Below are 72,089 nucleotides of genomic sequence, written 5' to 3'. Positions count from 1 at the left end.
AAAAACACTGTCCTCAATTTGAACCAACGTTCTCTTCCTCTTCCTAGAACTGTTATACATATTTTTTTGTGTGTGTGTGTTGGGGGGGGGGGGGGGGAGTCTTATCCAAGGCTAACTCCAATATCCCTGCATTATGCATTGCCAAACCTATTAAAGAGAAAATGCCACGTTAACAGAGTACCCTAGGGTGAAAATTATCGGACAGCCTGAGGCCTTGAGGGTTTTAATATCCTCTCCATATAAACTTTTAAATCCTCTTAAATGGATGTTTGTTCTTACATTCTCCTCTGGGTGGGGATGGACTCCATCACCTTAAGATGCCCTTGCATTGGTAATCCTTCAAATAAGGATTTAACTGAGTATTTTCCTAGATCTTCCTATTTCCAACTCCTTGAATCATCTTCTGCAAGAACCAAAGCCCTCTACTTAATCATTTCAAAACAATCTTTTGATTCATTTAATCATTGAAATTCTTTTTAAAGATCTACACCAGGACCTCCATACGCTTTCCTCTTGCATTTGGTGAATTGAATGTCAAGATGTGAATGAAAGAAATGGATGGAAAATGCCAATTCGTAGTTTAGACTTAAAAAATGCCATGGAAGTGAGATTAGGAGAAATACTTCTTAGAACAGGGAAGATCTTCTGCAAACATGTATCACGCCCACTTGTGGCAATGCATGATTATAAAATCAGGGGTAGGAATCACCATGTCGAAGTGGAGGTGGCTGGTGAGGATAGGAAGGAGATCTTATATGAATGTTTTTTTTTTTTTTTTAAAAATTCAGTAAAGAAGTAGGCATGGAAGCTGATTGGATGGCAATGATCCATGTAGCCGACCCCATTTAGTTGGGATAAGGCTAAGTTTTTTTTGTTATTCTCTTCCTAGATGAATTGACAACTAATCCAGGACTCAAATACCAACCTTACGTAAGAAAACTCAAAGGGCATGGTCTTAGAGGGTTCAGGAATATCTTAAATAATGTTTTTGACGACAGAAATCAGGGGAAACAGATGTGATATAAGAATTAAGGAAAGTGAGGATTTAATGGAATTTGGAAGGGGTGGAGAGGTTTTACTTATGGAATTCATGGGTATGGTTACAAGAGTGAAGAAAATTATGAGCAAACAAAATGGCAAAAGAAAAAGGTAGAGAAGACAAGAATAGGTCTGCTGATCAGTTGGGTGACTTGTTTATCAAGGTCTTGTTCCAAAATGTGTTAAAACTCATGTTAATAGAAACTAGTAGGAAAAGGATTATTTCACCAGCCTTTGCAAATGAAAGTGTTTAACCATATAGAAAAGGGGGTCTAAGGCCGTAGTGTCCATGATGCTTTAATAAACCCAGAGATACTGATGAAGCACCAGATGAATGTAAATTACTGAACCACTCATGATTCCTAACAAGTATATTATTCCATGTTTCTCCAAGGGCAGGGTAACTGCCAGTCAGCTCAATAGAAAGAACCACACAGAAGCTATCAAGTTAGAGAGTTTTGGAAATAAATTAGAAATGCTAGGAAATATGATTCATTTATTAATTACCTGGATCTTTGGAAGTTCTCCAATTCATGTTTGGTTTCAGTCCTTGATGAATCTCAACAACCAGATACATTCTCCTTCACGGTTCCAGCTGATGAATCCTGAATTATAGCCCAAGTTTGTAAGGATTATGAGTAGCAGAGATAAGGTATAGCCCATAGATTAAAAATACTGCACTGCTTCTGTCGCTGAAACTAAAAGCAAGAAAGGGAAAGTGAAAACACAGCCACAGCATCCTAAGATAGTAATAATAATCTAACAAATGGACAAGAGATCCAACCGGTCGACTGGTCTGGTTCAGGTCTAATCAGTTCCCATCAATTTAAGGCTTTGTTTCCACCTTTTTAGGTAATCGGGCCTCGTAGGCCAGGGCATTAACATGCTTATATTTGATTGGTCAGTTACTGGTCCATAATGGTGCTATCATCAAACTTTAAAGGAGCTAATTGACAGGCTGTACTATATGCTGGACAGTATTCGGTCGGTCCCATCGGGGCACTACCTTGCATTGGGTCGATGGGATCACTAACTTACATTGGGAACGCTCGATTATTAATCGATTGGTGCTTAAACAGCTATATTTAGTAATTGATCGGACCAGTCTTGGGCTTCAACTGATAGATTTAGGTTGGGCCTATCCTTGTGTGTCAACTCAACTCAACCTTATCCCAATTAAATGGAATGCCCACATGGATCCTATTTCTATAATCAGTTCTATTCAAAACCATACAAGATTTCAATTCCTTGCTATACATGTCGTTCCTCACCGTTTCTTCTATGGTTATTTTAAGCCTACCTCTAGCTCTTTTAGCTCATTCAATTTGTAATAGATCACTTCTCCATACTAGAGCATTTAAAAGCCTTTGTTGCATATGTTCATACCACCTCAGACAAGTTTATCGCAACTTATCATGAATAGGGGTAATGTCCAGCCCTAAGTGAATGTGTTTAATGAGTTAATCTGAGTTTAACCATCAATCTTCAGCATATCTTTTAAAAACAACCCCACAAGTCCCAACTTGGAGCGTGACCCAGATGGGCTGGGTTGGGGTGATAAATTTCGAGTAAGGCCAAAAGTGAAGCCCAAGCTAGAGAAGATTATTACTTAGGCCCAAAGTTCCCATGGGCTGGCCCTGGTTTGCATCCTAGACCCTAAATCAATTGAGGCTCCGTCTGTTTGCAAGGGAAATCAGAGAGGGAGGGAAATAAAAAAAAAAATTTAAAAAAAACAATTATAATCATTGTCTAACATGATTGAATAAATTACTTAAATTTATTACTATATTTAGAAATGATATTTTTTAGATGTAATTTTTATTTTATTTCTAAAATCCAAAGGATTTAGATGCAAAATAAAATTTAATAACCAAATATGAAATGATTTAGAGTTAGCAATATAATCATAGGGTAATGATTATAATTTTATTTTTAAGGTTAAAATTTTCACTTCTTCTTTCTTTAGATTTTTTATTTTTTTTTTGTAAATTTCCTTTTCTTTAGATTCCCGTGCAACAAACAGACCCTCGAGGGAAAAAGGATCCAGTTTTTGATTTATGGATCAATGAAGCAAGTGGCCTTGGAGGGAGCACTCCTTTTTCCTATAGCATAATAGCATATAAATTAGGGAGGGGGGGGATTTGCATTAAAGAGGCGGGGGTACCGAATCATCCAATAGGGGTTGCCATTTAATGAGAGAGAGAGAGAGAGAGAGAGTAGGGACCGTAGGTGGATGTGAGAAGGCGTGCTCAGGAATTTGAACACTAATAAATATTGTGCACTAGTCGAATGCGGTATGCGATCCTTGCGCCAGACACAGGGCCATGCAAAATGATCGTCGTGACTCTAAGGATTTTTGCCTTTGCATGGGGCAAAACGGTCATTTTGAATGACCCTGTGTCTGTGCGAATGGGCCACACACGACTAAGTAGCATTCTTTCTCCTATATTAGAAGGAGAAAAGAACGTCACCCTTACACCTAGACACAGTGGGCACGCAAAATGACAGTCACACCCCTATTCATTTCTATCTTTCTAGTGGGGTGTGACGATCATTACGTGTGCCCCTGTGCCTAGGTTTAGGGACAGCGTGCGTTGCACGATCAGGTGGCATTCCTTCTCACATATTAAAATTCTTCGTTTATTAACTCTCAAACCAATCCCTCCTCGACCCCATCAGAAATGTCATAATTGTGTGTGTATAAATAATGCATGGGGAAGGGTTTTTTGTGGGGGACGTGACCCCTACGTGTGCGCGGGCCAATGAGAGCGCATGGAAGAATCATGGGGCGGTCATTTCACCTCTCTATATTTGGCGCACGTGAACACTCCTCAAAGTAGAACTATTTTGGGGAAATGTAGAATTTTTGACAGGGGAGTTTGAGTAAATACAATGGAGTGATAGAAATTTTCCCTTGAAACATTCCCAAAAACATATTTATTGAGTAGTCAGCAAGAAACTTTATAATTGCATAATAATGTCTAGATTAAGCGTTATATGGTTTTCTATTTTACTGCTGCTATGCTTGTAGCTCATTTGTATTTATCTTAATCATTTCACTACTAAGCCAATCAACTGTAGAAAATTAGGAAAGCCAATTAACTTAAGCATCTACTATAGTGAGCTAATTAAGTAGACAAGTAGTATACATTATATGAGTAATCAAGATTATCCACCTATTTAAGCACCTTTATTTTATTTAAGGATTTGTTTATTGTTGAAGGTTGGAGATAGAGGTTGGGGTTTGGTGGGGACCTTCATTACAAAACCAGATTACTACTAATAGAAACAGGCATCAATGGTCATAGACTCATAGTCTTTACTTGAAAATATATTAGTTTCAACAATGTTGAGGATAATGATACTCCTCCTCTTCCTCCTCATACCCTTTTAAGTAAAGGATTAAGGAACTTATTAATCACCAATTAGCACACTTTAAGTGCATCCATTTGACTTTCTATTTTTTTTGGTAAAGAAAAATTATTAACGTTGGAACAAAGTTCTAGAAAAGTCGGCATACAAAGCTAGATGAATAAAGGGGGGAGGGGAATGAAGCCAAATAAGATCAGCCTGAATAGAAGCACCAACTGTCGCCAATCTATCTACCATGGAATTAGCTTCTCTAAGAGTGTGAACGAAGAAAATATTTTGGAAAGCCTGAGACAATATTCTGCAGTCGTTGATAATGGTAGCAATTTTCCAAGGAACAGCCTGAGATCGATCTTAAAGAATGTTCACAACTCGAATATTATCACTTTCCACAATGATCTACGAAATACCCAAACTTGAAGCCACCCGGAGAGCATACCGAATTGCAATTGCCTCAGCAACTAATGTAAAATTACTACCAATGCCCTGAGCAAATCAGCAAACGAAACTTGAATTGGGCAACCTACAGACACCTCCAATACCCGCTCTTCCTGGATTGCCATGACTCGCACCATCAACATTAAATTTGAAGAAAGACTCCGGAGGGGGAATCCATCTGACCAATCTTGTAGCAGCTTGAGTGAATTGTGGAACCGACTGCATGAACTCTTTAGTACTAGAGATAACGCCTAAAATGATCTGTCTTGCATTGAATGGAGATTGCCTGAATATCAAATCCCAATACCCAATCTAGATTTGCCAAAAAATATTGCACAAAAGAGAGACCTTAAATTTATCATCCCTTTTGTTGCTGATAGCCAAAGATATAGCTGATAAGATCCCAACTCTTATATCCATGTTGGAAAAAAGATCTGAAAGACCTACTTGCATTTTACTTTCTATGAACATTGTTTTTTATGGGCTTATTGTGTAATGAATAGTGATTAGTGAATCATCCTTCATATCTTTACACATTAATAATAAAAACCAAATAAAGGGTTGAGGTAATAGTTGGAATTTAGTAACAATAAACTAAATACGGTATCTTAATTTGTGGGCTATTAATACCTTGGGTTTTGTTGAATTTCCTATGCAAAGATTTTATTGACAAAGACCGAAGTCACGGTATTTAATTTACTCAAGAATGGGACTCTCTCCCAAGCGTTCTGCCCTGTGGCCCGAACGCAAGAACTAAACTCAATGACTGAAACCATATTATTTAAATAGTTCGATTTTGATTTCTGGTTCTGACACCTTGAATTGTACCGTTTAACGAAATCGCACCATTTAACACCTTTACTGTAAAGATTAAAAAATGGGGAAATCTCATCCCTTCCTCTCTAAGTATTCATAATATCAACCCAATATCCAAATTTTGAATAATGATAATGCCTTCCCCTATTTTCCCAAGATTCTATCAACTTCACCCTAAGTGAGTAATGGTGTTAAAATAGCATTTTAAAAGACGATAATACATTTTTTCTTCTTCTTTTTCTGATTTTGTAATTGGAAAATTTATACATACCACCCCTGAGGTTTGACGAAAGGATATCTTCACCCCCCAATTTTGAAAAATTTTACGTACCCCCCTGAGGTTTGCAAATGGTAACAAATAAGCCCATTCCATCAGTTCATGACTAACATTGTTAAAAATTAGACTTGAACTGACGGAATTGCCCTCCTAAGAAGAAACCCAAAAAAAAAAAAACAAAACCTGCAACTCATCTTCCCCAAAATCGATTGGGGAAGATAAGTTGCAACCATCCAGCGCCCCATTGATGGATTGCCCGATGGATTGCTTTCTTTCTAGTTTCAAATTTTGTTTCATTTCTCTGTATTTGTAGCAGATGCTGGTCAATAATCAATCAAACCGTTGAACATCCTTGATCCATCTCCCATGATTCTTCAAAGCTTGTCTCACACTGATGTCCCTGTTGCTGTCTCCGTGAGTGAACGCCATCTTTATGAGGTTTCTTCGAGCATTTTAATGGCAGAAAGCTGGGTCAGGACCCATGTTCTGACCTACTTCCCTTCGACCAAAATCAGCACCATTGTGGTGGGAAATGCTGTCCTTTGCAACAGAGATCATGAGGAGAATTGGGGTTTGGTTCTGCCATCTCTGAAGAACATTTACTACTCCCTCGTCAGATGGGGCTTGGAGAAAGAAATCAAGATGTCGGCTTCCTTTTCTGGTGACTGTTTAAATCTAAATTCCAACACATTTAGAGATGAACTAACCGTGAATCTTATCAATCCTCTGTTAGGTTTTCTTCTTAAATCCAACTCAACCTACTGTGTCAGCCCAACTGCAGATTTTTCACCATTGTCATCTGAAGCTACAGACTTGGTTTCTGCTCACTTTGAATCCATCAAAAATCTTGGGCCATTCCAGATGAATGGGTTTAATGTCGTCCTTTGCACCCAAGAAAAACAGAGACCCAAGAGCAAGAAGGGTTTGGATTTCTCACGGAGGATTATTCACAAACATGGACCTGCAGTTGGTGCAAAAGGGTTTGGATTTCTCACGGAGGAGGAAGAAATGGATTTTGCTACTCGCAGTGCTCGGCTTCACAGGTTATGATGCCTATAAGGTCTATTATTTGCCTTCTGTGGTCAAAAAGAGGAAGAGGTTTTTAAAGCTTCTTGAAGCCTTGATTTCTGTGGCCGAAGCTGTATCCGATTCCGCGGAGACGATCTCAGCCATTTCCAAGAACTTGAAGGAGTTCCTTCAATAAGATTCGGATCAAATTCCCACCAGTTTGAAGCAGATATCCAAAATCACGAGGTCGGAAGAGTTTTAAACAAGGGAGCTGGGATGGTTGCAACTCATTTTCCCCAAAATCGATTGGGGAAGCGATCTTGGGGACGATGAGTTGTAGGTTTTGCTTTTTTTTTTTTTTTTTTTATTGGGTTCTTCTTAAAAAGGCAATTTCATCAGTTTAAATCTAATTTTTAACAGTGTTAGTCATTAACTGACGGAATGGATTTATTTGTTACCGTCTGCAAACCTCGGGGGTACACAGAATTTTCCAAACCTCAGGGGTGATATATGTAAATTTTCCTTTCTAATTTTTTATTTTTTTTCTTTTCTTCTACATTCAAAACCCACCGATTGAAACCACTATAGCCGCACATCGACTATGTTGGTTTTTCCGGTAAAAACCTGCGTCCCTCTCCATCTCTCACCTCTCTCCATTGACCCCACTGAAACCCCGGATCTTTATCACCTCCAGTTGGCTGCCCGGCCCAGTTCCCCAGTTCCTCTAACAAAGAGGGGCTAAAATGATCTCTCTACCCATGCCCAAACACTCTGCCTGGGTGGGGTCCACCATCCCCCTATTAGAGGAACTGGGGAACTGGGTCGGTCAGCAAACTGGAGGTGATAATTTTCCCTGAAACCCCAAACCCACCTTTCCTCTCCCTTCTATTTCACTGTAACAGAGAAAATCCCTCTGTGAGAAGTTCTTCTTCTTCTCTTCAACTCATAACCAGGCGACGATTTACAAGAGAAGCTTCCGCTAACACTTCTGGCCAGACTCTCTGCAAGATCGTCTATTTCCGGCGACATCGTCGGACCTCGAAGATCGAATTTCAAGCTTCAAGAAAGGAGACAGAACATGAGGAAACTCGAAATCAAATTAGGTCTCACCTCGCTTCGTAGTCCACCTTACTCACCTAGACAAACCCAAAATCACCTGATTGTGTCGCCGATTCAAACCCACTCAGTTCTGAAACTTTATTCTCTGTTCCCACCGTCTGAAACTTTAGAAAATTTCAGACGCAAAGGGGCATTGGTAGTTAAAAGGTGAAAAAACCTAGAAGAAAGTCTATGATTGAACTGCTTTTTGATCTTGGAGAATTAGCACAAAGGCTAATACAAGGGTTTGCCACATTAATGGCTGAGTGTAATGTAATATATATATCTGAACTGCCTTCGCTTGGAAGAAAGAAACAAAAAAAACAAATCGGATTGGTAGCCCTATAAAGTTTGAATTTTGTCGTTTCAGAAAATACCCAGATCGATTCAGTCTTTAACAGCTGTGTGAGTGTATGAGATAACCTTTTGCCACTTCTAAGAGTGTTCATGGCTAGAACACGGTGCGGGAACTGCGAATGAGAAGGATCGGTGAGAGAGGGTGTAACGATATCTTGATTCGGTCCTGGCTTTACCCCAACCAATATTTGGAAAATGCTGTTGATTTGGTTAGAATCGAAAGAAATGAGTAATGGTTAAAGTAAAAATCCTGTTGAGGTCAACTCGAATGGTTGAAGGAGAAGAAGAAACGCAGAGGGTGTTTTTTGGGGAAGAAGATGAAAAAGAGTTTTGGGGTTGAAGAGGGCAGAATTAGAAAATTTTATATTAAGGGTAACATGGGATTTTAAAAAATTTGTAAATGCCCACGTCTTCACTTAAAGGTGTTTTTTAACGATCAAGGTACGGCTGATAGAATCTTGGGAAAGTAGGGGAAGACATTATCATAATTCAAAATTTGGGTACTGGGTTGATATTAGGACCTTTATCGCCCCAGTACTACTGGGGGTGCTATGTGCATCGTGCGGCGCAGCACCGCCCATCGTGCACACATGGGCGGTGCTGCACCGCACGATGCGCACAGCACCCCCAGTAATACTGGGGGCAATAATTTTCCGTTGATATTATGGATACTTAGATGGGAGGGGGATGATATTTACCGTTAAAAAAATCATTGGTTCCCATATCTTATCTTCTATCTACCTAATTTCAATAGGATTAGAAATTTGAATGGTAACCCAATGATTTAATTAATTGAGGAATTATTTTTTACATAGGCCCATGTGGAAGAAGAACCTTGCCTTAATGGTTATGGTAATTTTCAGTCACATATATAAGAGGGCTGATGATCTTATCAAACCAAACATCAAATACCATCCCTTGAATTACTTACATGTCAAGAGTTTCATTAAATCCTTTTTCAACTATGTGACCTACCTTCTATAAATTGAGTTTTTTAATTGTTAAATTAACCAAAGCTAATGTGTTTACTCTTACCAACTAAGCTATCACTTAACAATATTTAGGCCTGTATATGATCTTCGTACAGTAAAGGAAATATTGACCAAGTGACAGAATAAAACAAAAATTGATAATGATTAATCTAAACTAAGGGTGTCAAAACCTAATCCGAATTGGTCAAATGACCCAATCCCTGATTGAGCTTGAACCAAACGAATTGAGCCCTAATCGTTCGGCTTCATTTTGTTTATGTCACTATTTTTTTTCGGCTCAATTCGGGCTAAAACGACAGGCCCCTGATTAGCCCAACTATTAGGATTGAACCCAAAACCGATCCAACTAAAACCTGAAACCGAACCTGAACCCTAAGAACCTTGCCTAATCCCTACCATCTGAACAGTGTTGAACCCGATAACAAAAACCAAAATTGATTCAAACCGAAGCCAAAACTGAAAAGTCCTTATAGGTTCGGTTTTGGTTTCCCTAAAATTCACACCGAAACCAAAAAAACCGAACCGCCCGATTGACACCCCTAATCTAGACCATCCCCTATTCATCCAAAAAATATAATGAGTTCTTGGTATTGATAATTTTTTAGGTGGATCCCTGTCAATGTTCTGATCTTAATCCTTTGTGCAAAGACAAAGGGGGTTTGTTTGTCCTAATTAATCCACCGACCAAGCACAGGATCATACTAAATCTTTAATTTGACAAAAAATAATGTGTTTAATTAATGTTTCTTTGACTGAAAGACTTGTAAAGGTAGGACACCCTAAATTAATACTAAAGCTAAATACAAACTTATCACTGAAGCTTACGTTCTATGAATCAGATCATTACATATTCCATTTTTTAAGGACTTAAGATCTTTGGATTATTAATTTACTGGATCCTCTGTCCTCTATTTATTCTCTTATCTGTAATCCACTGTGTATTCTTCTTCTTTTTGTACATGTATCAACATTAATATTGTTAAGTTCTATCTTATATATAATATCTCTCTTGCTAGTCACCTATACTATGATCTTCGGTGATAATCTTTTGTGATTAATTTTTTGCTAATTAATAATTCAATCAGATTATCAGATATCTGATGCAATTATTTTATCACTCATAGCCTTATAAAATAACCCATTTAATATGTGGGTATTCAATTATTTTTCTCATATTCTATTTTTATATATATCTTATATAGTATATGACCGTATAAGGACTACACCAAACCCTAATTATAAGGCAAATCTCATGCCACTATATTAATTTATTCCTTGTACCCACAAAAAGCAAAAAGAAAAAAAAAAAAAAAAAATCCCTTCTAAAAATTAATGGTTTCAATTATTTTCCTCATCCTAGCTCAGGCGTAAATCATACATATGAAACATATACTTACAGAAGCTTGTTCTTATATACATACTGATGAGGTCAGGGAATACGTCTCATAATATTGTCTGATCTGGGCTGCCTGCCAAAGTTAGCTTAATGTCAACCTCATGGTTTTAAAAGAGCTCGTGAGGGAGTAAGGACTTCAAATCTTATATGAACCACAATATTTCCTTCAGTACTAATCGATGTGGAACTATCTTAATCGCCTCTGAGGCTAGTTTTTATCCACAACAAATACAAACCTGATATGAACATCCATTTCTACTTCTGCCATGGGTGTCATGGCATAAATCCTATGAATTATCAATACTGCATTAAAACTCTAGGAGAGGTTTGTGAACCCTAAGATGGTGGGTGAACCGACCTCTATGGGTGGAGGCCAGAAAACTTAGTCCTTAAAAATAAAACACCACCCTTTTTCTTCTATTGATGGTCCCATCACCACCACCACCCCGGCCTCCACCAATCTAAATAAAACCTAGTGTGGGACTAGGACAATACTTCATATAATTCCTGGAAGAATGACCAGAAAAGATGTGAACATGATGGAGAGAGATTTGGTTCAATGCATTTATCTTCAATGATAATTAGATCAAGAAATAAAGGCAAAGGAAAGCCCACCAATTTCGTATTAAAATTGGAGTATGTCTACGTACGTACCAAAGCAAAGACACAGATGGAAAGCTACTACTTACTTTTGTCGTCGTCCTTTGATTTGGCTTATAAATTATAATAGACCGTAACAGCTCCTCGTCTAACTCGAGGTGTTTTAAAAAATTTGGTATTCCAGGTCCCCCGGAGATCTCCTTGATATTGTTGGCAAGTGCTTTTCTTAAATATATTTATATATATATATTGCCATTTAACAACTTCTCCCACTCTCTAAATAGCCAATGACCACCCAACAATATATGCCTTCTCTTATCCAAATATATGTACTCTTTTACAAGACAAGAGCCCCATATGTCGGCTAATGACGACTACAATGGTTTATAATTATGATCTTATGATGGTCCACAATAAGAGAAATATGTTTGTGGAGGGTGTCAAAATTCAGCGTGAATCGATTAGATTGATAAAATTCTGGGTCGATAGTAAAACACTAAGAAACCTAAAATCCCCCCAAACCCAAGATTTTCTCATTAATTTCCTTATGTATACATTAATATTGAAACCAAATCAAACCAAACCGAATAGTAAACCCATTACAAATGATAATTTAAAAAAAGAAAAAGAAATCGGACCAAAATCGATCGAAACTGAAAACTATGTTAACGGCTTGGTTCAAGTTGGACCGAAACAGATTCAACCCAATTGAAACTATACCGAACCGACCTATTGACACTCTTACGTGTTGAACTGGTTCAACTAATCAGAGATTGAACATGATGTGTTTCTTGGGCTGGTCAGTCTGGCTGAGAAATGCGAAGGGAACTACCTTGAGTAGGGTTTCCATAAGACCAACCATGGTTCTAAATATCGATACCGTTGATATCGATATCATCGGAGTTTGATAATGATGCGATATTGATATGGATTGGCTATATCAACGAAAAAGTTGATTATTTTTCAAAATATACCCAATACTGGTCCGATATAATTCGATTCCAATCAATATATATTTTATCATACGAGTACCAACCAAGAGACACCGGTTGGCTTGAATTCGAACTTTCAACTAACTTGCAAAGGAGGGGGAAAGGAGTGCCTTATAACATAAGGTGAAGATAAGAGAGTTGAATCCATGATCTCTTGGGAGCCTACACACTACCGACAAGGCAACCATAATCTCTACAAACAGTTGACTTCAATTCCTAGTTGATTTGTCTTAGAATTGATAGAAATTTGTATGACTCGGTTGACATCGAATGGAGTCGTCTTGATTCGTCCTAACTCGGTCAGATTCAATATGCATAGAATCAAGTTTAATTGGAATCAACCCCAATTGGTTCCAGACTCAACTAATTCTATCATTCTGATCCGAGATTTAAAACCACTTACGCCCACACCATTGGTCCTCACACCCCCTCCTCTCGATTGTCCCCATCGGTGATTCTCGTGATCATTCTTGATTTGTCTGGTCATACTCAGTCTTCATTAAGATTGACTCACTAACATTGATTCTAAAAATCGATATTGGATCAACCGTGTCAACCAATGCATATCGGTATCAACAAAGGCCGATATTGATTCTTGATTGAAACTGAGCTGGGAATCGGTATCAGGCCTTGGATTGGATACCAATCCAGACCGCTGATTTGACGGATCTAGATCAAATCTTCAAAAACTTTGCAGGCTGATTCAGACCGATACAGACCAATACAAGGTTGATACCGATCAATACTAGGCTGATGTTGGACCAATCTCGACCGATACGAACCACAACCAATTCTTAAAACCATGATATTGGTCGATATTGGGCTAATTTGGAGTCTGATTCCAAAGAGTTATATTTGCAAACCTTGCAGGCCGATCCAGACCGATATAGATTGATCCACATCGATATCAGATTAGTATCCGAGAGACCAATACCGTCCCAATATCAATTAGTAAGACCATGCTCACTAAGGGTGTCAATATGGAACCAGGACCGAAACATAATCCGGCTCTGGACCGAATAACCTGAACGGATTTGGACCGAATATAATCTGGTGAAGTCTTGGAACCAAAATATGTATTTATAATTTGGTTCAATTTGGATCCGGACCGAATAACCTGAACCGATCAGGATTGAATATAATCTTGTTAAGTCCTGGATCTAAAATATGTGTTTCTAATTCGGTTCGGTCTGGATCCGGATCTAGCCACTAAATCGATGGATCGAACCGAATTACTTGCCTTGTTAAAACCCTAATAGCTTTTAACAATTAGTTTTTTACTGCTTTAAGGCTTAAGCCTTAAGTTAACCCTATGATTATGATTCAACGAACTTCTTGTCTGCTACTCTAAAATTACTGTTCAATTTCAATGGAAACCGAGAGTTGCAAACAAGGTGGTTGGTGATTTGGCAAAACCGGGGTTATTCAACCAAGACTTTGTTTTGGAGATGATATTCCATCATGAATATTCATTTTTCTACTTACGTGTAGGGTGGTTTCTAGTCTATAGGAGCTATAACAGCTATTGTGCATTTGTGCCTAGTCCTTGTATGATGTATTATTGTTGTTGTAGTATCACTGTATTGTAGAAAATATTGATTAATGAGACTTGACTTTGTTTAGATAAGAATCAGATAAAATAATCATAAAAGAATCGAATTGTAACTAGAACCGAACTGAATTGACAAGGTTCGGCTATAGTATCTAATTCTAGAATCGATCCGGGGCTTGGTCCGGATCTAGATGTCCCTACCATATTACTTGAAATCGAATCAGAACCAAACCGAATACCTGGTTCGGACCGTTTTACACCCTTAGGGCTCCATAAGAGGGGATGAGCCACGCCCAACCCTAGTAAATGGATTTTTTTGAAACCCATATCCCCAACCCAAAGAAACCCTCCGGATTCAAGAATTGGATGGGTGAGGGGAATAACCCTTTCTTTGATTAGGTGGGTCCCATAACATGTAGGATGTGGTTCCATTAATCCGATGCATGGATTTGGAATTCTACCAGCACGTGCCCCAGTCCCCCATCAAACGCACAACAAAATTAATGGTGGTTTTACCAAAAAGAAGAAGAAAAACACACAAAATTAATGGCGGATATAAGAAACGACAACATATGTGTATAAAATGTACAGTTCCCCCCCTCCCTTTGGCACTTTACAGGCGTAGCAGGCAAGAGATAGAGAGCTATATATTATATAAAAGCTTAAAAAAGAGGTTGGAATGGGGGAAGGTGAGCTTGTCTGTGAAGTCTAAAGCATATCGCAGCAGCTCTTCTTGACTAATTAACACAATCCTTCCTTGAGAGAGAAGATATTATACCCTAAAAACGTATCCGGCCCCTTCTTTCTTCTTCTTCTACTCCTCCATCCTTCCATGTCTGATGTCTCTGGATCCCATAATTAAAGATGGAAGAGAAACCCAAACGTATGGATTTTATTCCCCCAAATCAACCAATCTTATTCCCTTTCCAACAAGGCGATGATGAGCTGTTCTTCCAAGCTTCATCTACTCATCATCATAACCTGCAACACAAAGACCCACCCCAAGATGATATGCTTCTCATGCCTCCTTCTTTACACTTCACTACTAATGATCCCTCTCTTAATCTCGATATAACTGGAGTAGGAGGAGGAGGAAGGCTGAATCCGATTCCCAACTCTTTCGATGAAACCTGCAGTAACGAGAAAATTAAGAAAAGAATTATGCACAGAGATTTGGAGCGACAAAGAAGGCAAGAAATGACTACCCTTTATGCTTCTCTTCGATCACTTCTCCCTCTACAATATCTCAAGGTGAGATTAATGAGACCAATTAAGAATATTGAGATACGTACATATAAAACCCTAGCTACAACCTAGCTCCTTTTCTTTGATCTGGGTTCCTTATTATTTAGCCGTTTTATTAGGGGTGTCGAACTGCTGGTAAATCCAATCTTGCAGGGAAAGCGAGCTATCTCCGATCACATGAACGAGGCTGCAAATTATATAAATGACATGCGCAACAGAATTCAACTACTTAGTGGTAAGAGAGATGAGCTCCTCAGAAACATACCCAATTCAGGCGCTACCGCCACCGCCGACATCAATTGTCCACTGCCGCAGCCGCCGCCGCCGGCAGAGTACTTTGTCACTGTCCAGCCTTGTTTGGATGGTGTGGAAGTTATTATTAGCAGCAGTGGTGGGTTGAGGGGAAATGGAGAGGAGTTTCATCCATTGTCGAGGGTGCTGAGAGTGCTGGTCGACCATGGGTTTAGTGTAATTAGCTGTGTTTCTACTACAAAGGATGAGAGATCATTTCACACTATTCGTTCCGAGGTGGTACTAATTAAATCCTTTCTGCTCTTTCATTTATCAACTTTGATTGAATATTTCCCAAGTTTTAGGGTTTCTTCCTCTAACTCGTGTATGTACAGGTTAGCGATCTCACAACTGTGGATCTGTACCGGCTACAGCAGATACTGACTGATTTGATGGCTTCCTCTTCCTCGAGGACTCTGGACTCTCTATCCATGTGGGATGACGAGGGCCAATGAAGTGGAATCTCCATCCCATCCGACAATATTAGGGTTTCAAGAACCTTGATCTAGCTGATAAGAGAAGGTGTAATTTCTCTTTTAATTTTTTCTTCCTCCTTTGCTGAATTGGAAGGGTGTTTTTCCTTGGTGGATTTCAGAAGTGTTAATTTGGTAGCTAGTTTGTAGTTTCTCTTTGGAGGTTGTCAATGGTTTTACTATGTACAAATATAGTTTTCTTCTGATTGAATCTTTAGATAAGAATGGAAACCCACACAGTTGGCTTGGATTCTCCCAGCTCGATCTTATTGAAGAAGAAGGTGGCCATGTTGAGAATGTTAATTGCATGCATGCATCTTTCATTTTATACAAAACTGGTTTCTCCCTCCATTAACCTGATCGAGCTTGTGATTTTTTGTACCATTTTCTCTTCCTTTCTTACTCTCAAGCGAATTGGGAAGACTGGACATCAAATATACTAATTGGTAAGTTAATTTCGATATTGTTATATACTATTAATAGGGTAGACCAACTTAATATTGTTTTTATTTATTGATTTATGTTTCTCATAAGTAGTTCTTATATGATTGGTTGTTGGCTCCCTATTGTTCCAGCTTTCCAATCTGATCAAGAACATGCATGGAGTTCTTGTTCCATCCCGGCCATCTTTATTAATGTAGATTTCAGTTCCTCATGGTCACAGAAGAAACTGATTGTCTATTCCATCTGTGCATTATTAATATGTTTCCAGCTCATATATATCTTCCAATATCTTCTCTACCTAACATTGCCTATGAGATCAATCTTATTTTAATGGTAAGACAAAACCAATAATAAGGATAGCTATTACATTGTCAGAAAGTTGAAACCAAGTCTCCATCTGAAGATTTGGCTCTCCCTCTCTCTCTCTCTCTCTCTCTCTGAAACTAGGAAAGATTCAAACATTGGTGACTATTGAAGAAGTTTTACAGAACCAGACCACTAGAATAGAGGTTGAATATAAAATTTTGGTTTTAGAACTAAAGGTGGAGAAAGTTAAAAGATCTGTTAGTCTTAGCTAGTTTCAGGGAATATTACACTAGAAAATGAGATGGTGGGTTTTAAAGATGAATTTTGAGGAAGATATGTCATCAATAATGGTGGTAAGAGATTAATTAGAAGATGGAACCTATCTCTATCCATGAGCAAAGTTCTGTTAAGGTAGGACATGGACTCTTAGTATAGATTTCATTTTATTTCTTGTTTTAGTATAGGAAACAAAACTTAATTTTAGGGTTGGAGTTATATAGTAATGTATCCATTCCTTACTTTTCAATTAATAGAATAGAATGCATGTCTCTTTTATTTGAATTATGGTTGGTAACAAGGACTCTTCACTTTATCAAGTTAGTCAAGAAAATGTGACTCTTAAGGTTGTGTTTGGTATGCATTGTAGGTCAATTTCACATTTTTGGACAATAAAAACAACTATTTTTATCATTTGAGAATGCGAAATCGACATAGAATGCATACCAAACACTGCCTGAATGAATTACTAGCTGTCACCCAATTTTCTTTTGGGTATTATCAAGGTAACAAGTACTCTTCACTCTTTTGTTGTCTTTTAATTTGGCATAATCTATTTATATATTTAAATTCTTATTTGGTCCATTACAGATCACTGTGTTGGTGGTAGCATATCTCTCAATGGAGTGAATGTTTGGTAGGTTATTAGATCCCCCCTTCATGGATGTTAAAGTTTAGGCATTTACCAAATTAATTAATGAACCTTCTATTTTTGGATGATCTCCCATTTCTTTACATTCATATTCTTTATTATCCATGAAGGGAGAACAAAAAGATTTCTAGTACTGTCTGGTTCCCATCTTGTTAGATCCCTTCTATTACAGATCACTGTGTTGGTGGTAGCATAGCACTCTGGTTCCCATCTTGTTTCTATGTTCACTCTATTCTCTAGTGTCTACATTGATATGTTGCATGCAGTGAAACTTTCTTCACTTGTCTCTTTGTTACCTTATCTGAGGGGAGAACAAAAAGATTTCAGTACAATTAGATATGAACTTTCAAAATATAAATTTGATACTTTAAAAAACAGAAAAAACACCAATTCTGAAATTGAGATTAAGAGAATACAGACTTCATCAATCCTCTAGATTAGAAACCCTGCCATTAGAAGTGTGAGATTCCATTGACATGATAATTGAGTCTTCTTGTGAGAAATTTGGTACATATGAGCTATAAATATATCTGCATGCATGCAAGAAGACCTACAGCAATTTATGATGAGCAAGTAAGTCTTTATTTTTGGAAACTTATTTAAAAAAGAAAAAAGAAGATCACTTCAAACATCAAGAAACACTAAGCAAATAAAGGATATCAAGGAAGAGCAAGTGGAAGGAAATATGCATGTAGCAAGCTACACACCATATCATTCATGCACTAGTTCATGTTACCTCTCTCTAGGGGGGGGGGGTGTTGTAATGAACAAAAAAGGAGATTCAATCTAATATATTTTTGGGGAAGAGTTTTCAGTCCAGGAGCATGGCCCTTATACCAGCACGGGGTCATACAAAAGCATCAACATGGACAAAATTTCTGCCTTTAATGCGGGGGGGGGGGGGGACGCGGTCATTTTGCCCCATCCTAAATTTTTAAGTCAACATCATTTCACCTTGAAGCATCAGCTAGCCTGGCTTTTAAGGAAGATGGTTTGTTGTCACCAAGTCTATGTTTGGTAAGCATTCTTGGAATAGATTCTAGGTCTAGAACGCATTATGAAGTGCGAAAATATAGAAAAAAACCTTCACCTCTGTGAGTCTAGGTGAGGAGTTGAATTGTAAATATCCCAAAAACTAAACCAAAAGCTTTCACTTTGCTTGTCAGTAAACCTGCATTCAATTGCTGCCTCAAATGAAACTACTTCATCTCTCTCTCTCTCTCTCTCTCTCTCTCTCTCTCTCTCTCCTTGAACTCTCTCCTTGAACTCTAGAATACCAAGTAGCCCTACGAATTAATTTTATTAAAGAATAAAAAATAAAAAATAGTCACCAAAAAATGGATGAGTTTATAAGGATTAACATCTTTGTAAGACCATAAGATGCCCACCACTCTTTATTTTGTTTCCTCAAACCAAGAAACAAAAATGAATCAAAAGGATATGTATTATTTATACGAGGGTAAAGCATATTTGGAGAAAATGTCTTCTAATCGAAAGAATTCTTTGTTCTCTACACAAAGATTGTGATATTTCACTATTTGGTGTTAAATAAAGTGGGATAGCCTACGAAATACCATTTGGGATTCTAATGCAAAAAAACATAAGTTGTTATTTGATATAGGATCATATAGTTCAATGATATATGAAGACGCATCCAAGGTCCCAGATGTGAATTATACATCTATAAGTCCCAACATCTCAACACTCTTCATCATGTATAAATTGATGAAGATATACGTGGATCTATTTAAAGAGGACAACACGCGGAGACCTGGTTTTTTTTAATCAGTTTCGTATGTATAATCGGTTCGATAACGTATCGATTTCCATGTGCAATTCACACCCTTAATTACTGGTAAAGATGAAAGGCTTATTGTCTAACCGTAGCTTACAGTCGCATCTGCATGGCCAATTTATTTGCTGCCAATCTTTTGTTGGATTGCTAATAAATTAAGAATGAGCATTATTGCCATATTATAGGCAAAATGGATTAGCGTAATAAATATACATGCAAAATCAGTTTCACTCACAGTTAGTTAATTTATCTATTTCTCATAGTAATGCTTGCTTCAGTTTGTTTTTTGTCATTCGTGATTTCTAAGGTATTTGCACCAATCGAGATCTTCTATGGCGCGCCTGCCCGTAGCGGCTAAAGCAGCGCACTGATGAGGCGTGGTGCAATGACCGCCTTACCCCTGCCCGACTATCTTGCCCGAGTGGGGGTAAGGTGGTCATTGTGCCTCGCCTCATTAATGCGCTGCTCTGGCAGCTACGGGCAGCGCGCTGTAGAGGATCACGATCCGTATTTGCACCACATACGAAGCCAACCCTCATATATCATACACAAGGAAGCCCATTAAGAAGGACAAGCGCCAAATATCAGATCATTATTTAAGAAAGGCGCGATCTTCATCTAGGGGAGCAAGTTTGGCCCTGACGGCCCGAGCCCGCCCTAAGCCCGAACAAGACCTGGGTTGGGGAATTTTCGGTCCTAAGTCAGAGCCGAGCAGGTTCAGGGTTGAGGCCTCGTGATAAGCCTGGCCCGGCCCAACCCGACCCTGTCTTCTTCTTTTTCTTTTTTTGGTTCTTCTTCTTCTTCTTCTTCCCAGTCTGGCCAGCCCATGCATCTCCCTTTCCCCCCCATGGTCAGGGCCAATAAAGGTCAGCCCGCCCCAACCCTAAGGGCGGGTCAGGGTTGGATTTTTCTTGCCCTAATTCAGGGTCGGGTCGGGTCGGGCCTAGGCCTAGCTAAGGGGACTCAGGGTTGGGCTGGGGTTTTAAGAGACCCACCCCAACCCGACCTGACCCGACCATGTTGTAGCCCTATCTTGATCGATTGATGTTGATGATAATCTAAAAAGTCAAAGTTTCATAATTCCCCAGAGGACTAATCCAACAGTCAAGTAGACGAGTCCTCGATTCCTCTAATGAGTAATCCAACAGTCTAAGTAGACGTGCCAGAAAAAGGTTGTAAGGTCAAAATTTGTGGGGAGTAATGATGTTAGGGTGATAACCACTTGTACCTCAATTTATTGAGCAACGAAAGCAATAAGATTTTTTTTTTTTTTTTGTAGAAAGAAATTCTATTTAGATAGAAGACATATGTTACACAATGATTCAAAAACATCTAGGTTTAGAAACCATGGAGTGGAATATGGCCCTGTTTTACAAGTTATAGATGCAAGGTTCGTAATCCAGGTATCAGACTCGAGATCGGTCAAGGCCGATACCGATCCGATACCGATACAAATCTGTCATAATCGTTCTAAATCGGTCAAAAATGATCAAAACCAAGGTTTTATGGGATCGGTTACTGTATTGGTAAAATAAATATTAAAAAATTTTAAAAAATTTAAATTTTTTTTTTATTTTTTAGAAAAGGCGGAAAAAACGGTAATCACTTCTCTAATCCTATTTTTTAGGTTGAGCTTATCTTTTCACCCTCCTCAATCTCACCCACTACGCCATTATCTAAAAAACTCCAGGTTTTGTGGGATGGAATCAATGTTAGAGAATTGGAGGCTATATCCTTAACAACCTTAAGCAAATTTAAACACCATTTTAGGGAATGAAATCTTCCCATAATAGATTCCTAGTCCAAACGGTAAGATCCCCCCTTTTCACTCCCGGATTTGAGGCTAAATCCTTAAACACCTTAAGCAAATCAATGTTTAAATACAATAAAATATTTCCTTAATCAATTCCCTAGTAAAAAATGGTAAGATCCCCTTTTTTTCATGGATTTGAAAGCCTTAATCTGTGAATCACAGCTTAAAAGACACGGGATCAAGAATAAATATGGGTTTTAAAACCCAAAAAACTGGCATGTATCAGATCAGATCGGTCGATCCAATCGCATTGGACGATCCAAAAAATGATTCAGTTAAACTTTGTTGGATCGGTCTAATCTTGGGATTGAATTCAACTGATACCGATTTGATCCGGCTGATATCGGTTGATCCGATCCGAGATTACAAACCATGCATAGATGAGACCGGCAAGGGAATGGACACGTACAACCATTAATATCCCCATAAACGAAGCTAGAAGTTTAGCTAACAAATAATAAAATATATTAAATATATCCTTCACACTTGGTAGAGCCACTGTGGGGCATTGGAGCGGCGGGCTTGACAATCTGGATCGTCACATTTTCTCCACTAGGATTTTTGCTACCTTTCTTTTCTTGTCATGATAGATAAGAACGTAAATCACCGCAAACTAACCAATCAATATCATAGGCTATACTTATAGAGATCAAACGATCCCATAAAGAAAGAATGCTTGGAGTAGTAGTAAAATAGAGATCCTTGTTTGATGGTAACCGCTGCCCACTTAATGCTCTTTAAGTGACAACCAATTTGGCTTTACTCACATGCAACAATTTTTTTTTTAGTAAGAAGAAGATTTACTGATGAGAGTCATGTGTATAACCGGTGGATTCAAATGCACAAAGATCATCAAGCCAGGGAGTGGTGATCAGCCAATCTGTCATACACATGATAGACATGGCCTTCCTTGCCAAGGCATCTGCAATTGCATTCATAGCCCGTGGAACAAAAATAAAAGAAATAGATACAAAAGCTTAACATAGTTCGCGGATATTTTCAACAACAACGACAACTTCAAGAAGTGGAGCACGGTTTGGATCATCAATAAAGCTAACAATCTCCTTATTGTCTGTTTCAACAAGGAGAATTACATAGTGTGAAAAATTTTAAGCGTTGGTCATTTTTAGAGATAGATGAATATGGGAAGATTGTAGAGCTTCACTGCCATAGAGAGTTATAATATGAGAAGGATTGTAACCACTGACCACAATTGGTGATTGATAAGTACTAAATATAAACGTTTGTGGAGCACTAAGTGTAGACATTGGAGGTGTTAGCTAAGAACTTATGTCTCATCCTCAAAAACTAGCCGTTAAGGAGACGGTGCCCAAGTACCCACCTACATCCACATTCATATCCGATGTGGGACTATTTTTTCTGCATTATGCATAAATAACCCAACAATCTCCCTCTCCACTCGGAAGGCAAACGTGGAGCTTGAGATCTTGATCTCCCCCTCCACGCGAGAGCTGATGTGGAGGCTGAGATCAAACCCGAGAATCTTCGACCAAAAGAAAATTTTCACACCCCGGCTCTGATACCAATTGTTGGGATATCCACGCATAAGGCAGAACAAATAGTTCCACATCGGATATGAATGCGGATGTGGGTGGGTAAATAGGTACTTAGGCACCCCCTCCTTAACGGCTAGCTTTTGAGGATGAGACCCAAGTCCCTAACAAGTGGTATCAGAGCCGGGGCATAAAAATTCCCGTTTGGTCGGGGATTCTCGGGGTTTGATCTTAGGCTCCATGTCAGCTATCATATAGAGGGGGAGATCGGGATCTCAGGCTCCACGTGTTTGCCATCCGCGTGGATGGAGAGATTGTTGGGATATCTACGCATAAGGTAAAAAAATAGTCCCACATCGGATATGAAAGGGGATGTGGATGGGTTAATAGGTACTTGGGCACCCTCTCCTTAACAGCTAGCTTTTGAGGATGAGTTCTACCCAAGTTTCCTAACAGGAGGAACACTAAGTATAGACAATGTAACGAACGAAAGATAAGCAGGTCTAGCAACATGAAATTGAATGCATTCATTCTTGTATTGAATTACTTGATTTGAGGTGATGTTATTAGTTGTCACATGTAAGCATTAATGGACATTAAAGTGAGTAAACGTCTGGCAAGAGGAATTCATTGACATTGTAAATGGACTGTTACTCAAAGAAGTCGAACACTGAAACGAAATGCTCACATGTAAGCATTGATGGATATTAAAGTGAGTAAACGTCTGGCAAGAGGAATTCATTGACATTGTAAATGGACTGTTACTCAAATAAGGCGAACACTGAAACGAAATGCTCACTACCCCCAATACAAAACCACCACATGTCTCATCGAAAAAAGATCATCTTCTCTGACCACGGAAGTTTCCATTGGTCTTCCTTGCTGCCTTACCTATTGATGTCACTGGAATGAAAGTGATCTCCTTGCACTAGTTGTCCCACAATTGAATCATGAATGTACATCGGCAGAATCGTCTTTTTCAACATTGGATATCACAGCTGAATTATTCAACATAGGTGTGGTTACCGAAGAAGGATCACCATGGTTTCTACAATATCCAGATTCACCAATATAACAGGCGGGAGCTTTCTCTATCAACCTCATAGTGAGGTCTTGTCCATGTAACTCAAACCTACATTGTCAAACAATATTTCTAACCGTTGGTCCTCCGTGTTCAGGCATATGATAAAGAGCAGCATATCTCAATTCTATATGGCCTAACATAGCACAATAATAGCAGTACATAGACAACCTCTCATATTTCATAACGAGTTCAACATGAACTCCGGAACTGTGGCGAATTGAAAATAAAGCTCGAAGGAGCTAGCTTCTTCATATTGACAGAGATCTGGCATCGCATGTATGACATAAGTTGACTGAACTGTATACCTTGTATTAGGATTGTAGTTTTGAGATGACCCAGCGTAGATGAAACGTTAAGTGGAATTTAGGACCGTGGATTTATTTTTTTTTTATTTGTTGAACCTATTTGTGTGATCTTGAATTTGAAGTCATGTGGTTTTAGGCGTATTCCAAAGTTCTATTAAATTCTTAAACTTTTTATTTTCTGTGCAAATCTACACTTCACTATGCCAAACGAAACATTATGTTTCACTATTTGCTACATGGCAGTACATGAGTGAAGCAACATGATAGATAGTGAAGTTTTCTTGTTTACTATAAATAGTGAAGCCTACGCATTCCTCAACAGTGTCTATGTATGTGATGTAGATTAAATAGAAAAATGTAAAGTAAAATAGAAAATGAAAGAGAGTTTTGTTACAAACTAAGAAACCAAGTACATAATTACAAGGGTCCAAAATGACCACTTAACTTTGAGATCTCTTTGAGATTTACTCAACGCTATTAAGATCTCAAACTCACATTGGCACACCTAAGAGTATAAAAATACATAAAATATCAAACCTAGTTTTCAAACCGAAAGATAGATATTGGGAAACACACCTAAAGAGAACTATTTTAAAAGAAACCACAAAGAGAGAGGAGGATCGTTGTCAAGTTGCATGACACCAGTTGTACCAACACGGGGGCCAATAAGAGCACACATAGAGACATCCAACAGGGGTGAGATTTTTTATTTCACATGGGATGTGACAGTCCTTTCGCCCTTTTTGTGTCAGGGCACACAGACACCATTTAGCCTGGCAGCCTTCTTTTCCCATATCTAACATATCCTTCTTCAAATGAATCAAAGAGTCAAATTCCTTGTCCATAGAGATTCTCTCTTCATCACGGGCGAAGGAAAACTCAGCCCAAAAATCTAAATCAAAATAGTCCTGGTTTAGTATGCTAGAAAAAATCGAGATGGGATGATTTCAGGAGGTGAAACTTGTAAAGAGAGGAAAGAGTGCATATAATATAGTTCCATGACTTTAAGGTTCAAGCTTTGTTTGGTACAAGTACTTGATCTATTGAAATTGGAAGGGAAGATGGTTTGCTCTATTGGTGTAAACTTTTGCAGTCTCTCTGGGGCTCTAGGCTTAAAAGTTTTCTGGTAATTTTATCCAGATATAGTCCAGTCCATGGTGTTCTATTTCCACCCAAAAAAAAAAAGTCCATGGTGTTCTATTGCCAATAAAAGATTATATAAAGAGTGGGGTAATATTCTCCATTCGAAAGAATACCCTACGCCCTTGAACCTGTGTCTACCTCTCTCATTCCCCTGTGTAATGACCTCCCTACCCCCTTTAAATATATCAAAGTGAACTGTGAGTGGCTGCTTTATATTGATGTAGTGTATGTTCCCAAATAGAAAACACTTTTCCATAAAGTACATAATATAGACCAAAATACCAAATACTTAAAATAGATAGAAAATCTTTCTATCATTTAATTAATATGGGGGAGGGTTCTCTGAGCAAGCAGGGTATACTTCACTCTATCACATTGTTTTATTTTTTAATCATTTGTTCTTTTTCCTTAAAACAAACAATATAATAATTCATGTGAGGACTGAGGAGAAGCGGATCTAGATCTTCTACGATGCGCTGCCCTGTCCTGCCTATGCTGCGTAGACATAGGGCCACGCGCAATGGCCCCCTTACCCCTGCCCGAGCTCCTTGCCCGAGTGGGGGCAAGGTGGTCATTGTGTGCGGCCCTGTGTTTGCGCAGCACAGGCAGGATAGGGCAGCACACCGTAGCGGATCTGTTTCCAAGAGAAGCACTATACGCTTTAGGCTCAGGAGCCTTTTCTCAATTCATATTTACATTTCAAATAGGAAAAAAGAACGAACATAAAAGAAAACAATTTATTTTTTTTGAAAGCAAACAAGATGTTCCGATCAGCTCTGGAGAATGGATCATCTGCACGTACCAACAGGTGAACGTACATCTCAGAGTCAATCACATTTTAATTTGTTTCCACAAAAACCCCTCCTCCCCTTGAAAATGACAAAAATAGGATAGATGGTTGGCTCTTACATGTACGTTCACCTATTGGTACATGCAAAGGAACCGAACTCTCAAACCAACCTTTTAGTAAAAGGTGTTCTGTAGTATAATTAGTAACTATGGACTGATCATTCTTCCTATTTGTGGTATTAGTTTGATAGGAGCCCAAAAAACGATTATTAACCGACTAATTATAACATGTTTGTTGCTTGGTAGCCCGTTTATGACCTGAATATGGGTCGATAACGATTGACCGAATAAAAATGTGTGCATGCCTCGCTTACAAGATCCAATTAACATTATGAATAATAACGGTGCCAGATTTTAAATTGGTGTGAACCGACCAACTGATCGATTAGGCCAGACCAAAATTGACCAGGTCCAACCGATATGCAATCTATGACCTCATTTACATTAAAAGATAAAAAAGTAATTTTTTTTTTTTTTTTTTGGGGTGGAAAACTAAAAATTAATCAAATGGAAAATAAATCAATCTCTCATAATTCAATTCCTTTGCACGTATGTTCTTTTAAATGTATGGATTAAGTTCCAACACTTGTCTCAGTCCTGCCATTTATGAAAGCAAAAGAGACAAAGGTGTTAGCATCTGACATGTATGTGCACATGAAGGTGAATATACGTGTAGAGGATGTCAATCTTTCATGGGTCCACAAACATGGTTTCAAGAATCGAGAATTAGATTAGTAAATTGACAGATTCCCACCAATTATGGTCTTAAAATGGATCAGTTGCAAGTGCAAGCAGGTGCACCTACACGTGAGAGACAACCACATGTCCCATTTTTACCAATCCAAATCCTCTACGGCATGCTGTCCCAACTGCCTGTCCTGTGCTCCGTAGACAAAGGACTGCATGCAATGATCGCCTTACCTCCCACCGTATGGGTTTTTGAACGGAATGGTACAAGCGTCGGTTAGCGTCTATTGCTCTGATCCGATGGAACTTGAAAGAAGTCTTCTTCTCTATTTTTGTTTGAGTGACTAGGCGAGAACGCATATGACGCTTATCCTTTTATTATTATTCGTCTCCTATGACTACGGTACCCGCAGCCCGCCTCCGTCGCCGACTCCGACGCCCCCACCCAAATTCTCCTGTTCCATTTATTATATACGTACAAATAAACGGATAATCCATCCCTCCCTACAGTATAAGATCATTTTCACTTCTTACACAGTACTACTACACACGACAGAGAAAAGTCAGAAAGTTTTTTTTCTAAAAAGCTAACTCTGTTTCTGTGTTTGTAGGGTCTTTCTCACAAATACATGGCGACGACCCAGCAAATTCGAACCCACTCACACAACACATCAGATAGTCTAGACTCTGTCGACGTAAACGAAATCGAGTCAATACAAGAGAGGCCACATTCAGGCTCTCACATCGATCCCTATGAACACATGAAATTCCAACTCAACCCAGACGGTAGTATTACGAGGTTATCAGAACTCCCCACCCTTGAAGCATCTGTTGACGATCCCTTGGGAGACACTAGAGGCATTATGAGCAAAGATGTGATCTTCAACCCCGAAAAGAAAACCTGGGCTCGTATCGTCCGTCCCATGCCGGATGACCTCGAGAAAGGGGTGCGTCTTCCTCTCGTCATGTACTTCCACGGCGGTGGATTTACTACTTACACCGCCGGCACTGTTTTCTGCAACAATCTCTGCGAACGCGCCGCCCGACTTGTACCATGTATTGTTGTCTCCGTGAGTTACCGTCTTGCACCGGAGAATCGTTTGCCTGCGGCATACGAAGACGCAGATGATGCGTTGTTGTGGTTGAAGCAACAGGCGTTGGACACCGAGAACGGCGAGCCTTGGCTGAAAGAACTCGCTGACTTCTCACGTATTCTGCTTTTTGGTTGGAACAGTGGTGCCAACGTGGCATTCCACGCGAGATTAAGAGCGTTGGATCTGGATCTTGCTCCACTTAAGATCCTTGGTGTGATGATGACACAACCTCTGTTTGGTGGAATGGAAAGGACTAAATCAGATCTCAAATATGCCGATGATCAGATGCTGCCGTTGACGGTGAATGATCTGATGTGGGAACTGGCCCTACCTGTTGGGGCCAATAGGGACCACGAGTACTGTAACCCATGGGCCAGCCCTAGAATTATCGAGAAGCTTCCGAACATGGGGAAGGTTTTGGTGAGAGGGTATGGTGGGGACATCACTATCGACCGACAGAGATCCTTGGTGGAGCTGCTGATGAAGAATGGGGTTCAGGTAGTGGCTCACTTCGACGATGTAGGCTTCCATGGTATCGATCTCATTGATTCTCGAAGGGCTGTGGCTACCCTTAATTATTTGAAGGATTTCATTAATTCTACTTCTTCCAAACCCAAGCCAAGGCCTCTCATCTACTGCCACTCCCATTCCCGCTCCAACTCCCACTCATCACCAAGGTCATACCGTAGCTAATAACTCTCCAAATAAAATATAATACTTAATTCACTTTCTTCTTCTTTTTTGCGTCCTTACTGCGTGCCCTGTTGTCATTCAATTAAGTTGAGTTCACAACTAAAAGTGATTGTGTTGCAGTTGGGTATATAACATCATCATCTGGTGATTTCTTTTTCTCTTTTATCTTTTGGTAACTGATTTCTTTTTCTCTGACGGAGTAGCTGTTGTGATGTAATATTAGGTTTAAGTTGATTAGTTATAGACTTCAATTCTATTGTCTTTGATCTCCTTAATTAATTTGCTTGAATGGGTGACAGTAGCTATCATCATGCCCATCATCATTCACCAGTGTAATTTGTATTTTAAAATTTTCATCTTATATGTATTATTGCTCTTCAAAAATGAAAGATTAATTAATAGCTTCATCCTACCGTATTTCAATTTCATGATAATTGACACAAATCGAGCCCAATACAGAAAACCCGAAATTGGCCTGGACTGTTTGTTAAATGTGTCGGACTTAAGCCCCAGACTAAATGATATTCTGTTGTTCTCGATGCAAAAGTCTTGCCCGACAAACTAGGGATATAAATTAAATGGATAATAGAAAAATCCGAATTCAATCTGCATCCATATTCGTTTAGAGACATTCGTATTTGTTTAGAGATATTCAAAAGAAGAAAAAAAAAATGCGAATACCTCATAAAAATCTGTTGAGAAAAAAATCTGAATACTTAACAATAAAAAAGTTAAATAAAGGGAAATTTAAGAATACCCCCATGAGGTATGGACTTATTATCGATGCATCCATCTTTCTTCACTATTTACATGTACCTCCCTTACTTTTCAAAATAATTGATTAGTTAATTCAGTCCGTTAATTTGGGGCAAAAAACGTTAAATTTTTTACAATATTGACCATATTGCCCTTCCTGCTAAGATTAGGTATTTTTACATGTCCTTGATAGGATAGAATGACATTCTTGCCCTCATCTTCTTCTTCTTCTTCCTGGTCCTCACCCTCCTCTTCTTCTTCCTGGTTCTCTCACCCTCCTCTTCTTCACCCTAACCCAGAGCCAACCAGGAAATATTTTCGCTTATGATTTTCTTTGGCTACCGATTCCGTAGCCGAATAAAAGGCAAACATTAAAGCTACTTTCGGAATCTCAGTCTGATTTTTTTTCTTTCTTCTTTGATTTTGATAACGTGGGTTTTTTTTTTTCAAATTTTGTTTGTGGCCAGGATTGGGGTAGTGCAAGGCAATCAATAAAAAAGTCATGGTAAATTAAGGAAGAAGTCCCAATCATTCGATCTTACTTTCTATTTCCCCTATCCATTGTTCTGTTTTCATCGGTTGTATATTGATTTTGTGTTTGTGTTCAGGTGAACCCAATAGTTGGAATGGGGAGCAATGATTTAAGTCCCCACTGTGGATGAAGCCAATGTTGAATGCAAATTGTTAGAATCGTGAATGCAATATGTATTGCTTGGACTGTATGAGAAATGCCCTTTGTTCTTACTGTTTGATCAATCATAAAGACCATCGCATGTTCAGGTTTGTTTTCCCTTTGATCTTAAAGATGATCGATCGGTGGTGCTTAGGTCCAGAAATACATAGACATATCAGCCATTCAGACCTACATTATCAACAGTGTCAAAATCATCTTCCTCAACGAGCGGCCACAGCCAAGGCCCAGAAAGGTCGTTACCAATACCTGTGAGATTTGTGGCCGAAGCTTTCTGGACTCCTTCAAGTTTTGCTCATTGGGTTGAAAAGTCATCTTCTAATCCTCTGTTGGTACCACTTCACCCCTCCTCTTCTTCTTGATTCTCTAACCTACTTCTTGTTCATCTTTTTTACGAAACTCCATTACTTTTTAGTTGAGCATGGGCATTGGAGCTTTCTCGTCTCAACCAAAATTCCTATTTTTTTTTTTCAGTTTTTTACGGATTCCATTATTTCCTGGTTGAGTGTGGGCATTGGAGCTTCTCTGTCTCACGCCAAATCTTCAATTAATTTCGCTTTTGAAACCCAAATCATTAATTAATTTCACTTCAATTAAAATCTCATTCCAATTAGATGGCAGCACTGGATCAGAAGAGGAGGGTGAGAACCAGGAAAAAGAAGAAGAAGATGAGGTGAATAAGAAATTTGATTTTGGTGTTACCTCTCGAGGAATTTTCGTCGATCCACCTCCTCCTCGCGCTGATCCTCTGCTGTTAGGGAAGAAGAAGAAAGAAGTAGAGGACATTATTATCATTTACACACCTACAGTTTGTGATTAATAGTAACAATTAACGGCTTAGACTAATTTATCAATTAATATGTAAAATAGGGGAGGTATGTGTAAGTACTGTGTACACATGGATGCATTAGTAATAAATTCATACTTCAAGACTATTCGTAAATTTTCAAAAGAAACAAAGGTAAATCTGTCCAATACGGACCGATACTGATATGGAGACCGATTATTAGAACCCTCCATCGTACCCTTTTCCCCGGAAGCTTCCGTATTTTGTTTTAGTTGTGGCATGCTGGCAATTGACTCATTAGCTACCCTCTTTTTTTTTTCGATAAATCATTACCTACCCTTTCGATTAATGTAATTTTGTATTTAGAGAGAGAGAAAACCTCAACTCGATTAAAGTATTAAGATTCCTTGCAATTGGACGACCACGCGCTAAGAAATAGGCTTTTTGTCTTACCTGGAATTTGAAATTGGAGTCTTGAACAGTCAGTTTTTTTTGCTTTTTTGGAGTGTTGAACGGGAATTTTTGTCCTCTCAATTTTGAGAGGATAAAGATCCCTTGAACAGGTGAACCCTTTTAACGTTAAATACCAGTTGCAGTGAATGTAGGCTCAAAACTTCAAATTAGAGAGAGAGAGAATTTGCCTCTTGAAGGAGATTGGGAATGGGAGATGAACAGCCTTCGTCTGCAGTTGCAGACTGCAATTTCGACCCTAATGAACATCTGAAGATCGTGGTCAACCCAGATGGCACTCTCACTCGCCTCCATGATTTCCCCACCACCGCTGCCAACGACGAATCCCCCAATTCAGCCGTGTTCACCAAAGACGTACCACTCAGCTCCACAAAGAACACCTGGCTCCGAATCTTCCAACCCAAGCAACTTCCCCCCTCCACTCCAAAACTCCCCTTAATTATCTACTATCACGGCGGTGGCTTCATCATTGGCAGCCCAGACTTGGCCATTTTCCACAACTTCTGCTCCAATATGTCTACCCAGTTGCCGGCCGTTGTCGTCTCAGTCGCATACCGCCTTGCTCCAGAACACCGCCTCCCCGCAGCCTACGAAGATGCCGTCGAAGCCATACATTGGTTGAAGAATGAAAGTCAAGCAGCGGTGGCGGATCATGATCTGTCTCGGTGTTTCCTTATGGGTGACAGCGCAGGTAGCAATATTGCCTACCATGCCGGGTTACGTGCCACTGCGGTGACGAATGAGATAGAGCCCGTGAAGATCGCTGGGGTTATCTTGCACCAGCCATTCTTTGGTGGGTTAGAGAGGACAGGATCGGAGCTAAGACTGGTCAACGATCAGATATTGCCGTTGTCGAGTAATGATTTGATGTGGGAGTTGTCGTTACCGGTCGGATCCAATCGTGACCATTGGTACTGCAATCCGATGATGGTGGATGAGAGCACAGAGGAAGGGAGAGGTGTTGGGTTGCTAGGGAGGTGTTTGGTGACAGGATCCGATGGGGATCCGGTGATCGACAGGCAGAGAATGTTTGTGAGGATGTTGGAGGAGAAAGGTGTTGATGTCGTGGGTCGATTCCGGGAGGACGGGTGCCATGGACGAGAGGTCTTTGATCCCAACGATGCTAGGGCACTGTTTATGGTCATTTCCGATTTCATTTCTTCTTCTTACGTTTCTTAAATTTTAACGCCGATATCGCTACTGCTTTCTTTCCGGTTGCGTTTTTTTTTTTTTTGGTAAACTTTCCGGTTGCGTTGACTTGTAATGTTTGTCATCGCTTGTATCGGTCACAGTCTATGGCACTTTGAAGCGTATTATTATTATTTCACAATTTTACCTACTTAACAAATGTGGTTATAGTGGTTGTAACAGCCGGTCGCATTATGTAACTGGTTGATGGAAATTGCCATAAGAAATCAGGATTCAGATCCTCTATTGTCGAGCCCAAGTGGGAATAAGGCGGTCATTTACCGTCTTGTTGTGTCTTGGCAGTAGGATCCTGTCGGGCAACTCGGCAGTAGAGGATCCAAATTGGAGAAATCACTGTAACGGCACCAATGGCTAACCACTCTATTGGCAATCAATATTCACAGTATTGACGACTGACATCGATGGTGGAGTTGTAGCAACATTGGAGGCCCTAGCTCGCGAGTTATCATAACATAGTGCAATAGCAATCTCAAATTGAGAGATAATAACTCACCTGAAACGTCATGAAATTGTATCCATATAAGAATGTATTTGAAAATCCAAACTCTATGATAATCCACCTCCATCTTAGGAACCTTCATCTCTCTTTGAGCATGTCAAACCAAAGCCACTAGATATTTCAAGCTATTGCAACGCTGTCCTCCAACTTGCCTCCTACCACAACTCGTCTTTGTCTTCATCTTCATAACCGTTTTCACCTTCACCTGCAACATAGCTTTCGCCTTTAACTTTGCTTGAACGACTTCCAATGGTCATGGTGATTCACTAACAAGGAGGAGAGAAACGAAAAGACACCCTTATACTTGCATCTTATTTACATTCGTAATGTTAAACACAAGTAGTACCACATTATACTTGCGTGTAAATTATAGGCTAGTCAAGCTGAGCATAATGATTCAAACCTTAATTCATCAAAGCTCTTATCTCACGTTAGGATTTCTTAACCTTAGCTTGTATGAATTTTGGTCATACAGGTTCAATCCAAGAAACCGAGGCTCTAGAGTTCAAACAAGGAGCCATTGGTGCATTATCAATGGGAAGTCAAAGAGTAGAAATTTGGATGGACTGGGTGGAAATGTCAATTGGATTCAACATCCGGAATCAAATCCATGGCCATGAGAACTCTATTCTATTATCTTTAATAATCAATCCGATTTAAGTAATCTTATCTCATTAAGAGAATAGGAAGACAATGTATTTATCTCTCCCATAAACTTACAATTATGATCATTGTTGGAAAACTAAGTTTTCTGACTTGACTCGTCTTTCAAAAAAATATGGTGACAGACCTTTTCAAATCCGATCAAAATGAGTCACATATTTTTTCTTAATTTTTAAGACAATAAATATGTATAAATTAGTAAAAAAATATGAAATATCAAAAAGATATGGAAAACCAAAAAATTTTAAAAAAATAAAGGAATCACAGACCAATACATTTTGAGTTTATACCTTGAACGATAGAAGTGAGTCAAAGATTTGAGGATTTCTTACTTTTTTAGAATACAGATTTACTATTTTACTCAAGTCAATTGCTAAGTAAATTGGCTTTATGGTTTTTAAAAATGACTAAAATCATCGAGTTTGTCATGACTTGGGTAAAAATACTCAGTTATTCCAACAATTTAGTTATGACCGAGTTTCGTCATCTTTTATCCTAAAATATAACTCAATTCGGACGACTAGCCCTAGTCAAAACCCGATTTTCCAATTGTGAATCATATGAATGAGATCCATGAGATTTAATAGATAATGCTAGTTTTAGGGTTCCCTTCTCCTTTTGTCCACCACAATGCGTAAACCTCTCCGCCGCCATGCATGTTTAATCCCCCGCCCTAGTGCGTGTTCAGTCCTCCACCTTTGTGCAGGCTTTGATTTTCTTTTTCCAATCCACCGTCACGACCATCGGATGTGCCAACGAAGACGGCGCTGATGAAGATGATGATGCCGATGATGACTTCCCGGCCTCGGTACGACGACCCTGGCTATCTGTGGCAGTCTCCTTTCCGCCCCGCCTCCATCACCAGATCAATCGATTCTCCTTTTTTCTCTGGCATATTGTCCAGCGTTTTGTTCCCCTGCTGATCGTGCTCTTTGATACAGAGGTTTGGAGAGAAGCCGGTAATTCCTTGGTGCTTCAATCGCCCTTCGCAGCCTCGGTGGTTGAATCGCTCGATGAGATCTCTATGTCTCATGTTGCCCAGTTTGAAAGGAGAACTTAAAACAAGGGTTCCTAGATTGAGGAACAACCGCAGATGCACCCCCCAGTCCATATTGCTCCCCCTCCCCCTCCCCCTGCCTCCATACCTTTTCCGGCCATCTCCATACCCTTTTGGCCTTGCTCCCATCAATACTGCCACCGCCCTCCCACACCCTCTCCGCCGTGCTCCCATCTTGGCCTCCACCACCAATACCTTTAGACATATCCTTACCCCTTCCCCTTCCCCTCTCCTGAAGTTCCCAACAGTGTGGATTGTTGGTGTTTTTTGCCATTGCCGAAAAACGACCTCTGTTGGTGAGATCCAAATTCTGGTTGCAATCTTTGGTTTCTATTTGGTCATGATCGCGAGGCAACCAGAGGGTTTTTCTTTTCTGTTTATGTGTATATTTGTAGGTGATGCCGGTTCTGGTGCCGATGGCCCCTGTGGTAAATGGTGGCTCGATTGATCCACTGGCCGTTCAATCTTTACCAACCACCTTCGATCGTCAGATGACGCTCCCCTTGTCGATCCTGCAGATCCTTGCAGATTTGTTTGGAAGTAGACTGTAGCAGCAACTTTGGTTGTCTTCTTGCCATCAATCGAAGTTCCACTCGTCGATCCATCAGACTTTTGCCTATCCGGCGTATTTGTTTGAAAGTAGGTTGTGGCAGTATGTGGGCACATGTGGTCAGTGTGGATTGTTTGTTTTCGGGCACGTATGAGGGACCCTTTTTTGGCACGTTAGTACATGCGCTTAAACTTAGTGGTGTTGACAGCTTGATCTCTAGAGTAGCGTTTGTGAACCAAACCCTAATCAGGATGACCCAATCAATGGCATGTGAGACCGAGTCAATTTCCACTCCTTGATTTTGGATACCATATATCCACCATACCTTGTGTTTATCATGCTTTCTATCAGTATTATGTCTTTTGTTTGGCATTGAGGGCATATGAATGAATATCCTTTTCTCTACCAAAAAAAACAAGATTTAATAGATAATATTGTTAATCTTTATTTTTCTTAGTTTTAATGAATTTTTAATTAATAAAAAAAACTCTAGTCTGGCCCATGTCAATGTGTTCCTTCGTGGCGAAGGCTCTCTCGTATTGGAAAGGTTAAATGGAGGGATAGATGGGGAATGTCACTTTGACGTGGGATTGTCGTTTGTGGTGGTTGGATCGGCATAAATGAATTATGATGTACCGAAACTATTCCAATCCAACTGTTAATAAGAAATGAATCCAAAAGTTTACAGACGGTATTTGTGAGAGAAAATGTCTTTGTTTTTTTACCATCAAGGGCCATACGTGCATCGAGCTAATCAGCAGTGTTCCGAGTTTCGACTTCCGAGAGAGAGAGAGAGAGAGAGAGAGAGAGAGAGAGAGAGAGGGGAATCTCGAAATCAGCCGACGATGGGACTCGGAATGGGAATCGTTGCGTTGCAAATTAAGGTTTTGGAATTTGGTAATTCATCGTCTCTCTGCTTGCTCTCCTCCCCCGAACTCTATCCTGTAAGGTCACCTTAGAGGCTTAGACTCCTCCTCCACTCATCTACTGACCAACATGACCGGCAATGGAGGCGGGGGAGGATCGTCGCCTCTAGTCGCCAACTCCGGCGGAGAATTCATTCTTCGATTGCTTCAAAAACCTCACCAATCCCAAATGCCTCCTGGAACAGAAGCAGAACCACCACCACCACCACAACCACCGAACCCCACCAGTTCTACTGCAACTCCTGCCACGTTTCTCCCCGACTTTCCCCATTACCTTCACAATCACTACCATGATCCCGCCGTTGCAGCCTTAGGTCCCACCCTTCCTTTCCCGCCATGGCTCTCCATTGGCCATGATGATCTCCGTACAATTCCGTTGCCTCCCAACTTTTCCCATGCTTCATACCCCTCTAATTTCCTTCTCCAGCCCTTGCCCCAGAACACTTGGTCCCTGCCCGGATTCCCTCCCCATGGAATTGACGGGCTTGATCACCTCCGAACCCCTCATTTGTCTGGAAGTCACCAGTTATCTGTCGACGGCCTTCAAAGATTAGGGCCTTTTGGTAGTCTCGACGTGGTTGGAAAACCAGACCATTGTCATCATCTGCAGCAGCAACAGCAGCCACTTGAGGGAACGTTAATATTTGGTTCGTTACCGAGTGAGGTCCAGAGAAACAATGGTCTACCAAATGGGCATTCTTCGGATCTAAATGTGCGAGGAGTCGATAGGTCGAGTATAGAGGCCCAATTCAGTATTCAGAAGGAGCGGGAAGGTGTAATTGGGAACAGAAGCTTTAATGGCTCTGAATTTCACTCTTCGCCTCCCCTTCATTCTAATGGTATATGGCCGTTAGATCGCCCGCAACTAAATTTCCATGGTGCTCGTCAAGGTAACTTTGAACTTCACGAGCAAGGAAGAACAGCAGGCGACTTGGGGTTTCAAAGTTCTATTCTACCGGAGCACAGTCGAACACCACCTGGTTTTTCGCACAAGCCAAAGGGACAAGCACATTTGGTTTTTGAGGACCAGGGAAGTCGGGTTGAATTGAAACGCCGGGCTCCTTCCTTCTATTATGAAGATGGGGTGAGGACAGGACAGGCCCCTGAAGATCATGGAATTCAAGGTGATGCATGTCAAAGATTTACTAATCAGCTTGAGCGCCCTACCCCACCTACAGGGAGTAACCTGCATTCTGTTCCAGCATCGGGTATTGAAGAATCTCTGGCCAATTTGAGTGTTGAAATTGTTGATGAAGGGGGAGTGCCCGGCTTGCCCGACCAGAGGAATAGGAATGGTGTAGTTGGCGCACCCTATGGAAGGGATAATCACCATGAACAGGATATTTTGGCTGAACTACGTACTGGTTCTTTCATGCTTGAGGATGGGTTTAACAAGGATGGCATAAGGAAGGTAAATTCATTGCCCTTTAGATACGCTAATTATATTGATATTGTGGCATAAACATTTGATAGTTGGGAGAATGTGTTAGTATGTTGATGTAGTTTTCACATGCAAGGATTGCAAAAATAAAACAACCCAGGAGAGGGAAGTGAAAAATGAGATAAATTTAAATAGGTTAGTATTTCACGTCAGCATGAACTTGTTGAGTGACACCTCCTTAATATGGTGAATGTAGCATCATTCAGTCTAAACTTTCATGTTCTATGTTGCGTTTGCTAGTGAATCTAAGTCTACAAAATAAACCTTTGATAATTTGGAGAATGTGTTGGTATGTTGATGTAGTTTTTACATGCAAAGATTGGAAAAATAAAACAACCGGGAGAGGGAGGAGAAAAATGAGATAAATTAAATTGGTTAGTTTTTCATGTCAACAAGTTCATCTCTTGTAAATTGTCATCCATTTGCTGAAACATATAGAACTACTTGACTAATTTAAGGGACTAGCGAGTTGATCCATATGTGAGAAAAAAAACGGAACCTTGCCTATCTCCCAACATCGTGACTCTACTGTACCACTTGCACCAAGACATATTCCATGTGGTCCTTATTTTTTAGCCAGGTATAAACATGCATTCATGGGGATGGAGCATCCTAAGCTATCCTTTGGGTGAAGGAGAGTGACCTTTGGAAGCACTTCTGGATGACAGCGAAAAGGAAGAATTGGAAAATCTTAATTCACTCATCTCTTTTACATCACAATATTTGCTCAATCACCCTCAAAAGCTTTTAGTTTATTGGGGAAGTAAGGGTGGTCTATTCTTGGCAAAATCAAATAGTTTTCCTTTTCATTGATACAATGTAGGAAACCCCAGCTCACTTTCCTCTCTGGAAGTCCATTCATCCTGAACTAGTATTTAGTACTAAAGATAAAAAAACACAAAGATTATGCTATGTTAGTAAAGTTCCAGCATCATATTGCTTGATTTTTAAAAGCACAGTCTAAACAGAGCTTGAGAAGAATTATTTCCATACGGTGGTCACTGGCCATGGTCAGGCTCTTATTGATATTATTTGTAATTTATGTTTGTATTGCTAGAGACCCAAGTAAATTGCTAATATTCTTTTATGGTAAATAAGGTCATAATTTTCTTTTTATGATTTAATTTGCCACTTTCTGTGACCAGGACTTCAGATCAGATATCTCCAGGGGATTGCATGTACCTGGACAGCGGATAAGGAACAAGAAAAGAGAGATCAAATGTCGCATTGACATAGGCAGATTAAATGCTCCTTTTCTTGCAATTTATGAATCTCTAATACCAGTAGAGGAAGAAAAGGCAAAGCAGAAGCAGCTGCTGACTTTGTTGGAAAAACTGGTCAACAAAGAATGGCCTAATGCTCGATTGTTTCTTTATGGATCATGTGCTTAATTCATTTGGCGTTTCCAATAGTGACATTGATGTTTGCCTCGCTATTGAAGATACAGATATCAACAAGTCTGAGATCTTGTTGAAGTTGGCGGATATTTTGCAATCGGATAATCTCCAGAATGTGCAGGTGAATAAGATATTTTGTTCTATTTTCAGTGTTCCAAAGTGAAATTATCTAGGGATCTATGTCTATTAACAAGAGTAATGTTTCATAACTTTTATGTGCTGCTTGAAGAAGAAATTAGATGAATTTTCCAATAAAGGAAATGTTTCCTCCTGTGGTCTACACTGGCCACCACCTGTTGCATTTGGATGTTGGCAACTCAGGCCTCTTGGCAATCCTAGTGTTTATTTCTATTTTTAAGATTGCATTGATTCCTAATAGATGGGAAGGTCAGCAAGGACTACTTGGAGGACCGTTCTCTTCCATAGTTCAAAAACTCTTCTCGATCTGGTTGAGACAACTAAAATCTCGAGATCTCGCCAAGATCTTGGCGAGACGGTGCTTTTTTTTTTTGGGTTTTGGTGAGCAAATGGCCATAGTTGGCTCCAAAACTTTAGGGGAAGCTTGTTTTAGGCTTAATAAGCATATTTAAATCTTCAAATTGTAAAGCACCCAATTTGGTGTTTTGGATTTGCTCCCTTGGTTGGTAGTAAACGTCGAACCCTTATATAATATTTCCTATTCTACACATTGTTTGAGTGCTATGAGACATAATGGGTAAGTAAAATAAGTAAATTATGCAACAATAGATGAAGACACATAATCTTGAATAATTATTTAAGAAATAATTAGACTTAAAGTAGAAACTACAAAGTACAGTGAACAATGCATATTACGTAGACACCCAAGTACAATAAACAATACATGTCATAGACACCCTAGTCTTCCAATTCCATGTCCTAACAATACAATATTGTGAGTCTGTGGCTGTCTACTGATATGAATTATGCAGTGCTAGATTGAGTCCACTCATGGTCCAATGGAGCCGACGTGCATTGTCCTCCGTCTGCATGACATATGAATGCCATGTCATAGTGTTCAAGAAGAAACTACTCGTTTCTTCTCAAGTAGGTTGAGATATCTGAGATTTTTGAGATTTCGCCAAGATTTTCGAGATCTCTCCGAAATTTCGGTTGTCTTGGTCAAAACTATGTATGTTTGATATCTTGTATGCAATCTCGTCTCGATTAGGTCGATCAATTTTCAAAATTACAAGCTGTAATTGAAAATATTAGTGAAACATTGGGCAGCAGAAATGGTCTTTACATTGGCATGCACGGCGGTTCCTTCTGTAGAGATTTGAATCTTGGAGTTGTAATGACAGACCCTTGTAGTAGGCTCCTTCCGTTGGAACATTCAAGTTGAATTTTGATGGTTGTTCTATGCGGAATTAGGTTTTGTGGAATGTTAAGATTTAGGATGGTTTGGTTGCTAAAGTATAATGGGACCAATTATGGAAAGTGATTCCACTGGGGCTAAGTTCCGGTGCCTTAAAGTAGTTTGGAGTTTGCCATGTCAGGAGTGTATCACTAGGTGCTTGTGGAGAGAGATTCAATCATTGTTATAGATTGGAGGAAGCATGATGTTTATACATTAGAGTTGATTTCGGCATAAGTTGAAGAAAGAAGAACAATGGAATAAAGCTCGATGGTAGATATAAATCCCCCTCTCCAATACTTGGCTCCAGTTGTTTTTTAAATAAAATTTTGCAGATAGAATGCATGAGATGTGGAAAAGCTATAATAAACCCTCTTCATATGTTTGTCTTGTAAGTGCCATACATTTGGTTTGACATTTACTTCTGACCATGAAGGGCTGTAATATTATCCTTTTCTATTTAATACTTACAAGTCATGTTCTGACATAGCATCCTTTGGCAAGAAATGCATTCAGCTATTTAATTTTATAGTATTTATAGGGGAAAAAGAACTCTGTCCGGGACTGTAGCTCCTGGGCCCAGACACAGGATGGGGCGAAATGATCGCCCCACACCCCATGAAAGGTGGGAATCCCGCCCTTGTTGATGCTTCTGTGTGCAGTCCCATTGGCCCTCACGCTGACGCAGGGGCCACGCTCCCGGATAGAAATCTCTGCCCTATTTATATTATTGCCTTGAAATTCTTGTACAAAGTTCTTTACTGGGTACCTATTTAAGTTCTGTTGCACTGACTACAGGCTCTGACACGTGCCAGAGTCCCTATAGTGAAGCTGAAGGATCCAACAACTGGAATCTCCTGTGACATTTGCATAAATAATGTCTTGGCTGTTGTTAATACAAAACTCCTTCGAGACTATGCACAAATAGATGCTAGACTGCGGCAATTGGCTTTCATTGTGAAACACTGGGCGAAGTCACGGGGTGTCAATGAAACGTATCAGGGGACATTATCTAGTTACGCGTGAGTTATCTATGATCTCCTCATATCTATTCCTAATACTTAAGGCTAACAGAATTTTATGTGCACCTGCCTTGTACCCTCTTAATTCCAGTAAGCTGATAATTGCAATTACATTTTCAGATATGTTGTGATGTGTATTCACTTCTTACAACAGCGTAAGCCTGCTATCCTTCCCTGTTTACAGGTATTCAATATAATATTTATTTGGCTTAAGTTTGAACCTTTGAAGACCTGAGTTGTTTTAGTTCTCCAAACTTTGATTTTCCGTGTGTCACACCTAAATAGCACTTTTACTCTGTTCTGTTGATGAATTTTCTGCCTATACAAGTATCTATCTGGTAGATTGTAATGGGTTAACTGGTACATTTTGAAATACTTGTTTCAATATGCTATAGTATCTTCTTTTCTGTTTGATAAAGTCCTTGCTTCATTACAGAGATCAAGGCTTTGCTGTAGTTCTAGGCAGTGATCACCTAATATGTTTCAACATTTATTGTACTTTAGGATATCCCCCTTTACTGTATAATTTGCTGATTTCATCACTTTATCTGTAAGAACTGAAAAAAGGGAAGAAAAAAAATTCTGCTTGTCTGTTAACAGAGAATTTAGCAAGTTGTTGTTAGACACCACACCACTCAGTTTGTAGATTAAGGAAGAATCTCTAGAGGCAAAAGAAAAAAAATATGTTTGTATGTTGGAGGTGGAGGTGGGGAAATACTGAATAAGTATATGTAGATAATGTAAGACTGTATACAGAGTGTTACAGTCCCAATAATAGCCCTCAAACTCCAATAAACTCATGTGGGAATACTCAGACTTAGATAGGGGGAAACAATCAAGAGGAAGCAATCAAACAAATCTGAGAATAATGCTTGAACAGAAGAGAGTTTACACTAATCACAGTAGGGAATCAGAAGTAGCAGCAATAAATAGAAATCTCAAACAAAGGCTGTGATAGAGAGAACCTTGGTTGTTTACAGGGAAAATAAGATAGACACAGCAGCAGGTCATAAAGGGTTTAGAACCCTAGCTCAAGTGAGGAGTTGCAGAGATAGCAGCAGGAGCAGGAGATAGGGGCCACAACTTGGATCGAGTGGAGGGTCTGTCCTCCAAATCTCTGCCTATTCTGATTGCTAACAACTGAGATATGAGGTGGAGTCAAAATTAGAAGGTTGGAGCAGATCTTACAAACCAGTGGAAACTTGGGTCTTCAAACAATGGATCAAATGGAGCTCCTGGTTGTGTAATTCAACCCTCCAAACCCTTGCTAATTCAGACGTCTTGTTGTAGAGATATTAGAATTTGAAGTTGAAGGAGAAACTGGGCAGAATAGCATAGCCGCAGGGTGTGCAGTGCCTTCTTTTAGTTGGATACAGCAGTAACAGATCTGGGTTTGATTGGAGGTTCGATTCTGGTCTTCAAGAGGCTCTCCAGCAGCAGTTGTTGTAGACACAAGTAAAAGCAGCAGAAGTGTGGCTTGATTGGGGGAAAGGGGGCAATGAAGAGAGAAGAAGAAAATAAAGGGGGGTAGGGATGGGCTTTCTCAGCCCTGGGTCTCTCACCCACAGTTATCCCAGCTGTTGAACAGGGAATGTACTCCCATAACCAATGGCAAGCATGGGCTGAAAATTCTATTATTCAATTCTCATCATTCCCTACAATAGGGGGGCCTATTAATAGCTTAGTCAAGCTTACAAAATAGATGGTAGAAAAATAGAAACTCTCTAAAATAGAAACTACTAAAACCTAGCAACTAGTGACAATGGTAACTTATTGAAAATAGAAACTAACTAGAATTAGAAACTACTAAGGCTTTATAATCCAGCCTTCTAAAACGAAAGGAAGGACACTAAGATAGAAACTAAATAAATTAGGACTGTATCTACATCAGTAGAACAAAACTATGAAGGATAATTTTTTTTTGGGAGAGGGAGGGGGGGGGGGGGGTTGGGGAAATGCTGAATAGGAAAACGTAGAACAGAACTATGAAGGATAGTTTGAGGGTGGGGGTTGGTGCAATCCGGGGTTCGAAAATCCTTCCTTTCGGTTATGGGTTCTCCTAAGTGTACAATAGCCAAAAGTTGAAAGATAATGGCAATTCTGTAAATATGTCAACTTATACAAGGGGAGTGGTAATCTGGTAAATAACCAAAATTTAAAGGTCTACTTAGGAAGACAAAGAAGGAAAGGATAAGAGAGATCTACACACTCTTTGTAGATTGATGTTACCACCATAACATAATAAAGAAGACATGAGATAAAGGAAGGAGAACTAGGATACATAGTTTTCAAGGCGTTGCCTAGGCATCTGGGTTCTTTCTTGGGTCCAAGGAGACAGCACGCCTTATTGACACTTAACCAGTTTATGTTAGTTTATGTTTATTGTTATGTTTTTTGATGAATATGCTTATATTATATCCTATGTTTTGTTTATTATATGTTGTTTATCTCATATTAGGTCATTACTAGCACAATTACAGCATATTACATTGTAATCATATAAAATTGTCCTTGCTGTATTACATATAGTTAATACTGCACGACTAGGGTGCCTATGCAACACCTAGGCTGGCGCTTTGTTGCCTATGTACCCCTCCAACGTCTTGGGTCATCTAGTCACTGTGACAACTATGCTAGGAAAGGAGAACAAAAGGGGAAGAAAGTTACAGTCGCCCGCAGGGGAAAGGGTGAGAAAGGAGCACCTGACAGGAGATGTTCCAGACTCGTAGGGAAGAGGGAAGAAGGGGATACCAGAAACAAGGGGGAAAGAGGAGCACGATAGCCAACCGTCTGCCTCAGGTCACACAGGCTACAACTCAAACCAGACTCATCTTCAATATTCCATCACTGTCTAGATTGTTGAATTACAAGTATAGAAGAAAAAAATTAAAAAGACTCCCATAAGGAAACAACTCTACTAAGATTCCTAACCAGAAACAATTCCAAAACTTGCTACACTCTTCCGATGTATCCTACCCAAAATAAAAGATTGTATAATATTTTTCCGAATAAAATAGAGCTCTCTAAATATCTTATTGAACCAACCAACCATAATTGGACCCGGTTCATCTTGATATGGGCCTCCAAACAGATTTGTAATGGCCCAAGGCAGTGGTACTACATCAATTCCCTATTATCGAGTAACACTTGCCTTTTGTAGAACGGTAGAAATAAGAACACTTCAACGGGCACTTGCAGCTCCTTGTTTGTACTCGAATAAAAACCAAAATATGAAGTTTCTATGTTGCAAGTGTCTTGAAATATGTGGGGAATAACAGATTCAATATATATAACAACTGTTGTCTGTTGCTGCAATAGAGTATTTTATTGCTTCATTCAGAATAATCATGTTGTTGCCTCTTCACTATTACTTGCTGTCCCACATAAGAGCAGTCTTCCTTGTGTTTTAAGACTCTTTCGGCTCTTCCTGTGGCTGCACTATTGGTGCTGACTCTTTTGGTTATGAGGAGACTTCGTCAATCAATCCTTGAAGAACAAAATCTGGTGCATGTGAGAAGGCTGTAAGGTTCACAACTTTTTGTTACAATGAACGATGCCCCTTCACGCTTTCAACCATTCTCGACCAACTTTAATAATGTGCTTAGAAGAATTTTCACAATATGCACCATCACAATTGGAAAATTGTGTATTTGACGAAGACATCATGATGTAGATAGGTTCTTGGGCCTTAAATACAGTCGCAAGAACCAACAACACAAAGGGGGCTAAGTTCATAACTAACAAGAACCTAGGCCTACCAGGTTCATTGGGTCTTGAGCCAGGCAGCATTGGCTTGACCATCCAGCTCATGGGAGCTTTAATTAGAGTTTTAGTTGTTTTATTTAATTCCTAGTTCAGTTAGGATTAGTTTATTTATTTCTACTGCATTTATGAGTTGTAATAGCTACTAGGATCTTAGTTTTTTTAATCAGATTAGGACTTTGAATTCAGGTGTTATAAAAGCATTTTAAGGCCCATTGGCCACATACAGATTGATTAATGAATGTTGCTGAGTTGCCTTTGGCCTGAAACCTGTGAGAAGCAGTGTGGGTTAGATACCTGGAACCTGAGATAGGTTACTATCCTTCTTCGCTTTCACCTGTGCTGTGTTTTTCTGCAACTAGGTATTGATTTGAATTTTCTGTCGACTAATCCTGTTGTGACTTGTTTGATTCTCTAATTCAAGTAGTTACAATCTTAATATTCAATTGCTATTCCTTGGTATACTATTCTGGTTGGATTTTCATCAGAAAATAACTGATTTCATGATCTGCTGTTACCCTATTTTGAACCTATTTTCGGGTTTGATATTTTGATCACCTGAGATTATTTGGCTTACCTGATTAGAACCAGCTTTAAGGGGTTTCAAGATCCTCTTGAGAGGGACACTTGATCTGGGTTTGGTGGGTTCTGACCAGTGTATCAGCTGGTATTCAAAATCTCCTGATTTACTTAGTTTTCTGAACCACACCTGAAACTTTCTTAATTAATTTAAATCTGGCCTTTAGATTTGAACCATATTTTGGGAATTGGTTGGATCTATCTAAACTGAAATTCGGTTCCAGTTTGAGCTTCATCTGACTTGTGGGTTTGATTTAATTTGAAATCTCCTCTCTACTTGGTTTTGCCTTGATTTTTAGCCTCTCCAACGCCTTGGGTTTCCTAACCGACGTGACAACTTTGCTATGTGCCGCTTTTATTTCTATCATTCTACAAAACTAGTGGGTGAGTTTTTCTCAACTCCGGGGGAATTGAGCATGTGCACTACCTTGGACCAACCCAAGCCCGTTTGGGAACTCAGACCGAGAGCCGGTTCTAAACATGGGTTTTATTCTGGTAGATGTTTAGGATTTTATTATTTATTTTATTGGGATAATTATGTAAGGAAATCTTTAACTTGGGTAGGATACGTAGGAATAGTTTTAGCAAGTTTTAAATTGTTGAGTCCTAGAGTAGTTGTTTCCTTCTTAAAGTCTTTTATTTTTCTTATTTATATGCTTGTAACCAACATATTGGACAGATTGAATAGAATGAAATAGTTGAGTTGTGGTTTGAGTAGCTTTTGTGGCTGTGCGTGTGCACTCTTCTCCCCCCCTCCCTTCTTCCCATGTGATCCCTCTCTCCCCTGCAACTCTGAGAACCTATTCTCAGATTTTCCCCTCTCCTCCACCGGCCCTCCGCCACTCCCTCAGACCACATATGTTACAACCCAAACCAAACTCAATTTCAATATTCCATCTGTCTAAATTTTATGTTACAAGCATATAAATAAGAAGAGTAAATTACACGGACCTCCCCTGACCTAAGCCTTAAATACACACTCCCCTGCGTTTCTGACAAATACTCTCGTAGCCCCTGATGCTAACGGCGTTAGAAAAGAAAAGGCGAGTTGACAATTTTACGCTTAATTATTATTTCTTCAAACTCATTACTGGCAACCATTTACTATGTTTTTGTATTTTTTTAATATAAAAAAGGTGGGACCCACCACTACTTTTTCTTCAACCACCGCTCCACTGTGGTCTTCCTAGTAAATCTCCCACAGATTGTGATCTTCTGGTCAAGAAGCTTCGGCTTTGGAAACCGTATAGAAGCATGGCACCACAACCCGATTTCTTAATGCCCCCAACCTTACTTAACTCCCAACTGATCTGAAGGCCCAAACTCCCAACCCCATGGCGATTTGGTGTAACGGATAACCAATGTTTTGAGCGGAAAACCAAGTTGGGTCAAGGACAATTTTTATGATCAGTTCTCTGTAATCGCTCCACATTGCCATTGTTCGAGCCCATTACATGATATGACCACCAGAGGAACAACCAATCTTTGGGAGAGTACATAGTTCTTATGGTGAACCCCTTGCCCTCTTCTCCTATGGTTATAAGTTACAGTCTCTGAAAATTGCTGGACTCTCCAAGTAGGCTACTTGCTTTTTTTTTCCTCTCTCTCCCACTCTTATCGGAATCCAATCCGTATCTTACTGGAATCCCTTTTTATGGAATAGGAAACTGAAAAAACCCGTCAAAAGAATCTGTTATCAAATAGGATACTGAAAAATCCATTCAAAAGATAATCCTCTGTTACCCAATTAATTCTGTAACTATGAATGGCTTCGTTAGGTACTTCGCTAGGGTTTTAATATTCAACAATATTATAGCATTATAAGGAGTGAGGGGTCAAGCCATTGGACGAACAGAGACTAGGTTCTGGCAGGAATCTGTTTGGTGTTATTTGAGAAAAACCTAACCCTACAACTTCCACTATCGAACAGAACAAAAAGCAACCCCCAAAAGAAGCTCAGAACGCTAGACATTTCTGTCTCTTTTCTCTGTCTGTAGCACCTTTTGATTGTTTCCTTTCTATGAAGAACGAAACATTTCTAAGATGACAGATGCAAAAACATCGAGAGATTTGAAATCGAAACTGAACCCAAGAACAAAAAAGATTAATTGAAACCAGAGAAAAGAGAGAAGTAGGAAGAGTTTGAAGCAATTATTCTTCAAACATGGCGGTGACCAGATTTGCAAAGAAACTGGTTCAATCAAAATATTTTTTTTTTGTCATTCTCTGTATATCTTTTTTTTTTTTTTTTTTTTTTCTTTTCCTTTCTTGAAGAAAGCACGATTTCAGAGGCCCTTATAAAATCTGGAACTGCCGGTGATCAGACTTGCAGGTTGTTAGGGTTTTTTTGGGAGATGGTGGTGACTTCATTGAGGGCAAAACGGTAACATCAACCCTCTCAAGGGTAGTATGGTCAATAAAATCCGATCTTCAAATTAAGCCATTACCTAACCTTGAATCACTAACAGACTGGGGTGGTGTGTAATAAAGATTGGAAAGTAGGGGTGGTCTAGGTATTTGTCAGAAATGCAAGGGAGGTTCGTGTATTTAAGGCTTAGAACAGGGGATGTCTGTGCAATTTACTCAAATAAGAAAATAAAAATATTCCAATAGGGAAACACCTCTACTAAGATTCCTAACCAAAAACATTTCCAAAACTTGCTAAATTCTTCCTACGTATCCTAGCCCAAATAAAATATTACATAATAATTTCCCAAATATAAGAGTAAATTATGCTGACCTCCCCTAACCTTTATGACAATTACGCACACCTCCCCTACGTTTCTTATATTTATTCAAACCTCCCCTACTTTACAAACTTCATTGCATTCAGCTCCAGTCCGTTAGTGTTTTAAGGTCAGATAACGATTTAATTTGAAAATTGACTTTTTTATTAACCATACTATTCTTGATAGGGTTGATGTTACCTTTTTGCCCCTTGAAGAAGTTACCCTTTTGCCCTTAATGAAATGCTAACTCAATGTAATGTCTTTGATACTTTCCATGTCCCAAAAAAAACCCTAATCTGCCAATCCAAACCCTAACCTGCAAATCTAATCGATCGCCCTCCTCGCCCTGTCACGTAAAATCTGCAGTGGTGGTGAAATTTTTCGACTGCAATCTGCAATGGTGGTCTCTTTGACGGAAATCGACAGCGGTGGTGAGATTTCCTGGAGACGAGACAATCGTTGGTCCTCCCACACACCCAGCCTGCTCTCTCTACTCCAATATTGATGTTTTTAAGTCACTCCTGAATAAATTCGCGTTTACCAAAAAAAAAAAAAAAAAAAAGATAAGTCACTTAGGGCTTATTTGAGTGAAAATAAGCTTTGGTTTGGGTCATATGTGTATTGGGACTTTGATCCCAAGGGTTTATTTTATAGTTGGTCAATTTAATTGGCCTAAAATATGGGTTGAAAGTAGGAAAACGGGATTTACTTAGTTTAGTTAGAGCATAGTTGTCAAGGTGTCGCCTAGGCATCCAGGCGCCTTGCCCTCGCCTTGAATTCTGGTGGTCGCTAGGCGACGCCTTGTCGCCTTGTTTTTCAACCCCCTCGACCGCCTTGATTCGCCTAGGCGCCTTAACAACTATGAGTTAGAGTCCTATTTTGATTTTGTTTTCTTTATTATTTCACTTTCTTAGTCAATTTAGGTTACCTTATTAGTTAAGGATAGGGTTAGGGCTTTCCTTTTTAAGTCTATTTTTGAGTCTTCTATATAAGTTTGTAAGGGAGGCCAGCATTGAACACGATTTTGATTAATGAAATATTGGCTTTAGCCTTTGTGAAAATCCTGAGATAGGTTGGGTGAGATGCCCAGGCTGAGATAGCCATTCCCTTCCCCTACCCTATTCCATTGATCTCCATTCAAGTTCCATGAAAGCTCCAATTCTTCCCTAGCTGATCTCTTGAAGAAACATATTCAGTTGCTGGAAATTCTCTGCAAGGTTCGAAATATCTTCAAACAACAAGTAAGTCTGAAATTGATATTCTGCAATTATTCTTCTTCCCATCTAGAAGGTCACATGCAAGGTGATTTTCGTGAGAATTCTGCCCAGCCAAATCTAACCTTTAGAACCTGCTGAAATTTTGATCGAATCTTCCTCAAACCCTAAGAGAGACTTGATTCAAATTTCATTACCATCCACCTAGCCGATTGTTTGAAATTACCCTTTTACCCCTCAATCCTATTTCTACTAAGATTCCTCAATAACTTCAGATTTAGTCATCTGATTTAACTATAACTTTCAGCATCTCTTCTCTCCCATATAATCCACACTCTCCTAATTTAACCCTAACATTTAATCCTAGGTCCCATCAAACTCTAACCCTAATTTTACAATTTTCACATAGCTGAATTACCCATTCAAGACTTCCCTCTCCGTCTCTATAAGGTCTCCAATCAAAATGGGCACTCCTTGTAATGTCATCCTTCCATGCATATTTGGAGATTCATAACAGGGCAAAATCAGGGAAAAGAAAAGAAACAAGCCAAACAAAACAAACAAAGGAAATAAAAGAAATAAACGAACCAAAGTTCTTTGCAGGGAGAATAAAGAGAAGGAAAAAAAAAACCGAAACAGAGTATTGTTCTTTCAGTCAGGTGCAGGCTAGTGCCGAGTGAGGGATTAGAGGGAGTTTCACAGTGTCTGTGGCTTCTGTGGCGTCACTTCGTTTCTTAAGATCAATCTCTACGGCATCTGGGGCGTCATCTTTTTACTTGATCATCTTTTCGTTGTGTTTTTCTTTTATGCCACTTTCCTTTCTTCCTCCCCCAGATCTGGGCTGTTACTGCAGAAAATTTTGTGCCTTTATTCAATCGGTAGGTGCCTTCAGCTTGGTGGATTCTCTCCCTGTCCCTTTTATTTGTGAATCACTTCTCGTTGTGGTTGTGAATGGGCCTTGATCTTAAAATGAGGTCCCAGAGAAAAAAGAACTCTGTTATTGTTGTTGCAGATGGACTTGGTTATGGTGTTTGATCTATCTCTGCCGTTTGAATTTTTTATTAGATTTCTTATTATGTTGATTGTCTCCCTTACTGCTTAATTGTAAATCTAATGTACCTCTTCCGCGGCTACCAGGGCTGCTGCTTCCATCGCTATTAGCCAATCCTAGATTAAAAAAGGAAAAAAATTTTGTTTTAAAGGAAGATCGTGGGGAGTTCTGGAGTGTGGTGGAGTAAATTCCTCCGCAGGGGAAGGCTTCTTATTACCCTGATCTGTTAGTCTCCTCCCCCCCCTCTTACTGTGTGTTTGTTGTTTATTGCTGAACCTGAAGACCTGAAGCTTAGTTCAGTTTACAAGTTAAACAATGGAGGGTTTGGTTGGTTTTGGATTTGCTGTCGGACCAAAATGTTCTGTTGGAAGCTGGGAAGGATGATTGCAGAACGTCCATGGCATATGTAGTTCTGACTTTTGGAGGTTGGAGGTTGCAGCGGTGGAGGTGGTGGTCGGAGGTTGCAGCGGTAAACAGAAAAAATGAAGAAGAAGAATAAGTGGGGGGTCCCACTTTTATATTAAAAAACATAAAAAACACAATATTGGATGGTTGGTAAGTTGGTGATGAGTTTGAAGCAATAACAATTGAGGGTAAAATTGTCAACTCATCTTTTTTTTTTTTCTTCCTAATGCCATTAGCATCAAGGAGTATGGGAGTAAATGTCAGAAATGCAGGGGAGGTTTGCGTTATTGTCAGAAAGGTCGGGGGAGGTCAGCGTAATTTACTCATAATATAAAGCTCTCTAAATATCGTACTGAACCAACCAACTGTAGTTAGACCCTGTTCATCTGGATATGGGCCTCCAAATGGATTCGTAAGGATCCAAGGCTGCGTTACTACATCAGGGCTTACAGGACTGATCTATTAATGGGTTTTACCATCCCTGACTGTACATGCAGTAAAGGTATCTAGTGGTGTTACTAACAACTTGGTTATGGGTGGAATGAAATAGTTTGAAGGCTCCATCTAACGCTGGACCCGGTAGTGTTATTAGCAACTTGGTTATAGGTGCAATGAAGTTATAGTTTAAAGCCCCACCAAACCCTGGGCACCAATGGTCTAACTATAGAATGTGTGCAAGTTACTAGGGACAAAAACCTGGAGAACAGTCTGGGTGCCCAGAATTGAGGTTTTTTTTTCCTGGCACAATGCTTTTCTATGGAAATATAAAAAATAAAATAAAAAGAGGAAAAGAGGCCACAGATGCTTTTTTTTTCTAAATTATTTAATCCTCTGTTAGAGAACAGTCTTCTGTAACTATCTGTTGACCATGCCAGCACATCGAAACTTTCTTATATGTATACTACCATTGTTCTGTCCTGATTTGCTGGTGGGATTAATGGTTGCATTATCATACATTCTTACTACTAAAAAGGGCGTACCCAGTGCACGAGGCTCCTGCCACTGCAGGGTCTAGGGAGGGTCATAATGTGCGCAGTCTTAACCCCTCTTCGCAGAGAGGCTGTTACCCGACTCGAACCCATGATCACTAGGTCGCAGTTGAGCAACCTTACCGTTGTGCCGAGGTCCACCCTCATCATACATATCTATTGCTATAAGCATTTAATATTTGAGCGATTTTGATTTTCGTCCATGACAATAATTTTAGGATTGTTATCTCACCTTAAATATGTTAGTACTGGCTTCTGATCATCACTGTGAAAGAGATGCTTGTTTCCTGTGAGTGATTTACAAAATTGTCTCACCTAACTGCTAATTTATGCCAGGGAATGGACTCAACATTTACAGTGACGGTAGATGATATTGAATGTGCGTACTTTGATAAAGCAGATGGCCTCTGTGATTTTGGAACACAGAATAATGAAAGTATTGCCCAATTGATATGGGCGTTTTTTTATTATTGGGCATATCGTCATGACTATGCAAATGCTGTTATATCTGTACGCACCGGAAGTATCGTCAGGTAGGTTACTTATTTTTATGTTTTAGAACATTAGTTACACTGAGCCTGCTATCATGCACATATCAACTGTGTTTGGAGATTTAAATTGTCATGATGTGCATTCTGTCATCATGGCTTTTATGACAAGGTGACAACCTCTAACCATGGTTACCTTAACTACCTTGGGCACATTTAATAGTCTTCACTGCCCTTAGAAAAAGTGTTTGGATGTTCTCTTTTTAATAATTAATTTTATCCAGTAGAATAGTTTTCATCACCTTGCAAGTATAAGTAAATGAAATTCCTATTGAAACAGGCATGCATACCCATTCCTGGTTCAACTCAACTTAGTGACACAACACCAAACTATTATTTGAGGGTATATACTTATATCCTATTCTGCCATTCTACGTATATAGGATGGCGATATCTTTCATTTAAGTCCCAATCATGTGTCTTTCTACACTACTTTATGCTGATTTACTTTTTGGTCTTCCCCTTGTTGCACCATGTTACTCCCTAGAGGTACTGAATCTTGTCACTTTTCTATTTGACCATTGGTAAAAAATCTGATCATCACTTGCTGGATTTGCAGAACCTGTGAAGAAACTCTGGTTGAAACTCAGTCTTCAACATCTGATTGTCCTTGTTCCCAACCTGGTTGGGTTGGTCTGGAACCCGGTCACTGAAAATGGCTGTAATTCAGTCCACTACCCAATCACTTGTCTTTTATGAAAAATTACACGTTCATTTTTATTGCACAGTTTCAAACAAGTTGGATGATTGTTGACCAGTCAAACCAGTCGCAACACCTAGGATGCAGTAATCATAGAAGGTTGATGGCCGAGCCAGGTTTCACAGTCTGGATCATCATGCAAGCAACATACCTACTGACATAATGATTAATTCTAATTGCAATGGAGAACTGGAAATGGATATATTTCTCATAAGTTATGATTTACTGGTCTTTAGAAATCTTATGTTCTCATCTCAAGTCATTTTCTTGATATTTGGCTCCCTATTTTCCACTTCCACTTCTTCCTTAGGGCCCTTCTTTCTAGTTTGTTTGGTATCTTTACATTGGAAGGATTTGACAAGGCATGATGTTTATTCTCTGGCCACACTATTAAAATTAAGAGAAAAATCACCTCTCAATTAGTCCCCCGTATATCTGTCCCTCTTCTTTATATGATAGAAGAAAAATATATTATTTCTTTGAAAAAAGCTTATAGTAAAGCTATACAGAGTATATTTTGTATGCACTGTCCTACATCGCCACAATCTGTTTTGATCTCTTCCCAAAGCCCTAGGGTGACCTTGTTATGTTTCACATTTTAAATCCTGCTCCAAAATCCTCTTAAAATAGGACTCCCTCAAAGCCCAGCAGATTAAGAAAACACCAACCTTCCAACAGATTTTCTTCTCTCAACATTTCCTTTCAACCAAACAACGATCTCATTCCTTCCAAAGTGTCCAGCATCTCACAAAGTGTATCATGCCCCGGTAGGACTGCCTTCACTCCAAAACTTGCAAGTGGCGAAGACCAAAATATACCTTGTAAACCATTGTTTGATGTTTGATTGTCGCATTGTTTGTTCTTTTCTTTAACTGTCCTCTTAATATTGCCCTGAAATATTTCATTAAATTATAGATTTTCTTCATTTCTTTTGTCCAACTATACATGGTACTTACATGAGACAATACACAAGAAAAGAAGAAGACGAATTATGTTGAACTTGTGAGCTGTTCACCATATGAAATACTTTCCAACCAGTTGTATCAGTAACTGATGACAACATATTTGTACACACAGTAAGCAAGCTAAGGACTGGACAAGGCGAATTGGAAATGACCGTCATTTGATATGTATAGAGGATCCCTTTGAAACATCTCATGATCTTGGTCGAGTTGTCGATAAGCACAGTATAAGAATCCTTCGGGGAGGAGTTGGAAAGAGCTGCCAATATTATGCAGTATGATCCTGATCCTTGCGTAAAGCTATTTGAGCCATATGTACCTAGTTGACTATATCCTTTAGATTGGGCAGTGTTTTGCTGTACGTATATTCTACCAAGCTTGTAAAGTCACACATCATTTATTTACTATCATCGGTTTTCTTTGCTTTTGTTCATATGTAATTTCCCCATGGTATCTGCCTTGTAAAAAATGTAATGGTTTTGTAGAATTTTCTGCTCTTTTTAATCTTTAAAATTTTTGGGGTTTTCCTTGTGTGTGTGTGTGTCTTTGGGACTCTGGCTTCGAGGGTATTCTGGATTAAGAGCTGAATGAACATTCCTGGCCAAATACACTGACCTAAAGATTGGAGGATCCTCATTTGGGCCTCAACAGAACTGTTCAGCTCAGCCATAGGTATTTAGATTTGTTAGTGTAGTTTCTATATTCAAACTATTAATACATTGTGTTTAAGCATAAACGCAACACATTCACAGTTAAGAGCCTTGCAGTGTTATCGCGTCGTTCTTAGGAAGATTTCTGTAATTGGTTAGTTCATTGCTGGCAAGATATATGTTGTGGGTTCCTTGTTGGTAACATCCAGAATATGGTGGTTGTATGTATATTGTAGCACACCCTTGGTATATCACAAGCTAGCGCCCACTATGTCTATCTCTCTCTTCCCCTCTTTGAAATGACTCCATTGGCCCTCCTGTATGATACCTTGTCCCACAACTCCATTTGTGTCACCTGCTAGCTTACCACACGCGGGCGGTGTGTCTTTCCCTCTCCCATCCACCCACATGGGAAGATTCAACCACCTATCTCGGGTCATTATTACTCTCCTAACCTCCTCGCTAACCCTCCATCTCCCTCCCCATTATGATTAATGATGCCTATCCCACTACAGTAATCACTCACATTGAAGGGAGGTTTTCACCTTTCTAAGTTTAAGTTTTCCTTCTCCCATGGAGAGGAAAAAATTCTTTCACCACCATTGACATGACCCGGTGATTGGATTCCTGCGCCATAATTATCATCCACCTCTTTTGAAAATTCCCTTTCCCATGCTAATCAAATGGTTAGATCTCCATGATGAGATTCTTTCTTAACATGGGTGAAGAGAAACTAAGTCTATATGTTTGTGTGTTTCCTTGGTAGATGCAGGTCAAGAGTGTCCATATTTCTTCCCTCTCCCACAATAAAAAAAAAAAAGAAAAAAGACCTGCATTGCTTGGAGATCTCTTTCTTTTCTTCCTTCGAAGTAAAGAGGAATCAAGTTCGAGTAGGGGTGGAGAGTGTTAGTATAGCAGTGGGATAGGAGAAATAATAGGGAAAGAGATACGATTGGGCGAAAGAGAAAGATAACAGGGATATATATTTTGGTTTTACAGACGAATTCTATTGTTATCTTCTTTTCTCATTATAATAGATTAAATAGGAATTAATGCAATAACTACTACTTATATGTTTACCATGACTAATCTACAGGATGACACTACTTCTACTATCTGTCACATACTCAATACTAGATAACTACCCAACCACTGCACACAACTTCCCATGCAACACATGAATCATACAATAGCCTCATGCATACATGTATGCATTAAGACATTCCATTAAAAACTTACAAAACCTACATATTAACTAACATATAACAAAGAGTTTTAGGAAAATTTATAACCTTCCAAAGGTTGTCTCCTCCAAACAAATGAATCAATCATCTCTCACCTCCATCCCATTTGTCAGGGGACGCCTTGGATCAATAGATTTCAGTACACAAACACAAAAATACTGGTTAAAAAACATAGAGTTCGCGTCGAGTATAACTGGGTCATGTTAATACATTCTGACTGACCCAGAGACACATCTTGCCCCATCACTGGAGCGAGACTAGTAACCCCCAACATCAAACAACAGATTCTCAGAATGCTTATGACATTTAGGCTTCAACAGTGCGCTAATTGCGGAGAACCAGGTTACCATTATAACCCAAAATGGGAGGCTCAGAACAGCATTGAGAAGCTGAGACATTTAGTGGCATTGGGGCCAGTAGATCCTTATCAAATTAGATTCTCTCATTTGCCTCTTAGGTAAAAGTTCCTATGTGGACTTAAATATCTGTCACTTAGCATACTAATTGATTCTCAAATTTTGTGGACATGCTATCTTCACACAATTGATCTGAAAATTTTAATCGTAGGCCTCTTTTGCCATTTGGTTGTGTAAAGATATGAGATATGGTTACACGATAATAAAAACAATGGGAAAAAAAAAAATAAAGGCAAATACATGTGGGTCATATGATTGAGATAGAACCTAAAATTTGACATGTGACTAATCTTAAAGGCTACTATATATGTTGGTATCAGATATCAGATGTAGAGTTCCACCAAACCACTCCTTCATGTAGCTCAAAATAGTGGACAGTGAAAGTAAGGGTTCCTATACAGGCCATTTGAAATGATTAATTCCCTTTTAATTATTGGTTAAACCCTTTAAAAAAAAGGGGATATCTGCTTCTTTCAAGGAAAGATGATATAGTAAATGCCATATGATACAAAACAACCTAAATATAGATCACTGCTTTGGGCTTGGTTAGTCTAGCCCATCATGGATTTTGGGCATTAATTCCTCGGGCTGGTGGGCTGACCCATCCCCTAATACTAAACCAACTCCACAATCCTCAGCCAAATTTAGCTGTCACCAAACAGCCTAACTATTTTACATTCCAGTGGGTGGAAAAGCTCCTTTTTCCTGTAAAATAGTGTTAAATAGTTTTCATACAATAGTGGGGAAATAAAGATTACACCCTAATAGTTTCCATAAAATATTTCTCCCCATCCCTAGTTTTGTTGTTCCATCAACATCTTTTTTATGGTTGTTTCTGCCCTTCCTCTATATTGGTGTATCCCCCATTTTTTAAGGATATTGTTTCCCCCCCTTTACTGGGGCCCTTTTAAGTTGTGGATTCATCTCTTGTGTTGATTTGTTAGGGTCTTTTCTAATCTCTATAGAAAATATTCTCTTAACTCTCCAACTTTGGTTCAACCCATCAAGTGGACCCAATCAAAAATTCAAAACTGATTTAGACCAATCTGTTTGGTAGTTTGAAGTGAGTGAACCCATCCATATAAGTCAATCAATAAATGACTCACAAATCTTAATGATGTTACTGTTAACACCAAACAAAGAATAAAACAAAGCAAAGAGTAGAAACTAAGTCCAAAGCTGTAAAAGAAAGACATGGACAAGGAATAAACTAAAGGCATGCAGCAAAGCTATTTTAAGTTTTGAAACAGAAAGAAAAACTACAACTCCAAAACTATTCTCTGCCTCCCATATATACTTCCAATGGAGATATGAAAAAAAAAATATATATAATCTTCTCTTCTCCTGTACCTCACCAACCTGCACAGCTAGCTAGCTAACATGAAGTTGTCCTTTAATAAGGAAATTAATACTAATAAACCACATAATCTAAAAGGACAATAAAATCTCCTACAACCACTACCAGATCAACACAGTCCACCCCCACTTTTGTTCTAATCTTCCAACAACACTTTCTCCCAAAAAGGAAAAAAAAAAATTGGTGAGTACATCATCTTCTCTGCATGCTTATTTACCAAAGCACTCTTAGATGCTTTTTTGTTGGGTTGGTGTTATTGCTGCGTGGTGCTGGCCATTACCATTAAAGGAAACTAATAAACAATAAATATTAGAAACTCTCTTGGAGAAGATGATACAATTAGCTTGCATAAACTAAGTATAGTGGGATGGAGTGGTTGCTGTCCCTTGGATTCTCTTCTCTTTCTCTTCTCTTCAATTCAGAAAGCACCAAAATTAAGAAAGAGATGGGGGAAGTATTACAGGAGTTGGGACTTGGGACTTGGGAGTGCAAGTGCTCTCCATGGCCATTTTTTTTTTTTTTTTTTAAAGTTTTCAGTAGTAAACTAGATAGGTTTTTGGATGGATCCCTTCCTCATCAACTATTCCATAAACTACAAATCAAATAAGTTAAGCAAGTTGCCTTCTCAAAGTTAAATTCTGACTATAAGGTCAGACTTTTCCACCCAAAAAATAAATAAAAAAATTATAGACAAAGAAGTCACAATTTGAAGTTTAGGAAAGATACAACTTACCAGTAATGGAAATCAGATTCAACTTCACCATTTGTTGACTATGGGACCCAAGATTTCCTTCTTTTTTTCCCCCTTTCTTAATGCTACAGCTAATGTGATAAGGCAATGGAGTCATGGAGAAGAGAACTGTAGAAAATTAGAACCTAAAACAATGCAGAAAAGAAAAAAAATCGCAAATAAACAATCACACACATAATATATATAAAGATTCACGTGGTATGGCAAGATTGTCTACGTCCACTGTGAGACGAGATCTACTTCACTATCAATGAAGAATAGGGTTACAACCGCTCGTCCTCACACCTCTCTCAGATTACAAAGAACAAACCACCTCGCTACAAATATATAGAGAAACCCTACATAGGTATATTTTACGGAAATACCCATATTGCTCATTCGGGCCCTACGACCTCTTAATGGCCGTTCAGAATCAACCTACTAATGCAAATAATGAAATATAAGACATCAAATACCTAACATGATATATCAAGGATAATGAGTACTTGTGGAGTTACAGTTGCTATAGATTTAAAGATTAAAATGATTGGAAGAACAAAATTAAGTAGTTGGATGGAGTTTAAACTTTTAATTACAAGTGTCCTTCGTTAGAACCAACCAAGTTTACCTGAATCTGATGTTGTATCTCAGGAGCCATATATTGAGTGTTTAGAGACTCTATATGTGATGAGTGATGAAACCTCGGCCATCTCAGTTGTAACTTAATGATCCAAAGTTGAATAACAAAAAAAGCAACAGATCAAGACAAGAAATTGGAGGAATTTGAGGTAATGAAGTTGATGTTAAATGTTTCAAACAAAGCGTGTGAAACTTTTGGTGATTCCAAGGAATATATATATGGTTGGTTTATTGCTAAGATTTATTTGTTTCTGTTTTAGTTCCCCCTCAACCCCTCCTTTTCAGAGGAAACTAGGAAGTGTTGTTGATAACATTATTATTATTATGTTAGTGAATTTTGGCTATATTAGACAAGTGTTGTCTTGTTAAGATTAGCTAAAAACAAGTCAAACAAGTATTTTAGCAAATATCTACACCACATGGCAGCTCCAATATCTCTTCGATAACTCCAACTTTTGCTTTTGTTCTGCTTAGATTTAATTAAAAACAGAAAGAAAGAAAAAAAAACCCACCTTTGAGTAGAATAGAAGTGTTGGAATGGAAATCAGAATAAAGAGAATCCATTTAACCAACCCCAAGTGAATGGGTTAAGGCTAAGTTGAATTTATTGGTTATTGTCCACATCACATCTACTAATGTGATAAGTATCAATGGAAAATGAATTTAGCAGCCATAGGCTTGAGGTGGGCATTGATAATTAAGTCATACTTTGAACAAAATGGGTTCCTATTGTTACAACTTAGAAGGTATATAAGACAGAGTAGTGGGCCACAAGCTTGAGGTGGGCATTGAAATCTGATTTGTAAACAATGTAAAGGGTAACCTCTAATCTACCATTATATCAGCTTCTCAACATGACCTCACTGTCAAGGTAAGGCTCCCCTAATGGATCAGTTTCAATAATAAGTTGTATAAAGGGATACAAAATCTTTCCTCCTTCCACCCCCCACCCCCAAAAAAAAAAAAAAAAAATCTTGTTAACCATAATGTTTATTGAGGTAATAATCCTACATCGGCTGTGGGTGCTCCAATTATCGGGTATAAGAGCCATAGATCCACAAGAGGCCACCCCCACTTTGAACCAATATGGAAGCTTAATATAGTAGCAGAGCGGGTACGTTGAGCCTATGTCGATGATGGGCCCTACTACACCTACTACACCCACGAAGATAGAACCCAAAAGAGACTTGCACGTAAGGAGGAGTATTGAAGTAATAATCACACATCAATTGTGGGTGCTCCAACTATCGGGTACAAGAGCCACAAGAGGCCACCGGCACCACTTTAAACCAATTGATTTTAAGATGAAAACTTAATAAGATTAAACAAATCAGCTCTCCACATGGTTGGACTGTCAAGGCAAAGCTTCCTTGAAATGCAATCTAGAAACCCCTAAGAACTTATGCAAGTGAAAATAACAACTTTGTCTCAAAAGTATCCAGGACTTCATAGGAACACAGTGGTAATTACCAATGCAAATGACAAATACATGCATGGCTGAAATGATAATGTTCATAATGCCTGATGAAATCTGTACTATTACAATAATAGGACAGCCTTTTCTTCTTTTCTTTTCTTTGGGAGTAGAACAAACATTCATTTAAACAAAATAAAAGCAACTACAACAACAACAAAAAAAAAAAAAAAAAAAAGTTCACAATGCTTCTATTCTCTCTCTTCCTCAGCCCCCCAAAAGATTTTCTAAAACAACTCAAATGGTGCTTTTGGTCATAATTGAACTATAATAATGGTAATTAAGTTTTTAAAAAATAGTTAATCCTATTACAAGCTCATTAATTAATTGTTAGAAGTAGAGCAGCTACCAATCTGCCATGAATTAAGGCTGGGCCTCTATCAAATGGAACTATTCAACAATTGACCTTGTATTTTTTATGCTACTACTTGTGTAAATAGGGTGGGTAACAGACTATGGTTTGCAGTGATAAGAGAGAGAGAGAGAGAGAGAATGAGAGCTTTATGGGTAAGAGAGAAAAAGATTCAAAAAAAGACAAGAGAAGGGGGAGAGTGCAAAAGCTTTGGAACTCTTATGAGTGGTGAGTGTTTTGTTGCTTCTTTTGTTTTTAGGAAGAAGGTACAATATCATGTGTGATTTGTATTGTTATTATAATAATAATATAATAATTAAAAAAAAAGATGAATTATTTTTGTCTTTTTTCGTTTATCTTTTATCTTGTTTAATAATAATGTGCATATCAGTCCATATCCACTTAATAAAAAATATCCTTAAAGAAAGAGAAAAATAGGTTTCAAAATAATATAATCCAAACAGTTGCAAAAGCAGGGATATACCCTAATAACAAACGGCTATTTTGTCTTTATTATCATCCCCAAAGAAACAATTGGTTTTTGTTCTCTAGTGTATGAGGTCTGTGAAAGGAGCACTGCACATGTGAACCACGACAAATGCTTCCCCCATATTTTGATTGGCTCCAACCCTTAGAGATCTTCCTTGTCCCTTTTGTCCTTATATATTTTCAATTAATGCCTCATACTTTTCTACTTGTACATTTATACATGTACATATACATGGTCATTCATTCGTATAATACATATGTATTATTTGGATTAAGTTTTCATTCACCCATGGTTATGGAAATGATTTATTCTCTCTTCACCAATGGTGATGTAACATTATGATTTGACTTTGGGTTTATTGTTAATTTCCACCCCTATTTTCATGGTCTGAAAGACATTATCTAATTCATTCGGAGGGTCAAATAAGGTGGATAAAAAGATTCTCTCTTCATCATCGGTGAAAAGAAGTTGTATCCAAATTTTTTTTTTTTTTAAAAAAAAGGTTCAAAAGAGGAAAAAAATTGTTGAGCTATAGGCTATGCAAGTGGAGTAGGATCCAAGAATAAGTTTATTGGTATATATATTAATAAGCATGTGCTCATTGCATTGGAGGTGGAAGAATGATTCAGAAGTATTAGTGGGTAGTTCATCTTATTAATTATTTAGTGAGCATATATATATATATATATATTAGATATTATCTTGTATTCATGGTTTAAATTAATTAAGTTATAGCTAATTAGCTGAATGGTTAGGGTTGATTGATAGTTTGTTTTTCTAGTATGAAAATGTGTAAGTATCATATGGTTAGAGACCACTCTATGACCCATATGGTAGCTAGCTATCGATAATGATTAATGAAGCTTTGAAACAATTAAGGTTTCGGGGTGTTCTTGCTTCTTTGCTTTTGTTGAATATATATATCATTCATCCCCACCACCCAAAAAAAAGTAAAAGTTAAAATAGTTAAAAGTTTTCAATTGTTTTAACATTTACCTTTAAAGCAATTGGGCATATTGTATGTGTCAAGTGCCATTTAGCTAATAAGCCTGTGGATATTGAAGTTCCAAAAGTAGTATTTCCTGATACTATATTTGAAGCAGTTGTTCGAAACCTTTATAATATGCAATTGAAACAAAGATGGCCAAATGGCTTTGAAAGCCGAACATCAATGGTTATTGAAATATTGATGAGGCTGTTAAGACAATGAAATGCAGACAAAAACATGGGTTATGCAAGGAGATACTTTGCTTCGTCTAGAAAGATGGTTAGATGAACCTTTCTCGATAAACTTTAAGCTTGAAGCTCAGAGAATAACGATTCTACTGAAATTATCTATTTTATTTCTTATGCATATTCATCTTATATTAATGTAATTAATAATAATAATATAAATAATAAATAAATATTATATTCTATTTTTATTCTAAATTCTCTCAATTCTAAAGAAATATTATATTTTTTATTTGATTTTATAACTTATTTTAATCTAAATAAAATAGAATTATAAATAGATTTTGATTGATCCTACAGTCCAATCATAGATCTATTTTAAACCACATAAAATGATCATTCATACATATATATATTGGTCTAAACAAAATTCAATGTCTTTTTTTTTATAGATGAAGCTCTAGTTGTAGTTGGCTGAGTAGATTCGATCAATGATATGATAGGCATGCATGGTTTCTAGCTATCATGCATTTGGAGCTTATATATATATATATATGGTATCTAGTTTGGATTGTGAAGATAAAAAATGAGCCAAAATGGTGAATCATCAAAATAGACATGAGACCAATCAAATTCTAATTATAATCTGATATCAACCATGCAACTGGTTTTGGGGGACTACATAAAATTAAGGAATAATAATTTTCAAAGATAAGAGTGGTTTGAAATGTGGTTTAATCTAGTTAATATTATTTAGTCTCTCTAACTATCCAACAAACAAGAATTATGACATTAATTGGTCCTCAACATGGCTAATAATTAAGTACAAGAGAATATATCAATCATTTAGAAAAATATTAACCTTTAAGAGGCTCACCTAGGAAACCCATTTATGATTACATAATATAAAAAAGAGAGATCTATATATGCCTCAACATGCATGGCCAATAAATCTTTAACTCTTAACAGATTAATGGATACCCACATTTGATATCCCATTAATTATAAATACCAACCGAGCTAGGGAATCCCAAAGCCAAATGCGACAATGAAGTTGGGCAAATATATATATATATATACATGATTTTAGCTACACAACAGGTTCTGATCAAGCAGAGAGAAGAGAGAGGGTTGTGTTGTTGTGTACATGTGAAGATGGAGACCAAGAAAGACTATACCTGGCAGGCACACGTTGGAATCTAACATGGACAGACTTGTAGTTTGTGGAAGATGGATAGAGCACCTCATCATGAGTTGTATTCTTTGTTTACATGCCTTTTAAGCTCTGGATTAGGATGTTAAACCACCCTGTTCTTCGCATCATTTGGATCTAATTAATTAATACTACAAATTTCTAATTCTATACAGCTTTTATAACATGAGTTGTGTGATTATTTATTACTTGGCCGGGGATCAAACCTAAAAACTTAAAATATTAGGTGAAGATAGTCTAATTAATGGTATATAAAAACAGGGAAGCAGTTTTCTGTTCGGGAGTGAGTGTGGCCTACACCAGTACCCCCATGTGTCTATCTCTCTTCTCTTCAAAATAAAGAGGCAGAGGTGTTTTTTCATATGGAGAGGAGAGAGATAGACTCATGGGAGTGCTGGCATAGGCCACACTCCCGGACAGAGAACTTTCTCCTATAAAAATATGATCAATATCCCAAGGAACAAGGTTTCTTAAAAAGGCAGTGTAAGAAGTAATCTATAAACTACACCAATGAGGGGTTGGAAAATGATATCATCCATATGTAGTCCACATGGTTAGATACGAGAGAATGTCAATGTGAGCCCCACATAGTTAAACTAATCTAGAAAAAGGCCATTCATGCTTCTTTTTCCTATATCCCAAATAATCAATATGAAACTATAATTCTATAACTCCCAAGTCCCAATATATAAATAGGAGGAACATAGGGCCATAGGGGCCACGCGGTAGCCAATGAGAGAGCACACATTGGCATCTTAGGGGTGGGATTTTGGTCTTTCATGGGGTTAGGGCGATCATTTCGCCTGCTACTATGTCTAGGTGTGGCTTACGACCCCCCCCCCCCCCACCCACCCCCAAAGAACATTTTTTTTTTTTTTTTTTGGAATTGAGAGCTTTAAAATATATTTTACTTTTTTAAGGGAGGGGGAGAGGAATAGGGAGAGGGTAAGGAACCAGTCAGGAGATTCGAACTCGAGACCCCCTAGTGAATATGGGCATAAAGTACACCATGGCTCACCAACTGCATTAGGCAATAATAAAAACCAATAAGAGGTAATCCATATATACGTACATAAGGAAGAGGTGTATTTGAAGATAGAGGCACCCAAAACAACAAAACCCAAAGGAATGTGGGTGGGGGGCATGGTTAGATTCATGTGGGGAGAGTGGATGATATGGTGATCACGTGTCAAATCCAGTGGATTTTACCTAAATATATATATATATATCACATGCAATGGAGAGACAAAGACATGAACATGGGGTCCGGCCGAGACCCGTTTTAATTGTCACCGATTAAGTTGAGTAAGGACAAAAAAGCCCACCAAAGGAGAAAAAACATGAAAGTAATTAACTGTCCAATTGGAGAGTGATATGAATCATATGATGATGATGGCCCCACACATCGGATGAACTATATATTTAAAATAATTAAGGTTATCCTTATCTAACAACAAAAACATAATGTAACGTGTTACATGGGGTTACGTGAGTGAGTGAAGTTTAATTAGGAACATAGAGACGACAATATATCTTATTATCTTAATACACTAATTAAATCAGAAATTAAGAGAGATTTGATTTGAAGGGAAAGTATTAACGGCCAAACCTCATCACCCTCTCAAGTCTTTGTCTCAAATGCAAAATACAAATTTCTTTGTACCCCAATCCCCAGACATACAATGCATGCATGAGATCCCAATAATCTATAGACTATATATATATATTTATAGCTTATGGTGGGAAGCAAAGAAATTTACTTTGGCTTTCCACAAGCCACCATCAAATTACTGATGAAACAACCATTTAGAAATTAGATTTTGATAAGAGAGACTCTGAGAGAGAGTGAGAAACAAAATCAAGCAAAAGGAAAAGTTTTCAGGAGACCCGGCCCTTGTCATGAAGAGAGAGAGAGGTAGGTGTAGGCAGAAGTTACGGAGTTTGAGATACTCTGCACCTACATTTTAGGTACTAACACTTGTTTCACTTCTTGTCATTTAAAAGGTGAAAATGATATTTACGAAAACAAAAAGGATAGATGTTAGCACATGAAGCGTATGTTCGTGTAGAGAATGTGAACTTGAAGTTACATGAACTTTGTCTCTAGTTCACGATTTAGGGTAGTTATCCATGTAACAAGGGAAGATGATGTTTTTAAAATCACAAGATAAATAAGAACCATTCATTTTTATTGTGTTTTTAATCTAAATCGTCTGTTTCCACTCAGAGTTGGAATAATGTATAAAAATATATAGAGTATTGATACACATGCATGAACATACATGAGATGCATGCCAATAGAAAAGAGGGTATTTGATTGAATCATAATCTAAAATCTGACACCTGACTAGTCTAGATCATGTTCTCTTTATTCAATGGTCATAATAGACATATCATCTGTCCACATGGCAGAATAGATGTTTTATGACATTTGAAAAAATTATAGATATTTGTGATAATAATAATTCACCTATATTATATGAAAATTTATCTCTATCTATAAATTTCTTAGCTTTTCGATCAATATCCTTGTTTTTTATATATTTATGTTAAAACAAATAGTGAAAAATTCAATAATACAAGAAAAATGTTCCTTTTTGTCTTTTTACATGAAAATTAATGGAGCTTTAAGGGAAAAGATTCCCATTCTATCAATGTGGGTATGTTTTCAAATGCACTCGAATATTAATGACACTCTATCTCTCCTTCGTGATAAGTTGAGCTCTCTATTGACAAAACTAATTCACATGCGACTCCAATTATTATGGCATGGGAGATTTCCCTCACATTGGTAGCATAAAAAACCCTCCCTTTCTTTTATCATATAAAAGAAGGGAAGATGAACTTTGTGAGGGAGAGTGGCACCTGCACCCACAGACAGATGGGGCAATATGATCGCCCCACCCCCTATGAAATGGTGGAATTGTCTGCCTTATTGATGTTTTCGAACGCATAGTAGTCACACTCCCCCACAAAGAACTCTTCCCCTAAAGAAAATGAGAAAAGTCTCTCCGAGCTCCCGGTGTGGACTATACCAACAACTTTTATACATATCTTTCTCATCTCTCCATCTTCTCCCCGCCTTTATTGACTAACCACTAAAGCACCCCTTGATTGGTGTGCTCCTCTATGCTACTTGCTCAGACAACTCTCTTCACCAAAAATAAAAAGGGCCTAGTTTTTCTTCATAGCCGTTTAAGCACATGGTAGGTCAAATGAAACTCACTTTATCCATAAGTAATCCCAAAGGTCACCTACTTGTATGCGAATTATCTAAGTTGGCTAAGTAGCAAAACGAAGGAATGGAAAATACAAAAACTACCAAAACGATGCAGACGACTACAATGAGAGGGCATTAGATGAGAGGGTGGATGATCAAAATTTGAAACGTGGCATACTCAAGACCATTCATTATTTATCCAACGATCAGGATTTATCATATTACTCTCTCACGTGGCAAAATAAATTAGATGTGTCTATTAAGAAGATTCGCATTCGTGTGAAAACATAAATAATAAAAAAAAGGACAAATCGATGGAATCTTGAAAATGTCACCACCGGAGAATGTTGCATCATTTGACGACAAACATCAAGACAATATCTATTTCACATCCTTCCAAATCTCACATAATACAAAATTAACTACACGTATTAGTAGTTTAAACCCAATATTTTTACCTTTAAAATTAAAAAAAGAAAAAAGAAAAAAGAAGATTAATTAAACCCTCCCTAAACCCATCATCTCAGCGGAATTGAGAGTCCTAATGGGCCATGTCTTGGGCCGCATCTCGTTACACTCTACACCTAACCCAAAGCCCAACAAGCTCAACTCATCGATCATCTAATCTTTGGGCTGGGCTAAGGCTGGAAATCATAACCCAAACCCAAAATTGGGCTGGTTTTGCACCAAACTAAAACCAACCCGTCAGAGTGACCCAAACAACTTGGAAGTTGGAAATTTGAACCATTGATGAGAGAATCAATTTTCTTCTCTTGAGTGCTTAAAATTAGAAAGAATGAAATTTTCAAATCGTGGGTCGTCGTGGGTAGAGATCATAGATAAGGTAGTTTATGAATCTGAAATGTGTTGCAGTGGTTTCTTAATCAAATCCGTGTTCCATTAATTCATAATTTTGGGTTCTATTTAACTCTCCACCCCAACATTGAAGAGATTCCCTGCAACTACTCCTGCAATTTTGCAGAATAATTGAGTTCGATAAGCAAAGATATTCCAAGATTAACGGATCTTAGCTCATAAGCTCAACCTCTCTTCTTTATATTGTCCTAAAAAATGGACAATAAAAATTATATTTATATATCTATAGAAGAAAGGTGTTAGCTAACACAAAGCCTCCATGAATGCCAAAACAGGTGTCAAAAGTGCAGCATCTCCACGTACGTTGAGTGGATCCAAAGCTGACTGGAACGAAATCGATCTGCCTTTCTCTCTCTCTCTCTCTGTGCTTCAGCTTCATTTGTTTTCTTGCTGATGAAGCCATTGGGAGAAGACGGCAAGGGTCTTCATGTCAGCTCTATAGTGCTTCTGGGTAAACTCCAGCAGCGATGACCATGTGAAGTCAGGGTACTTCCTTGGGTGCTCTTTGTCCACCAGCTCACTCGGCGGCCTCACTATCTTCTCTGTCTGTGGGCACAAGAAGAATGCTAGTGACTTCCTTGGTGTCTCTCTGTTCACCACTGCTCTGTGCAAGCAACTCTTGTACCTTCCATTTGATAGAGCCTGAAATAAAAAAATTAATCCATTTTGAGACATTACCCAGATTAATTTATTCAATTTCATCATTGGTAATTAAAATTACCATGAAAGTATCTCCAATGTTAACAACAAATGCTTCAGAATGGGGACTTATGGAACGCCACTCTTCGTCTACAAATACTTGTAGACCACCAACATTGTCTTGATGAAGGATTGTTAAGGATGTGGGATCACAGTGTGGCCCTGTTCCTAGAGTCAGATGTGGCTTTTGGCATGGTGGGTAGTAGTTCAACCTCATTATTGAATCATTCCCTTCGAAGAACTGCCTGAAATGAGCTCTTCCGACCCCTAGGCTCATTCCTAGTAGCTCCATGATCCCTAGTGAGAGTTTGTTCATCGCCTCACAGTACTCTTGGTACACCTTCCTGGAACAAATCAAACACAAAAACAAGAATTTTTAAGTTAGATTCAACAAGGAATGAATGAACAAGATTTGGTATTGATCTTGTGTTTGTTTTTTTGCCTCACCCGAATTGCCTGAAGCGTTCACCCAAGACATTCAAGAAGTAATCTTCTACTGTGATGTTGGTTGATTGAATGTCAGCAGAGTAGCGGAATGAGAGGGTTTCCTTCCATGGGAGCTTGGAAGAGAACCTCCCAGTAAAGCTACTAGCATACCCAGTGTGCTCTCCTGGTTTCCTCTGAGCTCTCTGCTTTTCATGGAGCGGCATATCAAACAAGAAGTCCATGTAGCTATGAGCATCGGCAACGAGTTGCCCATCCACACCATGATTTACAACCAGGAAAAACCCATGTTTCTCACAGGCTTCCCCAACCTGTTTTGATGCTTCCATAGCAGCAACTGGGTCTCCTGATAAAAACCCACCCAAGTTGATGAGTGGAACAGAGAGTTCTCGTGCCTCAGCACTGGGTTTGTCTTCGTCAGGCCATATAAACTGTATAGGTATATTGGGTTGGTGTCGAAGGACGGCGGCATCGAACACTAGAGGTTGTTGTTGCTGCTGCTGCTCTTCTTTCCCATCTCCTTCGCTTGGTGGAGACATCGGTGGTTGTGGCGACGAGGGAAGGCTCATCATCGATGCATTTGCAACGCAATCGATTGTCATTGTATCTGATCAGCTTGTTTGCTATGAAGAGAATCGAAATATAACTTGAGAAACTTGGTTTGAGATCGATTGATCTCAAGATTCAGACAAAGACAGACAGATTGCAGATGGGAGAGGAAGAAAAGGCAAGGCTACCCATATGGAGTTTATGGATTAATTCACTCTCTGCCCCCCCCTCTCTCTCTCTCTCTCTCTCCCCTTCCTTCACTTCACTCAGGGATTGGCTATGTATTGTGCCTTTTGTAATATGTAAATAAATAGCACCGTGCCATGTCAACGTTCATTTTTCAAATTATTATTATTATTAAATTTTTTTTTTGAGGAAAAAAAAAATCTTCATAGACAAACCTGAAAATTTGGTAATCAAGGGTATAGGGTAAGGCCCCCTAGAAGAATTTTAAACCACCCACAGTTCCTCTTATTATGAACTGGTTTGTTTGGCTGGTCGAACCGGTAAAAACCATTCCACTATTTCTAGAGTGAGTTTTAAGTTGACTATATTTGCATAAGACCTAGTTTAAATTTCTTTTAACTCTATGGTGAAGAGAGAATCTCTTCACCATAGAAAGGGTATGTTAATGAAAACATAAAAATTCAATCATTGGGTCACATCATTAGTTGTGAGGAGAGTCTTTCTTATCCATGGTTGAAGGAAAACTTAATCCATTTGCATACGAAGTCGATTTGTCTCACTTGCCATTGAAAATCTTCATTATTGACTCTAAGAGTTCAACAAGCTTGACCAAGCTGTTGATCTTGATGACTATGCCATGTATATTTAATTTTGATAAAAATCCCTTGACAAATGTCTTGACTCTGATTTTTTTTTGAACAATGACTTTGGTGGCAGAGGAAAAGTTTTCCTTCACTCGTGGAGAAAGAAGAATCCCATCACCATTAGGATGATGATTTGACTTTGTAACTGGTATCATATATCATCATAAACTCCCACTCTTTATTGCACAAGGTTGAAAATACCCCGTTCTAGTTCAATCAAACAAGTTCAATGGAAGGGATGAAGAGATTCCTCCTTCGCCGTGAAGAAAAAGGGTTCCTAACTTTTTAACAAAAAGATAATTAATCAATAAACATGATCTTTATTAACTATTAAGAACTGTCTTAAAACCTAATTGATTTGGTTGGACCATTACCCACATGCATCGTTTTAGAACTTCAGAGGAGAGAAAGGGGAATAATTATCCCCTCCAATTCGTGGGCACCTCCAATTCCTCCAATTCCTCTAATAAGGGGAGTGGATCCCACCTTGGGCAGTTTTTTCAGACAGGGGGTAGGGTGGTCATTTTTGCCCCCATGTGAGGAATTGAAGGGGACAGCGAATTGGAGGGGATAACGATTCAGCTACCAATTGAACTAATCCAAACCGTTGAATGGGAATCGAGAGGGGAACCAATACTGGTCATGTATCAAATTTAGGGTCCTACCTTAATCGTATCATATCAATTGAACATTTTCCCTTTATATTTTCAGAGCTCATGATTATTCATTGATTTTTGTTTTTTCACCATTTCCTTTTGATAATGGCATTTTGACAGAGTTAAATTAGGTTCAAACTTTGCACATAGTAGTAGGGAGGGAGGCCAGCCCACCAATCAAACATTGCCATGTGGCTAATAATGTCACTTGGTATTGCATTGAGATTCAGGCCCATCGAATTTTCACCCACTTAACCAAACACCCCCCAAAAAAAAAAAATTGTATTTCAGATTGCTTATTTTAACCCATCAACCATTCAAAGTATTTTTTGATCACGTGGTCACGGTAAATGTTGTTCCATTGTGACAAAGTGGTCACGGATTTGAGTTTGAAAATAGCCTTTCTGTGAAAGCAAAGGTAAACTATGTACATTATGAACTTCCCCAGACCCTACAGTGGTGGGTTCCTTGTGCACTGGGTACACCCCCTAACCATTCAAAGTGTTTTTTTGTTTCATAGAATCGTTTGAACTAGAAGATGAGCAACCTAATCACACTCCATTGGTCGATATCAGAATTGATGTTTTGTGACCCAATAGGAAGTATGGGGGCCTAGATGTCATTCTAATACTAACAAACTCTTGAATCCACAAGGTTAGAAACCCTAATGCCAATGGGAAAAAACAGGGAAATAAAA

At 38.7% G+C, this 72,089-nt stretch overlaps 5 protein-coding genes and 1 pseudogene across 5 annotated transcripts; 5 read left to right on the top strand and 1 right to left on the bottom strand.

The window, feature by feature from the left end:
* The first annotated feature begins 6,304 nt into the window (after positions 1-6,304).
* Positions 6,305-6,988, top strand: LOC122655358 (probable glucan endo-1,3-beta-glucosidase A6). The gene has a single exon (XM_043849563.1). The coding sequence runs from the start codon at positions 6,305-6,307 to the stop codon at positions 6,986-6,988; it is 684 nt and encodes a 227-aa protein (XP_043705498.1).
* Positions 6,989-14,797: 7,809 nt separating this feature from the next.
* Positions 14,798-15,924, top strand: LOC122655349 (transcription factor bHLH120-like). The gene is made up of 3 exons (XM_043849552.1): positions 14,798-15,184; positions 15,332-15,706; positions 15,805-15,924. Exons 1-3 carry the CDS (start codon positions 14,798-14,800, stop codon positions 15,922-15,924), a joined length of 882 nt encoding a protein of 293 aa, XP_043705487.1.
* An 11,515-nt stretch (positions 15,925-27,439) lies between these two features.
* LOC122655340 (probable carboxylesterase 9) lies at positions 27,440-28,597 on the top strand. Its single transcript, XM_043849545.1, has one exon. It carries the CDS (start codon positions 27,440-27,442, stop codon positions 28,595-28,597), a length of 1,158 nt encoding a protein of 385 aa, XP_043705480.1.
* A 2,859-nt stretch (positions 28,598-31,456) lies between these two features.
* On the top strand, positions 31,457-32,481 carry LOC122655332 (carboxylesterase 1-like). The gene has a single exon (XM_043849538.1). The coding sequence runs from the start codon at positions 31,492-31,494 to the stop codon at positions 32,479-32,481; it is 990 nt and encodes a 329-aa protein (XP_043705473.1). The 5' UTR covers positions 31,457-31,491.
* A 3,706-nt stretch (positions 32,482-36,187) lies between these two features.
* Positions 36,188-54,876, top strand: LOC122648521 (annotated as a pseudogene).
* Positions 54,877-68,379: 13,503 nt separating this feature from the next.
* On the bottom strand, positions 68,380-70,162 carry LOC122660955 (gibberellin 20 oxidase 1-D-like). The gene is made up of 3 exons (XM_043856223.1): positions 69,361-70,162; positions 68,936-69,257; positions 68,380-68,856 (listed from the first exon to the last, which is right to left on the bottom strand). Exons 1-3 carry the CDS (start codon positions 69,957-69,959, stop codon positions 68,590-68,592), a joined length of 1,188 nt encoding a protein of 395 aa, XP_043712158.1. The 5' UTR covers positions 69,960-70,162; the 3' UTR covers positions 68,380-68,589.
* Between the last annotated feature and the right edge of the window lie 1,927 nt (positions 70,163-72,089).

This window comes from Telopea speciosissima, chromosome 1, assembly GCF_018873765.1.
Source record: "Telopea speciosissima isolate NSW1024214 ecotype Mountain lineage chromosome 1, Tspe_v1, whole genome shotgun sequence".
In the NCBI taxonomy this organism is placed as follows: Eukaryota; Viridiplantae; Streptophyta; class Magnoliopsida; order Proteales; family Proteaceae; genus Telopea; species Telopea speciosissima.
The sequence above is the reverse complement of the archived record's forward strand: the minus strand, read 5'-3'. Positions and strand labels throughout refer to the sequence as shown.

Bases quoted from the DNA above. Each gene is read 5' to 3' on its own strand.
- LOC122655349 (XM_043849552.1), top strand. From the start codon at position 14,798: ATGGAAGAGAAACCCAAACGTATGGATTTTATTCCCCCAAATCAACCA. The intron at 15,185-15,331 runs GTGAGATTAATG...CCAATCTTGCAG, and splicing joins TCCCTCTACAATATCTCAAG to GGAAAGCGAGCTATCTCCGA. The intron at 15,707-15,804 runs GTGGTACTAATT...GTGTATGTACAG, and splicing joins TTCACACTATTCGTTCCGAG to GTTAGCGATCTCACAACTGT.
- LOC122660955 (XM_043856223.1), bottom strand. From the start codon at position 69,959: ATGACAATCGATTGCGTTGCAAATGCATCGATGATGAGCCTTCCCTCG. The intron at 69,258-69,360 runs GTGAGGCAAAAA...GATTTGTTCCAG, and splicing joins GAACGCTTCAGGCAATTCGG to GAAGGTGTACCAAGAGTACT. The intron at 68,857-68,935 runs GTAATTTTAATT...TTTTTATTTCAG, and splicing joins ACATTGGAGATACTTTCATG to GCTCTATCAAATGGAAGGTA.
- LOC122655358 (XM_043849563.1), top strand. From the start codon at position 6,305: ATGATTCTTCAAAGCTTGTCTCACACTGATGTCCCTGTTGCTGTCTCC.
- LOC122655332 (XM_043849538.1), top strand. From the start codon at position 31,492: ATGGGAGATGAACAGCCTTCGTCTGCAGTTGCAGACTGCAATTTCGAC.
- LOC122655340 (XM_043849545.1), top strand. From the start codon at position 27,440: ATGGCGACGACCCAGCAAATTCGAACCCACTCACACAACACATCAGAT.